A 71,854-nucleotide genomic window follows, 5' to 3' on the forward strand; every position below is an offset into this window, starting at 1 on the left:
TGTGACCATTTTCAAGAGATTCCGGAACTCCGTTCCACCGTGTTCCTGCTGAAAAAAGCCCTGGTTATACAGATCAGTTAGAGTAACTGTTTGCATATGGTTATCTTTTCTTAGCTCTGCAATGTTAAAACCCCTCTAGTGAGAAGAATCAAAAAGAGTCCAGTAGCACCTTTAAGACTAACCAATTTTATTGTAGCATAAGCTTTCGAGAATCAAGTTCTCTTCGTCAGATGCATGGTACAGAAACTGGTCAAATATAGAAGAGGAGGGGGGAGGAGTTTCTGTACCATGCATCTGACGAAGAGAACTTGATTCTCGAAAGCTTATGCTACAATAAAATTGGTTAGTCTTAAAGGTGCTACTGGACTCTTTTTGAATTTAGCTGTTCAGACTCACTGACCCTGTTAGTAAAAGGGGTTCTCTTGAAATACTTGTATATCCTGTTATGCAACAGCTCTGTTGCCTGTCTGCATTTGGATTTACAGTGCATGATATATACTGGGTAGGATTGCAGAGATAGTCTGTGGAATTTCACCAGAAAAAATGGACAAGTGACAGTTGTTAAACCTTTAATGGAGAGTCATTGTAATCTACAAAATATCAACCTATGGAGCAATCTGTGCTTCCCATTGGTTTGGTCATAGCCTTTCTGTGGGGAAAGCCTTCTTTACTTTGATCTCAGGCAGAATATTTTATAGAATCACAGAATTATATGGATGGAAGAGACCTCCAGGGTCATCTAGTCCAACCCCCTGCACAATGCAGGAAATTCACACAGACCTCCCCCCCCACACACACACAATGACCCTTATTCCACGCCCAGAAGATGGCAAAAAAAACCCTCCAGGATCCCTGGCTAAACTGGCCAGGGGAAAATTGCTTCCTGACCCCAAAGTAATGATCGGCATTACTCTGGGCATGTAAGAGGCCATGAGAACTCAGCACTGATGTAACCTTTCATAGAATCATAGAGTTGGAAGGGGCCATACAGACCATCTAGTCCAACCCCCTGCCCAGTGCAGGATCAGCCTAAAGCATCTCTGACAAGTATTCATCCAGCCTCTTCTTGAAAACTGCCAGTGAGGGGGAGCTCACCACCTTCCCAGGCAGCTGATTCCAATTTTGAACTACTCTGACCGTGAAAAAGTTTTTCCTAATATCCAGCCGGTACCTTTGTGCATGTAGCTTTAGCCCATTGCTTCGCATCCTACCCTCTGCTGACAACTGGAACAGCTCTTTGCCCTCCTCCAAATGTCAGCTTTTCAAATATTTAAAGAGAGCAATCATGTCCCCCCTCAACCTCCTCTTCTCCAAACTAAACATTCCCAAGGCCCTCAGCCTTTCCTCGTAGGGCTCAGTCTCCAGACCCCTGATCATTCTTGTCGCTCTCCTCTGCACCCTCTCGATTTTGGCCACATCCTTTTTGAAGTGAGGCCTCCAGAACTGCACACAATACTCCAGGTGTGGCCTGACCAAGGCAGTGTAGAGAGGGGCTATGACCTCCTGCGATTTCGATGCTATGGCCCCTTTGATACAACCCAGGATTGAATTAGCCTTTTTTGCCACCACATCACACTGACTGCTCATATTCAGTTTACAGTCCACTCTTACCCCAAGATCCCTTTCACATATACTACTGCCCAGAAGTGTATCCCCCATCCAGTATTTGTGCTTCCCATTTTTGTGGCCCAGATGTAATACTGTGCACTTGTCTTTGTTGAATTGCATCCTATTCACAGCTGCCCACTTCTCCAGAGTATTCAGCTCTTGTTGAATTTTAATTCTATCTTCTGGGGTGTTTGCTACCGCTCCCAATTTGGTATCATCAGCAAATTGAATGAGCAGCCCTTCCACTCCTTCATCCAGATCATTGATAAAAATATTGAAAAGTACCAGGCCCAAAACCGAGCCCTGCGGCACCCCACTGGACACCTCCCTCCAATCTGATGAAACGCCGTTGACCACCACTCTTTGAGTGTGGTTCTCCAACCAGTTCCCTATCCACCGAACTGTCCTATAGTCTACTCCACAGTCTTCCAGTTTGCCCATCAGAATGTCATGGGGGACCTTATCAAAAGCTTTACTGAAATCCAGATAAATCACGTCAACAGAGTTCCCCCGATCCAGTAAGCTGGTCACTCGATCAAGGAAGGAAACCAGGTTGGTCTGGCAAGATCTGTTATGAACAAAACCATGCTGACTTCCCCAGATCACTGAGTGGTCCTTCAGATGCTTACTGATTGATCCCTTTAAAATCTGCTCTAATATCTTCCCAGCAACAGAAGTCAGACTGACTGGCCTTTCCTGCCCTCCCTCTCAGGATCTGCCTCAGTTCAGAGAATCGCAAACAAACAGGGCAAATCCCAGAGCAACAGCTCAAAAGCAGAGTGGAAAAGAACACCACCTGGGATTAAGGAAACAGTAATATGATCTATTTAAAGTGCTACTGCTCCCAAATTCGTATACATTTACAACGTGCAATTCCTACAAGATCATATATTAAAAGTTCTAAGAACAAGGATCACATATTCCCCTCCCATACATTCCAAGGAAGCAGGATGCCAACTCCAAGTCCAATAGCAGGTAAGTGCTGTGCTTTTTAGAGAGCGCAAGTCTCATTTAGTTCTTCTTTCTTGCTTGTAGGTTTTCTTCAATATTCCATATGAGAGATCCTGAAGGGTAGTAGCCCAAACTGGGGGCCAGCTGCAATGCCAGATTTCGTTTTCCGACTTCCTCAGGGGCAGGCAAAGGATCACCGTATGGAGATTATTTCAAATGTCCATTCCCTCATAGAACCTGGAGAGTGACGCAAATACTGTTGTATGAATATATGATCTTGTATGAATTGCACGTTGTAAATGTAAAGAACAAGGATCACAGAATCATAGAATCATAGAGCTGGAAGGGGCCATACAGACCATCTAGTCCAACCCCCTGCCCAGTGCAGGATCAGCCTAAAGCATCTCTGATGAGTATTCATCCATATTCCCCTCCCATACATTCCAAGGAAGCGGGATGCCAACTCCCAGAGCACTTTGGGAGCACTTTAAATAGATCATATTACTGTTTCTTTCATCCCGGGCAGTGTTCTGTTCCACTCTGCTTTTGATCAGTTCAGAGAATCAGCATTGCTATGAGATGGCCATGTAGCATCTGCTTTAAAAACTCCAAAGGAGAGCCTACCACCTCCCAAGGAAGCCTGTTCCACTGAGGGTCTGCTCTAACTGCCAGGAAGTTCTTCCTAATGTTCACTTTCATACTGGAAGTGTCAATTTCCCCAGGGCTGCACCACAAAGCTTTCTCACTAAGATACTATGCCAGTGTAATGCAGTGGTTAGGTTATCAAGTTAGAATCTGGGAGGCCCAGATTCATCTCCACTTGGCTGTGAAACTTGCCAGGTGCGTTCAAGCCAGCCATGCTTACAGGACCAAACTGTGTTACATTTAACACGTGATCAGTATGGGGGACTTGCCGCCTTAGGGCAGCTGTGATGTTTTCATTTGTGTTTGGATTTATACTTGTTTTCAAAATTCAACCACACTTCCCCTTTTGCATTTGCTCATTGAATGTCCTAGCTGTTTAGCGTATTAGCCCCTTCTGCACTGGGGACATAACTCCTTGCTATACCGGAAGTCAAGCCGAAAGGCATGGAACTGGCTTGCCCGGGGCCTTTTCACACCTCTTGTGTTTGATCAGTGCAGTGCAGATCTTTTTAGTCTGTACTATATCAAAATGCACCGGGACTGATGAGCGCTGGCGCTTTTGCCACTGTCATCAATGAGGTCACAGCGCTTTAGCCAGCTACTACACTACACCGGTTTTCTCTCTCTCAATTTATTTACTTTATTTATATCCCACCTATATCGTATATCTATATGATCTCTATAATCTACCCTCCAGATTTGTGGAATCCCTAGAGCATCCCATGAGGCTTTGATGTCACATCCTGGTTTTCACTTGGAAATTGTGTTACAGCATCAGCAATACTATTTTACTACAGTTCTGCCTGTAAAAGCTCCCAGGAGTTGCTAGCAATCAGTTGGCAACTTGTCCAGTCCCTGTAGGAGTCAAGTTAAATGCAACATGTAGTTTGGGTCTCTGTCTAACCTACTTCACAGGGTTGGTGGAAGGATGAATTGCAGTATGCAATTCTAGAAGAGCCCTCAAAAGTGCATTCCTTTACCCCTCTAAAGTGGTACAGCTCACCAAAAAACAAACAAACTCTGAACGGTGTATTCCTGTGCATTTTTATCCTGGGGATATAATAGAATGTACTTCTGAATAAAAATGCCTAGGATCGCGTTTTAGCTTCACGCAAGATCCGGGTCCCATAGTACTAGATTTCCCAGGTATGTGCTTTCGCGAGTCAAAGCTCCTTTGGAAATCAAGTTGGTCTTTAAGGTACTATTGGACCCGGATCATGCTCTTCGACTGCAGACCAACACGGCTTCACACAGATCATCTTAGTTCTGCTGCATGCATAAACTAATCTCTTAAAAGCACAATTCTATACAAAGGGAGCAATCCGAAACAGGTCTAATTGGAACTAAGTCCCATGTTATTGTATGCATATTACTCCCAGGAAAGCGGCATCAGGATCTGAGACACAGGATCCTTACTCTGAGCAAAACCCAAGAGCCACTCGTAACTATTTCCAGCAAAGAAAAAAAAACCATCACAGTCAGGAAAGCTGCAAACGAGTCGATACTTGCAAGGCCACTAGAAGAAGAGAAGGGGGAACCTTTTTTATTTGTTTTGTTCTTACTGGTAGCAAAGCATCTTTGCAGGCGCCCTCTGGGTTATTTCTGTGCAAAACTCCACGCGTAGCAATAACAACAACAACAAAACCTACTCCGAGAGTTGGTTGCTAGCGCGCAGGCGCAGCGACGATCCCAGGGTCCGGGGAATGAAGGGAGGGGGAAGAGCACGCCTCACACGTCGGAAGAGGCGGGGGGCCTCCATGGGGCGCATGCGTGAGCCCGCAGCTGCGCGCGCAACGAGGCTTGGGCTGACCTGAGGGAGGAAGCGAGGCCGGGCGGCGCATGGTTCTGGCCTGGGCCACGTTTCGCGGCGGCGCGGCGAGGCTGTTCTGTGCCATGGGCCGCAGGCAGCGCCACAAGCAGCAGCAGAGGCGGGAGCGGGGCCCGGGGGTGAGTGGCGGCCTGGCCTGAGCGAGCCCCGCGCGTAGAAATGCAGCGTTGCAGGGAGAGGAAGGTCCCTTTCCCACCTGCTTGCAGGGAGCGGCCGCGGGTGGGTCGACTGGGTTTAATGTCGAGGCGCGCCAACTTTTCTTCCTCCGCTGCCCGGGAGCGAGCAGCAGGTCTCCTCAGGCCTTGGGTAGCCTATGGCGCTTACTCTCAGGAAATAGGAAAAAGCCCAGTAGCCCTTTTAAGACGAGCCAACTTTATTGTGGTACAAACTTTCGAGAGCCACAGCTCTTCCTCAGATGCATCTGCAAAATAGTGAAGATTCTGACGATGCATCTGACGAAGAGAGCTGTGGCTCTCGAAAGCTTGTGCCACAATAAAGTTGGCTCGTCTTAAAGGAGCTACTGGACTCTTCAATATTATGCAACTAAAAACTAAAACGGTTAACTTCTCTGGATCTGCTCCTGGGAAGGATCTGGTCTGATGGGCTCCCCCACCCCACCCCCGGGTTCTTCTTCCCCCAGGGCTGGCCCGAGGGCGGCTACCCAGAGATCGTGAAGGAGAACGCGCTGTTCGAGCACTACTACGGGCAGCTGGGCCTGGTGCCTCCCGGGGAGTGGGGGGACTTCATGGCTGCCCTGCGGGAGCCGCTTCCCGCCACCCTCCGCATCACCGGCTACAAAAGGTGAGTCTCGAGGCCGGGGAGGGGCTGCTGGTCTGCGGGGCGGGGGGGGGGCTAGGGTTGCCAGCTCCAGGTTGGGAAACTCCTGGATATTTGAGGAGTAGAATTGGACAGCAAGATTTATTTATTTATTTGTCGTCTGTAGCCCCCCCCCCTTTTCAACAAGACTCAACATTGATTACACAGTGTGAGATTAGTACAATCAGTATCAAGGATTGAAGTCCAGGGGCACCCTAGAGACCAACAAGATTTTTAGGGTATAAGCTTTCCAGAATTAGGGCTCCATTTTTCACCCCACCTGGAGAGAGTGGGGTTTGAGGAGGGACCGGGACCTCAGCAGGGTATAATACCATAGAACACCCCCCCACCCCCCGCAGCTTTTTTTCTCCAGGGAGACTGGCATCTGTAGTCTGGAGATCAGTTATAATTCCAACACCTGGGTGTTGGCAACCTTAGGTGTCAGTTGTTGCCTTAGGGCAGGACTGTGGCTCTGAGTTACCAGCATCTGCTTTGCATGCAAAAAGACCTCTGACATCTTTAGGCAGGAGGATCTCAACTACTGGCCGGGTGCCAGGTTGGCTTGGGAGAAAAATGCCCTCATCCTTTGATGGCGGAGAGTGCCCTCAAATCATAACTGACTTACGGTGATCCCCTGGTGGGATTTGTAAGGCAAGAGACTAACAGAGGTGGTTTGCCATTGCCAGCCTCTGCAACCCTGGACTTCATTGGAGGTCTCCCATCCAATTACTAACCAAAGCCGACGCTGCTTAGCTTCTGAGATCTGATGAGATCAGGCATACCTGTGCTGTCCAGGTTAGGGTGTCCTGATCCTTTAATAGAGGCCTTTTTAAATTTAAGTTTAGCCCACTTACATGTTGCTGTCTGCAGTGAGGGCCCAAAATGGCTCACATCTTTCTTCTCTGCTGCATTTTATTTTCATAGCAATCCTGTGAGGTGAGTCAGAGTACGTGACAGACCCAAAGCCACCCTGCAAGCTTCCATGGCACGGTGGGGATTTGAACTTAGGCCTCTCGTATCCTAGTCTGTCACTCTGACTGCTATACCATGCTGATTCTCCATTTCTAATGTGTGGAAAGGGGCAGCTGAAGCTTTTTCATGGCTTAGAAGTATGTAACATAACCTGGCATATAACATCATGTTAAATTTCAGTTAACGTAGAGGTTGGTTGGCAACCCTAAGGATGGGGGAAATCTGTCTTTTTCCTGAACCCCTTTGGGAGTCGCTGTCAGCTTTAATAGATAAAACTAGGCAGGTCACTGCCTAGTTTTATCTCACTGCAGTGAAAGCTGCTGTAGCACAGTGGTTATGTGATTTGGCTGCAAATCAACACTCTGCTGGTTCGAATCCCACTACTGCCATGAGCTCAGTAGGTGGCCTTGGGTCAGCCACTCCTCTCAGCCCCAGCTCCCCAGCTGTTTTGTGGGGATAATAATAGAACTAACTTGTTCACCACTCTGGGTAAGGCACTAGTCTGTCTAGAACAGTGGTATATAAGCACAGTTATGATTATTACTGGTCAGACACCATACAAGCTTCTCATGTTCATCTCTAGATTCCTCATTCTAATAGCAAGCTAAATGGAAAAGGACTTTTAAGATCATGCACCTGAGAGATCTTGGGGGCCATGGCCATCGCTCAAAAAATGTACTTTACACGTAGAAGGTCCTAGGTTCAATCTCCAGCTGTTAGCTCAACAGAGGTGATGTGAAAGATCTTCCCCCTGGGAGCCTGCAGAGCCACTGCTAGCCACCAGGGGATAACTGCTAGCCAGAGTTGACCTCAGCAGACCAAGAATTTGACTCGATAGAAGGAAGCTTCATGTATTCAGTTTTCACTGTGACTGCATATCTGTAATAACTACTTCTCTGGAGAGATTTAATACATTGGGCAGTTTACATACATGATTGTGTTGAAATAACACAGCTTGAAGACCACCAACATTTTATTTGGATGCAAGTGTCATTTGAACTTCAGCTTGCCTATATCCCCTTTAGGGAGTTAATTGCCAAGGAGAAATGCATGGGGGTGAGGGGGGGTTGGACTGCCTGATTTATAAATCACCCTGTTAGTCATAACACGCATTGTATACCTGTGGAGGGGGGAAAGACTCAATTTTTACATTAGTACATCAACGTGAATGCTTTGAAAGCAAAACTGACTTTCTCAATTAAATAGTGGAGGCCCAGTACTACAGTGTTGGAACTTATTGCTGCTGGAAAAGAACAGGCTATTTTTCTACTTTGTTGGATTTTTTAAACGGAGAACATCAAGTCATAAAACTGCAGATAGTTCCCTGAAACAGAAGTCCTTTGGAGCCCTGTTTCTGATACTTGTTACTGCTTACAGTTATAAAAAACATTGAAGACTAGAAATGGCTGTTTCCCAGAGAGCTGTAAGTAGTATGGTACAGCTATTATTACTTGCCATGTATACACTTCATTTTTGTTTCCTCTGTTCTAACAAACAAGGATAAAAAACCTGTCTAATTTGACAAATTGGAACAAAAATAAATTAGCACATATGCCTTAGGCATGTTTCTTTCATGCCGTCTTCACTCAATTTCAGTGCTAACCTGTGTGTGATCTCACTCTAGCTACTTTAAGTGAACTTGAATTTTGATTTCTGTGGCAGGACTCATACAGGCAGTCCCAAATCAGAATGCATCAACCCTCACGTGATTCTGCTGCCGCTTCTGGCTGTGTAAGATGTGAAAAAGAAACTGCTGGTCTCTTGCAGTTCTTGTGAGCGGGCGTACTTGAAAGCCAATCACCTGTCACTTAGTTTGCACATTAAAAAAAACATGCAGATAAATTTGCAAAAATAAAATTCTGTTTCAGTTGACATATTCCACACTTCATACAAACATGCAATTTATGCAGACTGTTGCGTATCTTATTTCTAAAAATGTATATGCTGCTTTTCTAATACCCTCCTTGAAAAGATGACAAAAACAGAATTATAGTAATTTGCTTATTAAAAAGGCAGTATGACTTTCAGATTCTAAAAGCTTAGACAAACAGGGCTACATCAGGTGCTTAAAAGGTGGCAGCCATCTTCCAGAAGGTCCAGCAAATGAGATCAGTGTATATAGGCCCTTGCATCAGAAATGATTGGCTGTCAAAAATGTTCTGCCTCTGAATAAGGACTGTGAGTGGTCAATGTGCTCACCAAATAGATCAGTCCCCCATTTAGCTTTGTGCATGCTGCTGCAAAGCTTGCCTTTTCGTAATTTGTAGTGGTTATGTGGATAATACGTGGTGATGGTGAACTTGTTGCGAACTGGCCTACTGATCAGTTTCATGTAAGCCTTTCGATGGCTGTGGTCACAGTGAGAAGAATTTTGGTCGTTGTATAAAGAGATTTGTATTAATATTCTATAGGAGCCCCGTGGCGCAGAGTGATAAGCTGCAGTACTGCAGCCCAAGCTCTGCTCACGACCTGAGTTCGATCCTGGTGGAATTTGGGTTCAGGTAGCCTGCTCAAGGTTGACTCAACCTTCCATCCTTCCGAGGTCAGTAAAATGGGGGTAAAGTGTAGATGACTGGGGAAGACAATGGCAAACCACCCCGTAACAAAGTCTGCCAAGAAAACATCGTGATGCGACGTTCCTCCATGGGTCAGTGATGACTTGGTGCTAGCACAGGGGACTACCGTTACCTTTTATTAATAATATTGAAACTAAGCTGCTAGGTTGAATAAGGATTTCTCGAGAGTTGAAAAATAGTTCACATGGCACAGTTTTGACAGGTATGATCTAACTTGTTTTTTTTTTTAATTTCATAGCCATGCCAAAGAAATTCTCCATTGCTTGAAGAATAAGTATTTCAAGGAGCTCGAGAACCAGGTAGTAGATGGCCAAAAAATTGAAATGCCACAACCACTAAGCTGGTAAGGTCACTTTGCATAATGGCCCCGCTATCTCTTTGATTACTTTATTGTTTCATTGTAATTTTTAGTGCAGGATTTGTAGATCATGGTGTATGCCCTGACTGGCAGTAGCGCTCCATTGAAGGCCTTCCACGTCACCTGCTGCCCGGTGCTGCTTGCTGGGGATGGCAGGGGTTGAGCCTGGGATTTTCAGCATGCAAAGTGGATACTCTGCCACCAAGCCATGGTCCCTTCCAACTACTGCAGTCCTGCTATCATAGCACAATAGTTTTCTTAGGGAGGCTGACAATCATAGCATGAAATAAAACCCATTGTAATATGGAAGGTCACAAATGAACAGTTAAAAGTAGATAATTTACTATGTACAGAAGGGTTTTTGGATTTTCTTACAGTTTCGTCAGCCTCAGTGATTGGAGGAAGAGGGCTGTAGCTTTATGGCAGAGCCCGTATAAATATTCAGGATCTGTTTCTGTCAACTTCCATGAAAAGTGCTAGAATTAGCGTGGCTGAGTAAAACTTGTGATTCCCTTCTTGGAAAGCTGGTGTCAGTCAGTTTGCAGCAGACATCCAATGCCCAATGGATCCTAGGTCTGGAAAGGATTGGAAGAGTTTGTGGGAAATGCTTTTGCCTTTTATGATTTAAAGTCCACGTGGCTAGCATATTTAGATCAGGATTGAGATTGTATTGTCACTGTCGTGTTTTGAATTACTGTTATTCTTAAGGGTATGGTATCCTATTACATACTTATTTGAGCAAATTGACATGCCTAAATTGCTTGGGGTAATTTGAATTCCTGCATCCTCCATATACAAAATGATTTAATGAGTATACTGATAAAATTGCAATGGAGTGTTTTATTATGCCTCTTCAGATTTTGGAGACACTGTATTCAGAGTATTTGTTCTTTCTTCAGGTATCCAGAAGAGTTAGCGTGGCATACAAACCTAAGCAGAAAAGTCCTGCGCAAGTCTCCACAGCTAGAAAAATTTCATCACTTCCTTGTTAGCGAAACAGAATGTGTAAGTATGTTAATATAGCAAGGCAAGGGCACTCAGTAGTAGAGAGCTCTCCTTCACAACTCTGACCCTAGGATTTAAACTCTAGAATATAAGCTTAGCTTAGGTTTCGCATCCATGGCTTCTTGGTCCTGTCCGCAGTCCTAACAGTGATACTAGTGAAGCCATAATTCTGGCTTCCATTCTGTCTGCTAGACAGTGACCTTGATGTTACCTGCTTGCAGCTCAGTGGATCCTAGGTCTGGAAAGGTTGAAGGCCGCTGTGCTACAGTGTAATGAATAGTCTGTTGCATGGGAGAGGCTTGTGTTGAAGAGGTTTTCTCATGAAGATAATTTGGGAGCGTGGAAAAAGACCTGTCATCCAATTTACTTGATCGCCATAGGTGAGTTATCTCCTCAAGTTGGACTGGGTGGTGATCTTACTGTGTGTTACCTTCCTGCCAGCAAGTGACTTTGCCTATTCATATCACTTTACTAAGGGTAACTTTACCAAACTATTAATTGAATTGCGCAGTTGCCTCTGCACATTTGAGTTTTTCTCTTTATTTGGGGCAATACTGTCATATCAGTAATATTGGTTAATGACTGAATAAGTGACTGCTTTATAATGATAAAGGCAGTCTATAAATTGAACGGTATGGGCTTGATATCGTAAGAACTGCTGGCTTCATCATAAGCTTGCCTCTCACCTAATATGTTAGTAACTCTTCTCTGAGCACACGTTTTCTTTAGAAATTAGGCTGGTGGTCAGGACATTTTTTGAAGTGGTGCCACAGTTATAGAGCTCCCTCCCTAACCAGATTTGCCTAAGTTAACATCTCTTAGGCACAAAGCACTCTGGCCTGCTCTTGGAGATTAAAGAACAGCTACTGTTAAAATTAGGTTTAGATATTTGCTGACATGGTTTTAATTGGATGGTGCAGCGTTATTGCTTTAGATAGTTGATTTTGATAGCCATTTGCAGAAAGGTGAGATAAGAATCTGATTTAATTCATAGATAGTGTGCCAGGAGAGAGGTGGATATCAGTTGTTCTTCAAGTCGTATGAACAAGATGGATAGGAGTCAGTCTTGTGTCTTGTAAATCTGCCAACACCTGCAGAAGTTACAAGTACAGATGTTACACTGGCAACAGATAGCTTCTCCCCACCCTCTTCCATGGAGCTTTAACAGAGAGAGCCAGTTTGATGTAGTGGTTAAGAGCGCAGGACTCTAATCTGGAGAGCCGGGTTTGATTCCCTACTCCTCCACTTGAAGCCAGCTGGGTGACTTTGGGTCAGTCACAGCTCTCTAGAGCTCTCTCAGCTCCACCCACCTCACAGGGTGATTATTGTTATGGGGATAATAATAACATATTTTGTAAACCACTCTGAGTGGGACGTTAAGTTGTCCTGAAGGGCAGTATATAAATCGAATGATGTTGTTGTTAACAGCAGTGGTTGAATCTAGCTGACTAACAGTTGAGGAAATGGATTGAAACATGAGCCGGGCATATTTTAAGGTTTCTTAAAGGAAGAAAACAAGAATGAATGTGTGCTGGAGGAGACTGATTGTGAGGCCAGAGAAGTCCTAGGTATTGATCCTGAAGGGTTAGAGCTTGTCATGATATGATTCGGAGGTAGCATCCATTATGGTGCCCAAGAAATATACGTTACAGCTGCTCTAGCCAACTTTTATGCAGATCAGCCAGATCGGGATATACATGTAGAAAGTTATGAGGAGTCTAGACATTAAATCCATTGTCTAATGGTGTAATCATGGTGAATAGCCAGTGTATATAGAGTATTTGAGATCATACGGCAAAGGAAAAAAAACCTTGCATTTTATGAAACAGGCTGAAGAAAAGATAAAGACAGCAAAAAAAATGAATTGTGTAACAGTAAAATTAAAATAGCAGCTTGCTGGGTAGTTAAGCATCAATATTCATAACAGGCAGTAGATCTGAAGCAGCTCATAAAGAAAGCCAGTCATCGAAAGGATTGTATGAAAAATTAAGAAAAAGGAGGAATTATTCCTGATCCAAGAATCAGAAGTGGCTGGGCAATCACTGATAAATTAACACTCAAATGGAATTAATGAACTAAGATGGGATGGGCTTAAAATCTTTGGGCTACTGAGCCATATACACAGGCAACTGCCCACTCTGTACAACAAATAACAAATACAAAGGAAACAAAGACATAGGAAAATCATGGAAAACATTGCTAATTGACTGCAGTTAGAAAATCAGCCAAGACCAAGAACAGCTAAGAATATCAGCAAGATTCCCCAAGGTGGCATTGTCTCCAGGAGTTTAGTTTCCACTGGGGAGTCAGTTTGCTAACAAGATCATGAAAAAAATGTGGAAACTATAGTCTGCTATCTTCGTAAAGTTTTGGACAAATGGAACAATCTATTTGAATTGCCCTAAAAGAGAAAACGCTGTAAGCCATCAGTGGGAAGATTAGAATTAGAGAATCCCTTTTGTCATAATGCCTTCAACAAGCTGGAAGTGCAAGATAACACTGTCTAGAGGTGTGCACCTGGAAAAAATTTGGGTTTCCTGCTTTGGGTATTTAAATTGCTTCGGTATGCTCCATAAAGTTTTGGAGCATACTGGGGGGAAGCTGCCTGTCTCCCAGTCCCCCCACCCCAGCCCCCCAATTACTCCTCCTTCCCTTGCCACCCCACTCCACTTACCTGGAGCTAGGAAGACCAGCTGGGTGGCGGGGAAGGCCGGAGCGAGCTCTTGCGGGGCCTGCGCTGCCACCTCTACCACCACAGCGGGCAGCAGGGCGGTGGAGGAGCATGGAGCTGGCTCCTGCGGAGCCTGCTCCGCCGCCACAGCGGCCACCTGGGCAGAAGAAAAGCGCGGCGCCGGCTCTGGCGGAGCCTGTGCCGCTGCCTCTGCCGCCGCTGTGACCAACAGGATGGCGGGGAGGGCTGGAGCTGCCTCCTCCAGCCCTTACTGCCCCTCAAATGGCTGCCACAGTGGCCATTTGAGGGACAGGAAGGACCTCCTCTGCCACTGCAGTCGCCATTTGAGGGGCGAGAAGGGCTGGAGCTGGCTCCTCTGCCACCGCAGGAGCCAGCTGGGTGGCAGAGAAGTCTGGAGATGCTTCCTCTGACCCTTCCTCCCCCTTAACTGGCTGCGGCGGCGGCCATTTGAGGGGAGGGAAGGGCCAGAGCTAGCTCCTCCACCACTGCAGCGGCCGGCTGGGCGGTGGGGAAGTGCGGAGCCGGCTCCTGTGGGGCCCACACCGCCTCCTTCTCCACCGCAGGGCAGCGGAGACGCCCTGGATCACGCTTGGCAGGGAATCTCCCTGCCAAACAGCTGATACGCAGGTTTAAATGCCCCTTTCCGTGCTGCTTCGCAGAGGCATGGAAAACGGGCATTTAAACTCCCGCTAGCTGGATCAGTTATTTTGTGGGCATCTCGCTGCCAAACAGCTGATCCGTGGGTTCAAATGCCAGTTTCTGTGCTGCTGCAAAGCAGCACAGAGAGGGGCATTTAAACCCCTCAACCCGAAGCTTCCCAAAGTAATACGAATAGCTTCAGGAAGCTTTGATTCCAATCATCGTGAATCAAGTCTGATTTGGGTACTTTATCCGAATCCGAAACCCGAGTCGCACACCCCTAATACTGTGAGGTCATCATGGCTGAAAGGCAGGTGCAGTTTCTGGGACTGCTGGAAGAGACTTCAAGGATTTCAGTAGTTTGTTCAAGGAATGGCTACAGAACCTGTTTACTTCTATTAATCTAATGATGGCAAAACAGTTGGGAAGAAGCATATGAAAATGCCAGTTACTAAAAACTCTGTACATCAGTGGGAAATACATGTTGTGTCACGTGTTTCAGGAGAGAAGGCCCTCTTAAGACTTGTGAGCAAAATTGCCCCACTGTGTATTAAACACACACATTTGTTAAAGCTTTAACAAGATGAAATAAATACTCAGCCATGAATATGGAATCTGCACTTTCATGCAAAAACAATTCTGAGAAATTAGTGACTTTCCTTTCTTTGGACAAAGAATCTTAATTTTATACACAGATGAAAAACACCATCTGTTTACCAGTTAGTAAACTTGGGACCTCTAGTTTAAAAAGTTCTATCATTTTTGCTTTCCCCCCTTCCCCCTAGTGCATAATGGAGAGAGGTTCAGTTGCCAGCTTGAAAGAAGTGAAATTTGGAAAATCCTAGGACTCTTTCACTCCCTGTGAATAGTTCCTGCCTTTATATCTGAAGTGGGCAAATTTGCCTGTGGCTAAGAGAAAAACAAAAGAAAGAGGAAATAGGATTCAGAATAATTAAGGAACTACTCCACTGGATCCGACCATTGGTCCATCTAGCCCAGCACCCGCTCCCTCTCACAGTGGCCGGCCAGTCACTCTGGAGGACCCCACAATGGGGCACGCAGGCCGAGGCCTTCCCCTGATGTTGCCTCCTGGCACTGGCATGCTGAAGTCTGCTGTCTTTAAATACAGAGGTTCCCTTTACTCACCATGGTATCATTTGGATATTTTAAATTAAATGTAAAAATCATTTTATTGCGTGAAACTGTAATCATTGGCTATGTAAAAGCACTCCGGTCAGCAAATGGTGAGGTGGACCAAAGCCATTTTTTAGAGAGATATAATCAAATCCTGGCTAGGACAGCTAGAAATGAGGACATCTCTTTTGAAAATTCAGTAATGGTATCATGATCTCACACCCACAGAGGGCGGATTGCATAAGTGCAGCATCATGATCAACTTACTGGTGAAACTTATAATATAATGAAAGTTGTAATTAAACTCATAATACCTGGGTAGACCAAAGGGCTGATTTGTAGGCAGAGCTCCAAGAAAAGAAAACATACTTCAGATTAGAAATGTAAATAAGATTTGAAGTTGTGTGTTATTCTGGAAGAAGGAACTTCAGGATCCGCTTGCAGTTCTAGCTGAAATTAATACTTCTTGGGTTGCAAAGCTTTGACTCTGAAACAGGATACATTTAGGCAGAATGTAGTTCTTGTGTTTCAGGGAACATCAAAGCAGACAGGTAGTGGTAAGAGAAGAAGAATGATGCTGGTGATGTTTCAATGGACAAAACTGAGGAGGAGGGAAAAGTGTAATCATAGACTCATAGGGGTGGACGGGACCTCCAGGGTCATCTAGTCAACCCCCCTGCACAATGCAGGAAATTCACAACTGCTTCCCTCCCTCATACTCCCAGTGACCCCTGCTCCATGCCCAGAAGATGGCAAAACACCATCAGGATCCCTAGCCAAACTGACATGGAGAAACTTGCTTCTTGACCTCAGAGTGGTGATCAACATTACCCTAAGTGTGTAAGAAGGGGCCATGAGATCTAAGCACTGACGTAACCCTTCCTGCCCTCCCTCTCATGATTTGCCTAGGTTCACAGAATCGGAAGGAAAAAAGAAAACCGAAGCCTCAAAATGAAAAGCATACAATGAGCACACGATGAAGCCACAGAAACAGAAATATATCAAAAGTGTGAATATAATAAATATCACAATTGGTGTATACTAATTAAACGTCAAATTGTATATACCTAAACTACAACCATGCCAATAAATGCAAGTCCAATGAACACCAAGGTGCACACAGGCACCAAAAGGGGTAATATCAGTATAAGGGTGCACGCAGGCACTTCCTCACAAGCAAACCAAAAAATACAATGACAGAAACAGTATCAGGGTGCACACAGGCACTCACATAAATAAGAGGCAGTAAGGGTGGTAGGAAGGAAACCACCCAAAAACAGAAGCGGCTATAACGTCCAAAAGTAAGTGCAGTATGAAGAATGCAGAGGATGATGGAAATCAGATGTCCGACGTGCAGTCAGACTTCATATGCCACGCCTAGGGGATTTGCCAGCATATAAGATCTCACCCCGTTTCGTGATTACTTCACTTCTTCAACAGGCACTTCTTCAACAGGTTTTAATGCCACCGCATTAAAACCATTATGAGCGTTTTCATTGAGGCAGACTTTTGAGATTGGTTTGGTTGCAACATTGTATACAAGAAATATGTGCCTGTTGAAGAAGTGAAGTAACTAATCACGAAACGGGGTGAGATCTTATATGCTGGCAAATCCCGTAGGCGTGGCATATGAAGTCTGACTGCACGTCGGACATCTGATTTCCATCATCCTCTGCATTCTTCATACTGCACTTACTTTTGGACATTATAGCCGCTTCTGTCTTTGGGTGGTTTCCTTCCAACCACCCTTACTGCCTCTTATTTATGTGAGTGCCTGTGTGCACCCTGATACTGTTTCTGTCATTGTATTTTTTGGTTTGCTTGTGAGGAAGTGCCTGCGTGCACCCTTATACTGATATTACCCCTTTTGGTGCCTGTGTGCACCTTGGTGTTCATTGGACTTGCATTTATTGGCATGGTTGTAGTTTAGGTATATACAATTTGACGTTTAATTAGTATACACCAATTGTGATATTTATTATATTTACACTTTTGATATATTTCTGTTTCTGTGGCTTCATTGTGTGCTCATTGTATGCTTTTCATTTTGAGGCTTCAGGTTTCTTTTTTCCTTCCGCTTGCGTTTGCACCGGGGCTGCCCCTCCTTTGTTTCCACTTAGGTTCACAGAATCAGCTTAGGCAGATCTGAAGCTAGGAACTAAAGAAAAAAAAACACTTGATTTGCCCACCCTCTCCTCATCACAGTTTTCCACCTTTTGACGGGCGCCTGTGTTACCAGCAATCAGTTGTTGAACTTTTAATAGGGAAAATTCTTTGAAGGCTGAACTTTGCAAAGTCTTTGGGTAGCTAAACTTTGGGAAGGTTGAACTTTGGGTAGCAAAGTCTAGCAACAATGGGAAACAATCCAGACCCACAATAAAGTCTTGCCTAAGGAGGGTGTACGAAAGTTCAGTCCCATCTCTTCAGCAATCTTTGATATGTGCATTATTTCATTTGGATTAATAAAAGATGGTTAATATAGACTGAGATGCTGTTGCCAACAGGAAACAAAGCAGCCATTACCCCATTTCTTTGGGCAAAGCTGGCACAGGAACTGTAGTGATATGAAGTCACAGTACATTGAGTGCTGCCTTGCCTACACTTAAGTGCTAAAGCAATTTATCACTCCCCAGTGAAACAAATCCTATCCAGTTTATTACGTTATTAGTAGAAGATGAAAGACTTCATAGATCTTAAATAAATTGGTAGCTTTGCAAGAAAATCATGAGTCATGGCCTACATTTTGTTTGTGAAGCAAAAAGAAACAAATGTAGAAAATGATTATATCTGTGGGTGTTAGCATTAGTAATATCCCACACTCAGTAAAAATCTCAGATGCAAAATTCTAACCCTGATAATGGTTTGTTGTTGAATTTTAGCAGTATTGGAATGGTTTCACAGTGATGACCAGGATTATGGAAAACCAATTCCTGTGATTAAGGTTTGAAGGAACTACATATGTTCAATGTATTGTCGAAGGCTTTCTTTTGGTGCTACACCTCTGAAGATGCCAGCCACAGCTGCTGGCGAAACGTCAGGAACTACAATGCCAAGACCACGGCAATACAGCCCGGAAAACCCACAACAACCATACATATGTTCAGTTTGGAGCAAAGAAAGCTATGAGGAGATGCAGTTGTTGTGCTCTTCAGGTACTTGAAGGGCTACTGCATGAATTTATTCTGTGATGCTCTAGAGGGCAAGAACTAGATCTCATGGGCTTTAATTACAGGAGGGTAGATTTCAGCACTGCGATCGGAGAGGCTTCTTAACAGTAAGAGTTGTTTGACAGTTGAATCAATTAAGTAGGGGAACTGCGGGCTCTCCTTTGCTAGGGGTTTTCAAGCAAAGGTGACACAGCCATCTGTGAGGAACGCTCTAGCTTCAGATTTCTTGCATGGAATGAGGGGATTGGACTAGATGATCCATTAGGCCCTTCGAGTTCTAAGATTCAAAGAATTTCACAGATGGTGTAGGAGAGGGTCCCTGAATGATTCCATTGCAGCTTTGATTTCTTATACGTTTGTAAGCTATTCTTAACAAATGCAGCTGGTAGTTTAACAGTACGTCACCATGTCCTCCTTCCTTGGTTATTTACCGCCCCTTCTCTCCTTTGTTTTTTCACAGTGGTCAGAGCAATAATTGACTTAGAAAATTTTATGGTGCCTTTCCAGGAACCCACCTGAGGCATCTTAAAAATAATAAAAAACATTTAAACATACAATCCCCCAGCACCGTGTTCAGCACCTAACAAACTCCTTAAGATTAAACCATTTTCTTAGTTTGTAGGCAAATGTGTACAAATCATGGAGAGAACATTGGCTCGCCTCTGCCTGGAACCGGCTATGGGGGGGGTCCATATTCATAATTGTTTTATTCAATTCAATTTCATTTCAATGTGTATGAAAGAAAGCAACCTGGATTCGTTTTCGTTTTCGCGGCCATGTTGGACGCTCCTCTCGGCAGGTCCGAGAAGAAGCGGCCGAGCAGCCTGACCGGGCGGCTGATCTGCAAAGGTTAGCCCCCAGGGCTCCCAGGGAGGGAGTCTGGGTCCGGGATGCGACGGGAAGAGCCCTCTGGCAGATCGAGGCAGGGGGTAAATTGCCCGTTTGTCCCTATGGAGGCCGGCAGACGTGCGCGGCACCTTGTGTGCTGCCGGGCCATGGAAAACGGCAAAGAACAGGATTAGGTGGAAGCCTGTAAGTAAGCGAATCCCTTCTGTTACTACAAGTGCATGTGAAGGAGTGGTGGGATCTGAAGTTTAGAAGATTCGGATTTCCCCCCCCCTCGCAGAGTCTCGGAAGATTGGCGGTTCCCCCCCCCCCTAAAATGGCAGCAAAAAAGCAAAGTCCTGCTCTGGGCAAGTCAGTTTCAGCTGCCCTGCAGGGAAGAGGCGAGTCGCTTGAGGAACTGGTGAAAAGATCGGTTATCGAAGCCATAAAACCCTTTGTTGACAAGCTGAATGAAACAGATCAAAGGGTGAGCTTAATTGAGAGCGATGTGAAAGCCATCAAGGAAGTAGCGGGGGGGGGCAGAGAAGTCTGCTCGGGAAAATGCGTCACTTATGAGAGCAACGAACAAGGAGCTAAAGTTGGTGGAAAACCAGCTGATTGGGCTGCAAGTGGAGCGAACACAGACCATTTTGCGTCTCCCGAATGTTAAAGAGGAGGAAAACGAGGATTTATGGGATCTTGCCTTGGAACTTTTAGCGACACCCGCGAGGGCAACTAAAGAAGAAGTAAAAAGCGCCATTTTGGGAGTCCGTCGGGCATCTTCAAAATATGCAATGAAGCGGCAGCTGCCTCGCGAGATTGTTATTGAGTTCTCATCCAGGAGGGTCCGGGACAATATCCTATATAACTCATATAATGCGGAGTTGGACTTTCTCGGAAATAAAGTCAAGATACTGAAGGACGTTCCATTTTTAGTCCGGAAGAGAAGATTTAAGTATAAAAAGCTGGCAGCTCTTTTGAGGGAACGTGGCATAAAGTACAAATGGCTACTTCCGGAAGGAATCGGGTTTAGTTATAAAGATCAAGCTTACAAGATTAATTCGGAAGATCAGCTAAGGGATTTTGTGGACAAAAATCCAGAATTTGGGCCAGACACCAAGCAAAAAGAAGAAGATTTGAAGCCTGAAGGGAGGGGGGAGGCAACGAGCGCTGCGGCTGTAGCTGCTCAGAGAGAACTGCGTCCGAGGCCCGGGGGGGGGGGAGATTTAATTTGAACTGTAATTTGTATTTTGTAAGATCAACCATTCCATCATTACTTTATTAAGCTATTTTCTTTAATTATGGCAGTATGAAGGGAAAGCATTGAAGTGTAGTGTTTAGTGTTTGTGAGTTGCCTTCCCCATTTTTCCACCCCCCCTTCCCCCTCTTTTTTTTCTCTCCCTTCTTTCCCTCCCCTTGTACTATTGTAGTTTTTTGTAGTTTATTGTTCTAGATGTTAAAATAAAAAACTATTTTTAAAAAAAGAAAGAAAGCGTCCTTGCAGAATCCCCTTGACTGCCAGATGCGTTTCTCGAGTTCTTCTTTCGTCTGCTTGCCAACCTTTGCACATATTCAGATTTGTACTGTGCCAGCCAGCCCTAATTCTCTTTCTGGGGTAAAAGGTTAATCTGCATACTCTGTTCCCATTACTGGAGAATGCTGGTTGACTAAAGTCTTTAAAAAGTTCTTAAAAGTTCACTGAAATCGGATTGCTGCTAAGAGATGGGTTTTGCATCATCAAGTGAAAGAAAGACTATTATATATGGATGTAACACAGTCTGCATCGTGGAGCAATATAATCCAGATGCTGCTGTACCAAAAAGCTGTTCAGATGCCTACTTACCTGCCCAGTACTTTCCATATGTCAGTTGTTTAAAGTATATTTTCTGTTCTGTATGCCTAATTGCAAGGTGGAAATGAAACGACTTATTTTTCTGTTTTGATTTTCCTTTAGGGGAACATTAGTCGCCAAGAAGCTGTCAGCATGATTCCACCCCTGCTGCTTAATGTTCAGCCTCATCACAAGGTTGGACCTTGCACTGTTGTGCCATCTTGAAACATTGTTGGAAAAACAAAATAGTTTACACAACAGGTTTCATATTATTAGCTTTTATTGCATCAGTTGATTAACAATAAGTCCATCATGTGAGTACTAGAGTAATAATAATAATATTTGATTTAATCACTGCCCTCTAGGGCAACTTTAACACCCACTCAAGAGCGGTTTACAGAGTATGTCATTATTATCCCCACAACAATCACCCTGTAAGGTGGGTGGAGCTGAGAGAGCTCTGACTGACCCAAAGCCACCCAGCTGGCATCAAGTGGAGGAGTGGGGAGTCAAGCCTGGTTCTCCAGATTAGAGTCCTGCCACTCTTAACCACTGCAGCAAACTGGCTCTAGAAATCTAGATTTTGTATAGAGCTCTCTCTAGTTAAAATACTGCTTCATATTTCTCAAGTCTGAAGGTGTGATTTGCTACAACAAGCTTACAGTCAATTACCATCTCTTCTCATTTTAGATCGCCCCAAAACTTCATTGTTTTGTCCTAATATAGCCATGATGCATCCTGTGTACTTAAATTCTCTTCCTCACCCAACCCCAAGTGTTTAAAGGTATTGTCTGCCCATCCATCTTCTAGCATTAAATGCTAGAAATGGAAGAGAGGGATAGAACCAGCCAGCCACTTGCAACTTTGGTGACAAGGCTCTTAACTGTGGAGCTACAATACAAGGTCTGCAGACATTGCTCTTGCGGTCTAGGAGACAGCAAAGATTACATCATAACTGTGGCAGCTTTGAACATAGAGAAATTTTGAGAACATAACTCTATCTTTCCAGAAACCGAAGGTAACATGGAAGAATAACTGAAATCTGTGTAATACTTAGTTTTCAACCATATGTTCAATTAGTACAAGAAATGCATATGAAAGTATTGTGAAGTATGTGAAAGATTGTGAATTAGTGCACATAGCACTTTTTATGTGAAAGTATAAATTAATTTATTCAAAAAAGTACAAACCCTGTAGCGTATGTACCTAAGAATATATTATCTTTTGCCATTTGGTAAAATTGGGGGCCGGGGAGGGTTTGAAAATTGAAACCAGCAACAAAGAAGGCTTTTAAATCTGGATTTCGAATCCTCCAGTTAAACCATCTGTATTATCGTGGACTCTGTGCTTTGTTCTGCTTGTGGAATTTTCATGTGTGCAAGATTCCCCCAGTTCCCCCTCCCCGCTGCAGCCCCGCATGAGAGAATGAGGCAAGATGAGAGAGACCTTGCGAACCCAGGACCCCAGAGGTTTGTAATGATAAACTGGGGCAAAACATCTGAGTCTTGTCAGTCTCATCTTCTGCTTTGATCATATCTGCATTGGAATCCTGAATTTCTTTATGTGTATATATATTTAGTTTAGCAAAGCTCTTAAGATAATTTATTATGGCATGAAACAGTGTATTTGGGACGGCTTCTTCTGAATTTCTTCCATTGTATGAAGTAATTGTGTTCGTACGCAAATGTTGTAGATCAGCTTTCAAATAATTCTCAGCATTTTATTATTTTTGTAACTATTTTCTTCTTGGCAGATTTTAGACATGTGTGCTGCACCTGGGTCTAAAACTGCTCAGCTTATTGAAATGTTGCATGCAGACATGGATGTTCCTTTCCCAGGTACGTGAGCAATAGGGCTAAAATAAAGGTTTTAATCATGTTTTATTCAGGGAACTAAAATATATTGTCTTTTAATGAGGTTCTTGAATAAGCTGTCAGCTTCTTCAAAAATATATTTTTGCTTCTAGAGGGATTTGTAATTGCAAATGACGTTGACAACAAGCGCTGCTATTTGCTGGTGCACCAGGCCAAGAGGTTAAACAGCCCCTGCATCATGGTCGTAAATCATGACGCCTCCAGCATCCCTAATTTACAGATAACCACAAATGGAAAGAAGGAGATACTTTTTTATGACCGGATACTATGTGATGTCCCGTGCAGGTATCTTGTGTTTGTTTCTTAGGTTAAAAAGCTTTGTGCTGCCTTCAGCCTATATACATTCACATATTATTTTGGGTTGCTTGAAGAGAGCTAGTATGATGTACAGGTCAAAGAACTAGGGTTCATACTGGAAACCTGGTTTCAAACTGGTTTCTATCATGAAGCTCCTTGGGTGACTTCAACCAGTTATGGTCTCCCAGACTAATCTAACTCCTAGGCTAATGGTTAGGGTAAAATGGCCAACGCTGCGCTCTGTTTATATATCGCCCTTAGCGCTTGTGTATCCAGAGGAAAAATGCACTGTTCTAGACATTTCTGAATTCATTTATTTATATTGTTTATCATTGGCCTTTCTCACAGAGACTCAAGGCAGATTACAGAATGTATGTTAATGCTGTCAGCGTGCTAGGGCATCTAGTAAACAGTGCCAATAGGATTTGGATTGCAGAAAATCTGAAACGGAGCTGAAAACAACCCATAAACATGTCGAAATTATATAGTAGGATCATACTTAAAGCAACAGACAATCCTCAGCCTCCACAGAAAACACAATTGTTTGAGCCAGTTCAACATGACATTTGATTCTGAGCGGAACCTTCAGATATCCCTGGAATAACATACAAAGTTGTCTTTTGCAGTGGAGATGGAACCATGAGAAAAAACATTGATGTGTGGAAAAAGTGGACTACACAGAATAGTTTACAGTTGCACGGGTAAGAGAGTATTTACTTTTTTCAGGTCTCTTCTTTTGCATGACCTAAGCAAGCTTCATGACCCATTATTTTTACCTGTGCAACAAAGCAGGAAGACAGTTTTGCCTGATTCCACCCCCCTTTAATGCTGTATGGCATATTGTTCAGGACATCGGGTAAAATCAAAAACTTCTGTGTCTCACTAGGAGTAAGAATAAAATTCATTGATTCTGAAAGCACTGGTAAAATCTCACCCAGCATTTGACAAATAGTTTTAAAAAAAAAAGATGGCAAAGATCCAGAATAAAACACTACACCTTTCTAATTGGGGGTGCAAAGTGTGCTCCCTTGAAGCGTGCAAGATCTCCCCGTGTCCTAATGAGTGGAATTCTTACTCTTTCCATCATTGGGGAGCTGTTTTCATTTGACCAATCAGATCCACTTCTAGTAAGGAGGAGTTTAGGGGTGCTGCCTGGCTCTCCTTTCTCTGCTTTCACTAAGTGTCGTAGGATCAACTTCTTTTGTTTTTGTTGAATCAACTTTTGACTAAAGGGTCTTTCACGGTGGTGTTCAGCCATAGGTCTTTGTTGTGCCTATCCAGTTTTCCCCCACGCGAGGCACACTGCTTTGTAATGGCTCATTGTCTTAACTACTGTAGGGACAAGGAAAGGCAGAGAATTTGCTTATCTGTGAATTCTGCTTGCTCACCTTACAGCGGTCCTGAACTTGCACGGTAGGCTATTGACCTTTCTAGATGTGTTTTATTGAGTATAATTCCTTCTTCTACCCAGGGCAGTAATGACTGGCTCTGTGGAGGAAGTGTGTATATGGTGTGTGTGGGGGGTACATTCTAGGCTAGTTTTGGCCAAAGCTGCTTTGAAAAAAAGTAAACCTTATCTCTTAGCGAAATGAAAGATCTCCCAATTGCTTGGACTGCTATCAAATAAGCAGGTAGAAGAATTCACCAGTAAGCAAATTTTCCTGTATACTAAGTCTCTACTGGTGTGTGTGTGTGTGTGTGTGTGTGTGTGTGTGTCTTGTGATGAGGCGCAAATCAGCACATTAAAAGCGTTTCCTTGTGCAGGCTGCAGTTAAGGATTGCAACTCGTGGAGTGGAACAGCTGGCAGAAGGAGGCCGAATGGTGTACTCCACATGTTCTTTGAACCCAGTTGAAAACGAAGCTGTCATCGCCTCTCTGCTAGAGAAAAGTGAAGGTAAGTAATGTTGGTTTTGGATGTAAGAGTGAGGACAGAGATTAACAGTAGAATCATACTAGTGGCAAAGGGAAGTTTCTCCCCACATGTCTGCACCTACACAATGGTACATGCCTCATTGTAACAATGCCCCAGCCATCTCTTTCTGTCAGTTCCTGCCAGGTAGATCCCTCAGCCCCTCTCCAGTGAACACACATTGGTTCCAGTAGAAAAGCTTTATTTAGGACTTTACAGTTCAGGTTTGCACTCCCATCATGGAGCTCGGTAGAAGTGACAAGGCAAAACAAGCAATCTGTGTTATACTTGATTTTTCCCACACTCAAATGACTGGTAAGGTTTTGGTGCACAAGTCTACATGGGTCCTGAGAGAACCCTTTTTAGTTATGTCTAGATATTCAGTACTCAATAATATATTCCCAGCGTCTGGGCAAAGTAGCAAAAGCTGGCATCGACGCTCCAAGGTCAGTGCTAGCTTAGAGGTGCATATTTCTATAAGATAACAAGAGAGGCCCAGTCTGGGTCTCAAAAGTAACACTTTGCAATAAGGAGAGAATACATCAGGTTAGTAATGAGCATTGTGGTTACAACATACAGACAATCATGACATGAGTATACACAGGCATCTAATTCTCCTTACTACAGCTGCCATCGCACATGGCTGCCATCTATGCAGCTGCCATCTATGTAGTCCCCATGATCCCCAAAATAACCTTTTTGATGGTCGAAGGGGGCACTCTCTTTCCTTCTTGCTTAGCAAAAAAGCTGCTTGGATTCAATCATCTTCCCTTGTGCTGTTGGAACTTACGTTCATCTATGGTCTTCCTGTGGGACTGCACATGCACAGGCCTGCTGATTCCAGAGATTTCCAAAGCTCAAGAACACCAGGGGGCACTCTTGCCTCCCAGCACGCATGCACGGCCGTCCTTCCTGCCAAAAATGGCCCCTTAAGAGGTGGAGCGCCCCCCACATACCCTCAGTTTCTCTTTCGCCACCAATGGTAGAGGTTTCCAGCTCTTCTAATCGTCGTGATGTTGGAAACAGCTCTTTTCAAACTATGCAAGATGACATGGTCAGATGGCCACTCAAGCTGCTTGTATTGTTTAGGGGAAGCCCATACCACTCAAGCGTGTAAATACTGCCACGCCTTTACACCCAAGGCCAGGGCAGAACGGGCGGGTCATCTACAAGCCTCCCTTTGGAAGCGCCCTATGGCGGCCACAGACTTAACAGCCACAGCACCACCATCTGCCTTGCCCGGTTCTGTCTCTTGACTCGGCCCTGGATCAACGGGTTCGAAGACTCCACGTTCCTGTCCCTTGCCGAGCCACGACCTTCGGAGTTGCTCACCGCTTTGGCTTGGAGCTCATCGGAACCAGCTATCCACTCTGAGCAAAGACCTTTGGTTCTGAAGACTCCTCGGAGCTGACCACCTTTGACATCGACTGCAGTCTCAGCTTCCCCTCAAGGAATTCCCAACCCAAAGACCTCTTGGAGTTGAACACCCTCAGTTCCGACGGCTACTCCCCCGACTTCTTCTCAGGAAGGTCCTTCTTCGGATCCGAAGCCTTCGGATTCGGTCCTTGCTCCGAACCCAACAGGATCCAACCTAGAAAAGAAAAGAAAGAAGCACAAACATTCGTCAAAGCACGACAAGGCTGTTTTGGAAAACATGTTCCCCACTTCCCCTTCGATCTCGATGGAGATAGTTGCTTCCGAACCTCCAGATAAGAGACATAGAGGGTCAGGAGACCATTCCTCACTTCGTAGTCCTCGCCAGAGAGTGAGCCAGGATGAGGATGTGTGCTTGGTCGAGAAGCTCCCCACTCCATCGGGGCAACCTAGGTCAACCTCTCACGAATCTTGGTCGCCTGGATCAACCAAGAGCCAACGGGGCCGTTCCAGACACCAGCACAGCCCCTACTCATACAGAAGGTCTAGGGACGATCACTTAAGTGTTGATCCAGCCATCTCTTACCATCATGGAGAAGGCTCCTCCTTTTTGGACCGCCCCTACATGAGGGAATCTAGGTCCCCTTCACTACAGGCTTATTCATATGCGGGGTCAAGAAGGACCCCACACCCATCTGAAGCAGAATTTACAAAAAGTGTCCCTCACACTCGGCACAGTGCCTCCCCTCTATCAGAGTCTCCTGATAGGGAGATTGGTCCTGCGGAGGAAGCACCTCCCACTGATGATTTTAGGGCATATAATGAGATACTCCAACACATGGCTAAGGCACTAGAGAAAGAGGTGACGTCTACAGAGACGAAGTTCACATAAAATTTTGCAGCACATATGTTCGGGTTCCACCCCCATGGTTGCCTTCCCTCTGATTGACAGTTTTGTGGACCTATGGAAGGGGTTGAATTTGAAGCCTGCATCTGCTCCAGCTACCAAAAGGAAGGTAGAGACTGTCGTACGAAGGATGACCTTTGCCCGTTCCTCTCAGCTCACCCTCCTCCATCTTCGTTGGTGACTGGGGAAGTGCAAGCTAAGCCTAAACAAGGGTCACTATTATTTCCTGCAGACAGGGACAGCAGAAAGATAGATACAATGGGACGGAAGTTCTGTACTTCAGCTGCCTTCGGGGTGAAAATGGCGAACTACACTGCAATGATGGCTGCTTATCAGCTTCTATTATGGAAGAAAGTGGCAACCTTCATCCCCAAGCTACCAGAGGATCAGAAAATCTTCCTCAGGGCCATACAGGAGGAAGCAGTCCGCCTATCCCACCACCAGATTAATGCTAGCAGAAGTATGGCAGACACCTCTGCTAGATCGTTACTCTCTGCAGTGGTCCTGCGTCACTATGTGCGGCTGAGAACAACAGCACTCCCGACTGACACCAGGAATAAGGTGGAGGATCTCCCCTTTGAGGGGACCATGCTCTTCTCTGAAAAAACAGATGAATACCTCTCCAAGAAGAGGACAGATGGTCTGACTGCTCAATCGTATGGAGTCCTTCATCAACCTCAGCATCATTCGATTAGATTGTATTACAGATCTTTCAAGAGAGGCCGTCAACAGCAGTACCAGTCATACCACCTACCAGCCTCACAGGCCTCACCAAAGCCCACAGCCCTTGTCTTCCAGATGAAGGCAGAATCAAAGAAATAAGCCTGGCTCTCATCAGCAACAGGCCAAGGAACGGGCCCCAGATGCACAAGCAGTTCTGACAATTACAGGGCCCTGACCCATTATTCGGGGTCAGGTTGAGTGCATACTGGAATGAATGGTGTTCTATTACTTCTGATGTGTGTGTGTGTTACATCTATAGTTCAGTGTGGTTATAAAATTGAGTTTGTGAAGTTACCTTATTTGCGACTCCCTGTGTTTTACTTCCGAGACTCCCCAAACTGGGGTTCTATCAGAGCTCTCCACCCTTTTAGAAAAGGGGGCCATTGAGGACGTAACGGATAAATCCTCCTGGTTAGGGTTTTACTCTAACTTGTTTATGATTGAGAAAAAGGATGGAGGTCTTTGGCCCATCCTAGATCTCAGAAACCTGAATTAAATTAATAGGGTTCGCAAATTTAAAATGGTTATCCTACAAGTGGTTTTAACCTTGCTGCCCTTAAATTCTTGGTTTGCAGTTTTAGATTTGAAAGACGCTTACTTCCGTATTTCAATTTTCTCAGAACATAAAAAATTCCTCCATTTTTCGTATGATCAGTGTGTATTCCAGTATAGGGTTTTGTCCTTTAGGCTTGCTACTGCCCCGAGAGTTTTTACTAAGTGTATGGCAGTAGTGGTGGCGCACTTGAGGATTCAAGGATGCTGTGTGTTTCCATATCTAGACGATTGGCTGATCGTTGGTACTTCAGTGGAAGATGTCAATAGACGGTTTCCCTCACCTTGTCACTTTGCCTCCGTTTGAGACTGTTGACCAAAAGAAATCTAAACTGACTCCTACTAGATCTCTTCAATTTATTAGGACCATCCTAGATGGTATCAGAAATGCGGGTTTCTTACCTGAGGAGAGCCTCAAAGATCAAGACTCTCGTTAACAGGCTGAAAAAATGTCATTTCCAGTCTGTTCAGTTTATTCAGATTCTACTGGGCTGCATGGCCTTTACTACTGCAGTAGTACCACTGGCCAGGTTATTTATGCGGCCATTACAAATATGGTTCAAGTCAGGTTTTTTTCCTGAACAGGATTCTCAAAAGAGGAGGCTTTCGGTCCCCAGAAAGGTGGTGGGCTCCTTAGATTGATGGTTGGATGATTCAAACCTCTTCAAAGGGTTTGGTTGCAGACAGCCTCAGATGTCGGTCTCTACTGATGCTTCTCTTTTAGGTTGGGGGGCCCATTGTGAGGGATCATGCCCACTGTGTGTGGAACGTTTTAGAGGGTAACAAACATATTAACTTACTTGAATTGAGGGCGGTATTATATGCACTGATCTCCTTTTCAGATACTGTGCGGAACAAGTCCGTCCAGATCCTAACAGACAATACGACGGCGATGTTCTATATAAACAGGGTGACACAGCGTCTGTGACTCTGTGCAACAAGGCAGTGGCACTCTGGATGTGGGCCATAGAGCATTCAATATGGCTACAGGCTGTGCATATCCCTGGGGTGGAAAATTCGATGGCAGACCATCTGAACAGGATACGCAGGGACAATCATGAATGGTCCCTCCAGGACAAGTACCTACTCCCTGTCTTCCCCGAGTGGGGCTTCTCAAGCATAGTTCTCTTCACCTTGGAAGAGAATCGCAAGGCTCGCGGTTTTTGTTCCAGAGGAGGAGTAGTCCTAAAGTCTCGCAGGGATGCGTTTCAACTCGGGTAGTCGGGACACCTTTTTTACGCATTTCCTCCGTTCCCACTTCTGACCAGAGTCCTTAGCAAAATTCAGAGGGACAGGACATCTTTCATCTTGATAGCCCTGTTCTGGCCGCGACAACCATGGTTTCACACCCTCCTGCAATTACAGTCTCGCACATACAGCCATCCAGTAGTTCCGGATCTCCTGTCCTGGAAGGGGGTCCTTCACCACGACACAGGGAAACTCAGACTGACAGCTTGGCTGATCAGACAGGACATTCCTTCTCATCAGCAGTGACTCATGTTCTGCAAAATGCTAGATGGCTGTCTACCCGTCAGTCCTATGCACTTAAGTGGGACAAGTTCACTCTGTGGTCTTTTTTCTCTCCCCTCTACCTGAAATTCTTGAATTTTTATGGGAACTTAAAACCGAAGGGGTTGGCAAACAGTTCAATAAAGGTGTACTTGGCGGCTGTTTCGCGTTTCCACCCCCCTATAGACCGAAAAACGTTTTTCTCTCATTGTACAGCTAAGTTGTTCCTGAAAGGACTGAATAATTTATTTCCCCCTGTGAAGGTCATTGTCCCACAGTGGTCCTTACCCTGGGTTTTAACCCGATTAATGTCTAAGCCATTTGAGCCTATGGCTACATGCCCTCTACGTTTTCTGTCCATGAAGGTGACTTTCCTGGTGGCCGTCACTTCAGCTAGGTGGTTGGGGGAGTTGGCGGCGTTGTCCTGTGAACCCCCTTATTTGAAGATTCACACCAAAAAGGTAGTTCTCAGAACCAAGGTTGAGTTTTTGCCCAAGGTGGTGTCTAGTTTTCACCTTTCTCAGGAAATAGCTTTGCCTGTTTTCTTCTGTGCACAGACTTCGGAAGCAGAAAAAGCCCTCCACTCCTTAGATGTCCATAGGGCGATACTTTTCTATTTGGACAGAGTGAAACCCTTTCGGGTGGACTCCAGTTTATTTTTGTGCTTTTTGGGACAGAAGAAGGGTAGGAAGGCAACTTCTCAGACTATATCCCGATGGGTAGTCCAAACAATATTAACATGTTATGACACTGCTAACTTACCTTGTCCTTTGGAGGTTTGTGCCCATTGTACTAGGTCCCAGGCGTCGTCAGCGGCTCTTCTGAAAGGTGTCCCTCTCCACGACATCTGCAAGGCGGCGACGTGGGCCTCAGCTGATACCTTTGTGAAACACTTCGCGCTGGATATCCTAGATAGAATGGAGACAGCGGTGGGCACAGCAGTTCTGCAGTCGAGCTTCTGTGACAAGTCTGCGACACTTGCACCCAGGTATTAAGCTTTGTAATCTTCCCATGTGGGACTGCACAGGAAGACCGTAAATGAAAAACAATGTTTCGCTTACTTGTAACTGTTGTTCATCTAGGTCTTCCGTGCAGGCACACATGCCCTCCCCCCTTCCCCACTAACTCTCTTGGTAGTTACCTTGCTGTAGGGCGGCAAAGGAGGACTGAGGGTATGTGGGGGGTGCTCCGCCTCTTAAGGGGCCGTTTTCAGCGGGAAGGACAGCCGCGCATGCACGCTGAGAGGCAAGAGCGCCCCCTGGTGTTCATGAGCTTTGGAAATCTCCGGAATCGGCAGGCCTGCACGTGCGCAGTCCCATGTGTGCCTGCACGGAAGACCTAGCTGAACAACAGTTACAAGTAAGTGAAACACTGTTTATTCTGACGCTAAGCCTTTTTTCAAGGTGAAAGATTTCCTCCAATGGAAAATGACTTTTTCTGATGGTGAAAGGCTTCGTCTGATGCAGAAAAGTCTTTGTGCTATAGAGGCTTTCGCAGTTGGAAGAAGACTTGGTGGAATTGAGCCAATGGATCCAAAGCCCTCTACTGCTTAACTCCTTTCTGGGCAGAATCCCAGTGCCATTTCTTTCTTAATGAAAATCGTAGCTGTGTAAACACAGTCTTACTGCATTTGTCTCTGCAAGTTACAAAACTAAAAGAGATCACCTGTCATCTAATGCGGTATAATATAATACAACCAGAGTTTAAAAAGCTGATCTGTCATAGTAGTGATCCGAGCTGCTTATCCTGCCACAGTAATTGACATGCAGTTAGCAGCAGTTAGCACTAGTTAACTAGACTATATTCTCATAGCTCTGTGGGAATTTAGCAGTGCCTGACTAGTTGTGTTTCGTAAGCCAGATGCGATAGTGTGGTTGAGGCACGGGCCTGAGAGCCGTCTCCCTCCAGAAGCAGAATAGTAGAGAGAGGCAGTGGCAGTATTGATCTTGGCTAGGTTGGAACTGGGGTTGTACAATTCAAAAATTATCATTTTACTTTTGTATGTTCCATATCAGAAAGTTCAGAAGGGCATGATTATTGTTTTCATTAAATATTGGCAGTATTCTTACCATTCTAGAAAGACTTGTTGGGAAAAACATCTCTTTTAATAAATATCAGTACAGTACTCTCAGTTTAATGTAAATGGTAATCATGTCCTTTCTAAATTTATTGAAGGGAATGAAAATGTTAAGTTTTAAAGTGCCTCTTCCTGACCCCAAGAAAGTGGGGGAAGGAAACGTGTCCCAGCCCCTGCTGGCTCATGGTGTATCAGGCCGTTTAAAGGGCCGTTATTTGCCTTGGACTCCAGAGGCTAGGTCTTCCCACAGAAAATAGTAACTTCTTAAAGCTTAATGGCCGATGTGCCACGGACCAGCTGAGGCGTGCTCCCTCCCCAACATTATTCCAGATTTCTGTATTAACAGGAATGGGAATCATTGCAGGGGCCTTTTGCAAAAATATTACCACTCTGATACCAGAAGTATCGGGCACTTTAATGGGTCAGTACTAGTATCAGATTGCAAACTCTTAGTAGGAACCAATTGTGGGGTCAAGGAAGTTGGTAATAACAACATTCGTTTTCTAGACCACCCTTCAGCACAACTTAACACTCACTCAGAGCTGTTTACAAAGTATGTTGTTGTTATCCTCACAACTATCATCCTGTGAAGTGGGTGGGGCTGAGAGAGCTCTGAGAGAGCTGTGACTGATTCAATGTCACCCAGCTGGCTTCAAGCGGAGGAAGGGAGAATCAAACCCGGCTCTCCAGATTAGAATCCTGCCGCTCTTAACCACTACACCAAACTGGTAGCATTGAGGGGTCATATAAAGTCAGCTGACTAAATATGTGATGCCTATCTCAATTCCATTCAATTTTTCTTTAAAAAGTTGGAATTTCCTGACTCTGGCCAACTCTTCTTGCTTTACTCTGTGTTTTTTGTTTTGTTTTGCAAAGGGCATATCAGATTAAAAGTGTGATAATTTGTTAGATGAAAGCCTTCCCACACCCTCCTCTAGCTGTCAGCATTGGCAAGGCAGCCTTTGGCAAGGCCCTCAGCCCCTCACCTGCAGTGTGGATAGTAGTTTTATCCTAATCAGGATAATGTAAACATGGCAGCAGGTTGAGTAATGCAAAGTGAACAATGTTCAGAGTGCTTTGTAAATGCTAGTTGTTAGTAATTCCAAACCCTCTCTGTTTGCAGGTTTCATATGTGCTTGCTAATGAACTTCATAATTACAAAATATGTAACTTAATGGGTTTCTTGGCAGCTTAAGGATTTCAGAATTTTGAACCGAGCATTTTTAGGCTGCTCAGAATTGCCTAAGTTTCCCTGACGCCTTTTTTAAACAATAGTTTTACTTATTGTTCAAAGGTGCCTTAGAACTTGCTGATGTTTCTGATGAAGTGCCAGGTCTAAAGAGGATGCCTGGGGTTACACATTGGAAGGTAACATTATAAGAAAATATGTTTTGCAATAAAATAATAATCCTGCTTTAAGGGGGGGCAGGGGGGATGAAATTGTACGAGTTCTGAAATCACATGTGGTTCAAATTGTTATCCATTTATATAGGAGCATATAAAAATCTCTTTTGCTGTACAATCTTATGCTATCAACTAGCCCAATATTATGTACTCAGTAGCTTTCCAAGGCCCCGGACCGGCAACTTCCCAGCTTTGCTTCCTGGAATCTTTCTAACTAGAAGCGTCAAGGGTTGGTAGTTCACTACAATTCCGCTCCCTAAACGTAAGGAACTGGTCAGTCTAGAGTCCAGGTTCTGGTAAAATGTCTGAACTTCGATTCAGAGCTCTAAGTCTTGTTGCAATTTTGGCATAGGGCGAAAATGTGCGGGCTAAGCTAACTGGTAACACCTGCAGATCAGTCTCTTTTCCCTTGGGATTCAACCTTGGGAGGCTGTTTCTCAGAGGCTCTCTAGTCTCTACACTGCCCAATTTTCCAACACAGCTGTAACACCAATTAACAGCTTGGTTCATGAGTTGTGGCCTGATGGATTGAGGCCTGAAAAGATGGCTTCTCAGCTCACCCATATCTTTTTTACTCTTATTTTACTCCATACCATTATGTGAGGGAAGCTGGTAACTCCATGCTGCACGTCCCTGTAAGGACCAGACCTTGTACCACTTAACATAGAATGCTAAGTTTGAAACTTTGGTTCAGGCCTTATGTCCTGCAAGATCAGGCCTTATGTCCTGCATCCATGCAACCGACAAAGAGAGCTGAGGTTCTCGAAAGCTTATGGTACAATAAAGTTGTAGTCTTAAAGGTGCTGCTGGATTCTTTGTCATAGGTAGACAGTGTCAGTTCAATTAATGCATCCATGTTTTCTGATCCAGGTAATGACAAAAGATGGGCAGTGGTTTGAAGACTGGAAAGACGTGCCTTCCAGCAGGCACACTCAAATACGGCCCACCATGTTCCCCTTAAAAGATGAAGATAAGCTTAAAGCATTGAATTTGGAGCGTTGGTATGTATGCTTGCTGTGGTGGGAAGCTTAGTACTTTTTGGGGTATATAGTTGGAGAGAGAAATTGTCTGCCTCCAGGCTCCTTGTTGGAGTTCTTTTTGTGACTCGGGTTTCTTCCCCACTGTTGCTCTTTGTGGATGGTTCCCACAAAGTTCTGCTTCCTTCTCTCAGGATTGTAGGCTGTTCTTAAGACTGGGATCAAGTCATGAACATCGACTTTTTTCTATAGATCCGCAAAAATAGTTAAAGTAATTGCTTAGATATTAGGATGAAACATCTGTACTGGAACTAAGGGGTCTGAAAAACCATTCCCCCCCCTCACCCCCGAAGGTTAGCTGCTTGTGGATATGCACAAAATCAGATTTTTATTTTTAAAAAGCACTTGGATGGAAAATGACCTTGCAGTACGGGGTTCATTTTGGACATTGAGAAATTAAACAGATAGGTACCTCTGTTTCTGTAGTCGCACATCCCTCCCATCTTACTCATTATGCATTACTTTTGGGGATCTCTGAAGTAGTTTGCTTCCCCTCCCTCTGGTGCAGGGAGAGGTGAATAAACGGTTGGCATGGGAGAGGGCGTCCCGTTGATTAAAGAGTATGGGAAGCACATGCAGAACGTGTGTGAATGCACAAAACAAAAATAGCCTGGTTCAAATGTATGTGATTGGGGACTTGCAACCAAACTCACTGTAAGCAGCTACAGTGCTAAAAATGGTTTTGGATTCATATCCAGGAAGTCCTTTCTATCAAACGCAGTAGAGCAAAATGGCCAGCCTAATATAAATGCCGTGCAGTCATTTTGGGTGGTACTCAGATCTGGATTTCACATAAATAAATCACAGCATCACAGAGTTGGAAGGGGCCATACAGACCTTCAGCCCCCTGCCCAATGCAGGATCAGCCTAAAGCATCCCCGGCAAATACTCATCCGGCCAGCCAACATTCATCCGACATTGCTTTGATGTTTTAAAGCAATTAAAACATTAGTTGCTTTAGTTTCTTACTAAATATTTTAAAACAGCTGAGTAGTTAAATGTAAAAACCTTTTGAACAGTTCTGAATTTTTAGTTTGGAGTATTAAAATTCAGATAATGGAATTTTTTGTTTTTGTACATCAGCTGATGTGAGCTTATATTTTTCTGATAACTGTAAAATGTGTACACTGATATTGATACAACATATGTGTCGTTTATCTAGCCTTAGAATTTTGCCGCACCACCAAAATACTGGAGGATTCTTTGTAGCTGTATTAATTAAAAAATCTCCTATGCCATGGAACAAACGCCCACCCAAGGTAATACTTGCTTTTTGTAAAAAAAAAAATTCTTTCTTTCTTTCTTTCTTTCTTTCTTTCTTTCTTTCTTTCTTTCTTTCTTTCTTTCTTTCTTTCTTTCTTTCTTTCTTTCTTTCTTTCTTTCAGTTCTGTGGTATTTATGGACACTGGCAGATTTTTCTCAGACTACAAATTCATCCTTACAACTTCTACAAGCAGTTTCAGGTGTTGTGACTTACATTCTGAATTTTCCCCCAGTGGAACTCGCAGCGCACATTCTAGAATGTTGCGGCTCTCACCCAAACAATCCTCCCCTCCCCACAAAAGGAGATCTTTTAAAAAGAAATTAAAAATCTCTCTAATCAGCAGCGACAATCTACACCAAAACCCACACGATCTCTTGACAAGTTCCACGTATCAGGGAGAGAGGTAAAATGCTCAACGGTGGCTCCTTCCAAGTGGGAAGGAGAGGCCGTTGGAGGTTTTGGCGTGCATTGCCTGGGAAGAAGTGGGTGGGTGGGGAGAAAGGAGCTCTGCTCAGTCTCTGTCAGATTCTCAGGCTTCAGCAGGAACTGGTCACCAAAACACCTTGCCTGGAAGATAAACAGTTAGCAACAAAGCAACAAAATGTTGGTTTCACTTTGCATGCACTCAGAAGCACAATACTATCACAACACACCTGAGGCATGGCATATCTGACATTAGTACAATCAAGTATCAAGTACATTTCAATACAGTATCAAGGACATTCACACAAACAATGCCACAGGGTAAACAGACACAAGTTTACAAAGACATAGCATTAGCAAGAATCCAATATAGAGTAGAAAAAATACTGAAACAGAACATAATCAATTCTAGGACTGACATTAGACAACATGAAGCACAGGCAGTACACAGGAGTACTGTCAGTTAGGTCCCTTCCAAGTTCTCCACAGTCAACACACTCGTGTTCCAGTTGAAGCACCTTTATTAGAGATCCATGCAGTTCAAGGTGTTCACACAAAGGTGGCAATTGGCAGAAGTGACTACTCAAAAATGTCCTGTATTCTTATGTTCCATCTTTCTCACTAACTCTCAAGGAGGATTTCACAGTATTGTCAATACACTCAAGCATTCAAAAAACACTGCCAAGAGTGTGGATTACAGGTATTTGAATGCAGGCAGAAGCCAGTACAGAACTGAAGACAATTCCCAATCAAAACATAAGGAATTTAACATGACACATTAAAGGAAGCAGAAACTGCTCAGTAGGACACACTAGTATAGTCCACAGCCCTTGTCCCTCTACATGTTTAGAGAATACAGTCCTCCTCTATGTGTCTCCCCAGAAGGAAATATATTGGGCAAGGTGTCCAGCACATCTCAGGTGGAGAATATCGGCTTGTAGAACATTCCCAACTCCCTTTTCTGCTGCAGCCCCCACCTCCCATAGAAAAACACTCCAAGGCTTCTTTGGGAGCGACAGGGGGCACAGCACCACGGAATGCAGTTAGGGGGGACCCTGTGATGATGGTGGGGCCCTTTCTGCTTGCGGGAGAGGGAGCTCTGGCTGCTCTCGCCATGAAGGTGTTTTGAATCCAGTCTGTCTAGCTGACCAGTGAACAAGTTTCTTTAATGAACATTAGTAGATGTTATCAGAAATTATAACATTCGATTTATAACATACGATTTATAACATTCGATTTATATACCGCCCTTCAGGACAGCTTAATGCCCACTCAGAGCAGTTTACAAAGTATGCCATTATTATCCCCACAACAGCAATCACCCAGTGAGGTGGTAAATGTTCAAAAAGGACTTTGGTCCTTATCGGCTTCTGGGTTGTGTTGCAGTCTCACTTTTTGTATAATTTAACAGTAATAAATAAAGTATCAATTATAGCCTTTATTTACAGGGGTATATTGAATTCAGATGGCAGTGTCTATAACCTTTATTTCCAGGGCAGATAACATGAACAGTTTAGAAGGTTTCTCAGTAACGCCCCTCATAAGAACATTTTTATAACTGGGCCAGTCAGATCATAAATAGGGTGAAGGCGCCATATGGCAGTCATTTGTTTAACAAATCTCTGGGCCGCTTGTCCAGTGCTTGATGATGCACAGCAGAAACCTTTGCACTTCTACTGAAATTCTGCTTTGAGTGCTTACTATGTTTTTGTCATTGTTTAAATACTTGAAGAAAGGCTGCTGGCTTGGAAAACACGTTCTAGTGGTTTTTAGAGTTTCTATAGAAAAGTAAATTGAACTACTTGATACTAGTTCAATTTGATAATAACTTTCGAGTTGATACTTGATCTGACATTTGCACAGTATCTATTTTGAATACTTCAATGAGTAAAATTTAAACAGCAGCAACTAGAAAAGGGTGTATATTATATAACAGCTCATTGCCTTTTCATTCTTGAGATATGGGCCTTCTGTTTTTGATGTAGCTCCTACTGTCACAGAAGACAGAACATGTAGAGCAGTCTTCTCTGACTGTATCTTTAGAAACAACTGAAGGCCATGCAGCCACAGAAGCAAAAGATGAAGATTCCTTGGTAAAGGAGAGCACCGAAAGCAAGAAGGATGGTGTTTGCGGGTAAGAACCTGAAAATTAAGTCAAGCCTCTGGGTTACATCATGGATGGTACTTGATAGCTAACTTGATGATGTTGTCTGTAGCAGGTCCTCTGAAATCATTCTTCCTTGCGTAGCAAAGAATTCTCAGTGTGTCATTTTTGGCTTTCGGATCAGGTCTTGTGATAAAAGGCAAAATACTTTTATGTATTCTACTTTTCCCACAAGAGCAGCTATCCCTTCACAGCAGGACAGAAACTTGGCACTAAAATATTAAATTCTCTGCTCAGAAAACACTCTCTGCAACTGAAGTAATTTGATAAGGAAGATAATACAAATTGCATGTTTTATTTTGCTTGCAAAAATCTGCAAAAATTGGCTTCAAGGTTTCCTATAACCCTAGTATTAGAAGGGACCTAAAAAAATCTTAGTGTTACCCCTGTCTGAAGACTATGGCTTGGATACAGCAATGCTGATGTAGTGCTGTTGTGTTTGCACAAGATCTTGTGTATCCTTAAATATTACAGTGCCCAGAACTTGTTTGCACAAGATGTTGCGCATGGGGAAATGCAAGGGGGGGGTGTAATAAATTTGATTCAACGAAAGGGGCTACAGTAGGCTTTTTCTTACGTTATGGCTTGCACAAGAACTGTAGTGCATGCAGAAATTTTGTACCGGATCCATCTCACAATCTCTCAAATTGACTGTTACATTTCCTTATCTATCTTCAGATTTTCTCATATCATTAGTTTTATATCCAGAGGAGTTAGCTGTGTTAGTCTGTAGTTGCAAAATAGTAAAGAATCCAGTAGCACCTTTAAGACTAACCAACTTTATTGTAGCACAAGCTCTCGAGATCCTCAGCTCTCTTCATCAGCTGGCATCTGATGAAGAGAACTGTCGTTCTCAAAAGCTTATGCTACAATAAAGTTGGTTAGTCTTAAAGGTACCACTGGACTCATTAGTTTTATAGTATACTGCAAGGAAGTGCATCCTCCTAAGAGTATTGACATAGTTAAAGGGATTATCAAATGAAGCAATCCTTGTAGGTCAAATAAGGTATCAGGATAAGCTTTAATCAAAATAACAGGTCTGTTGGATCCAGGGTGTTTTCAGCTGGAACACGGTGGAACGGAGTTCTGGCACCTCTTGAAAACATGGCTGGTGGCCCTGCCCCCTGATCTCCAGACAGAGGGGAGTTTAGATTGCCCTCTGCGCAGCGGCGCGGAGGGCAGTCTAAACTCCCCTCTGTCTGGAGATTAGGGGGCGGGGCCACCAGCCATATGACCATTTTTGCCGAGGGCAATTTAAACTTTAAAAAACTCCCCCCTTGTTCCAGCTGACCCAAAGTGACGTCATTGTGCAGTCCTGAGTTTCACCACTGAGTTCCACCACCTCTTTTCCCAGAAAAAAAGCCCTGGTTGAATCTAAATGCTGAACTTTACACATGGCTCATCCATTGAGCTTTCCAAACAGAACCAGCTCTGAAGGACATGTGAGATATGGGAGTGTTTGTTGTTCTATACAGATCTGCGGGAAATTTTCATAAAATCTGTATACTACTTAAGAATAGCAGTAGTTCATCTTCGTTCTTCTGTGCCTCCACACATGGGGACTGCGCAGGCGCAGGCCAGCCGCCGGAGAATTTTCTAGAGCTTCCATGGCTCCGAAGGGGCCGTTTGTCGCGCGCCTCAGCGACCGTTTTCCCGCCCAAACGGTCACGTGATCCTCCAGCGACCAACGGCCCCTTCCCTCAGTTCTCTTCTTGCCGCCGCTTGGAGAGAACGTGAGCTTCGTTGCTCTGTGCTTTTGTGCTTCGTGCTTTATTCTGACTGATTGCTTGGCTTTTGACTTCGGACTTCGTGACCTCGACTATTCTTCGGATCTCGTTTGGACTTTGTTGTGGACTCGGTAATTTGACTCGGACTGTTTTTGACCTTCCTTTCGCGTGCCCCTGAAGATGGCCTCAAAGGCTCTCTTCAAGCATTGCCTCCAATGCCACACTAAAATGGCCAAGACCGATGGCCATGAACTGTGCCTGTTCTGTTTGGGGGAGACCCATAATGTAACGGCCTGTAAGATTTGCCAGGGCTTCACCAGCAAGGCCCGACAGGAGCGCAAGGCCCGTCTTAACTCCTCCCTGTGGCAGAAGGTCATGTCCGGAGGCGCCCCGTTGCCCTCCTCCAAGGCCGGCCCTAGCCCCTCTGCCGAACGGCATTCCAGAGCTGGCTCAGTGGCCTCCGCGAGGTCGGGGTCGAAACCGCGTCCCCCGAGTGCCTCGGCGTCGAGAGCGGCCTCTCCAGCGCAGGGACCGGTGCGGCCGCCCCGTAGCGCATCTTCCACCAGGTCGGATCCGAGACCGACATCGGAACCGAGGATCCGTCTACCGAGTCCCCGATCGGAACCGACGACCGGGTCGATTCCGGTAAAACCTAAGAGACCGAGGCCGAGGTCCCCTTCGAAGGCGAGGAGCGCGTCGGTTCCGAGGTCTTCTTCGGAACCGGCGAAGAAGAAGAAGAAGACCAAACATCACCGGTCGCCGCATCTCGCTCCCCAGGAAGAGGTCATCGTGCTTCCTCACACGCCTTCCCCTCATCTGGATTCCCCGGAGCCAGAAGACATCTCCGTGCCGGTGCCGGATCCGATGGCCTTCGAAACGGTGCCCGCAGAATTCTCTTCGGGACCGGAGCCGAGCCCGCGCCGTCGGATCCGAACATCGCCTGCTCTTCGGTCGCCGAGGCTGGAACCGAGCCCGTCTCCTCGTCGGAGCCGTCCTTCCCCTGCCCGTCCATCTTCACCAGCTGCCGGTCGTGAGCGACGTCGGTCTGGGGACAGTGTCCGATCGGCCCGGTCCACTGCGTCCCGACATCGACAGGCCTCCTACCTCCCCTCGCCTTACCATTGCCAGTGGGAAGGGGCACCTGCGGGTTTCTCCGTGTCGGAACCGAGGCCTTCGACATCGAGGTCGACGTGGGCTCCCCCTCCGCACCAGGTTCCGGAATCCCAGCTCGGTTCCGATGAGGAGGATGTGGAGAGCTTTGGCGGCTACCAGTCGGAGTCCTGGTCCGAACCATCGCCAGCTGAGGAGCTGGTACCATCTGCGGACTCGCCATTCGAGGACCTCCGCATCTACGCCGACCAGATGGCAAGGATGGCCAAGGCTCTCGAGATGGACATCTCCTCGGCAGTTCCCCAGACCAAGGACAAGCTCCTCAAACGCATTTACGGAGACAACCCGGCATACGTTGGCTTCCCCATGCTCGAGGGTCTTGAGGAAATCGTGGAGAAGGTATGGCAGGTGCCCTGCGATCAACCTCCAACATCCAAGAGGATTGAGCAGCTCTACAAGATCAAGCAGGGTACCTGGCCGGCGCTGGTGAAACACCCTCCACCTTCCTCCTTGGTCACAGAGGAGTTCAACCCCAGGCGATCGGGTCACTCCTCGGTACCTGCCGATAAGGAGGGCAAGAAACTGGATGCCATGGGCAGGCGCCAGTACATTGTTTCTTCCCTGGGTCTGAGGATTGCCAACTATCAGACCATCATGGCAGGGTACCAGCTGTACCTCTGGGAGAAGTTGGCATCCTATACACGAGACCTCCCTCCTGAGCAGAAGGCTGTGGTGTCCCTGCTGCAGACAGAGGCTGTGAGGCTGTCTAAGCAGCAGATGAACGCTGGAAGCCACGCTGCTGACACTGCTGCTAGAGGGATGGCTTCGGCGGTGGTCCTCAGGCGCCACTCCTGGTTGCGGTCTACGGCCCTGTCCCAAGAGGTGCGTTCCAGAGTGGAGAGCATGCCATTTGAGGGGGACTCGCTCTTTTCCAAAGCGACCGACGAGACCCTGAAGAAAAAGAAGGAGGACCGGCAGACGGCGCGGTCTTTGGGTCTGGCTCCAACGGACAAGCCCTCCTCCAGGTCACGGTACGCTCCCCGATCTGGCCCTTACCATTACCAGGGCAGATACCATCAACAGCGGCCGGGCTACCAGCAGTATCCTGCCTACCAACAGCGGCCCTACCCTCCCGCACAACAGCAGAGGAGGCGTCGGCCCTTCAAGCCTCGTCCGGCACAACAACCGGCCCAGCAGAAGGATCAGCAGGGCACCGGGAGGCAGTACTGACGGGTCACGCCAGCCGTATCCCCGAACTTTTCGGACAGACTTAGTCCACTCCTCTCTGAGTGGGAGTCAATAACATCTGACTCATGGGTCTTAACTATTGTTGAACTGGGATACGGGCTGGAGTTCGTTGAGCTGCCTAGATGCAGTTCACCCCTGACAGCTGTCAATAACACTATGGCCGAGCTGGATGCGGAGATCGTGTCGCTCTTGGCCAAGGGTGCTGTGGAAGAATTGCCCTATGAGGACTCTGTAAAGGGATTCTTCTCTAGGTTCTTCCTGGTCCCTAAGAAGGATGGGGGCTTACGTCCCATCTTAGATCTGAGGGGCCTTAATGCCTTCCTCAAGGTGACCAAATTCAAAATGGTAACGTTGGCGGCTGTGATCGCCTTGCTAAAACAGGGGGATTGGTTTGCGGTTCTTGACTTAAAAGACGCATACTTTCACGTGGGCATACGGAAGGAGCACAGGAAGTACCTGAGCTTTGTTTACCGGCAACGGGTTTTCCGGTATAAGGTGCTCCCCTTTGGCCTGTCCACTGCCCCACGAGTGTTCACTAAATGTGTGGCCCCTGTGGTTTCCTTCCTACGGGAAGAAGGCTGTACCATCTTTCCGTACCTCGATGACTGGCTCATCGTGGCTGAATCAGAGTCTAGGCTGGTGCAGGACATTGGCTTGGTACTTAGCACTTGCCAACGCCTGGGGCTCCTGGTGAACTTGGAGAAATCCAAACTGGTGCCCAACTGCAAGGTGTCCTACATTGGTGCACTGTTAGACTCTGTGGAGGGTAAGGCCCTGCTCCCCTTGGAGAGGGCTCGGTCCCTAAGGGGTCTGGTGTCCATGTTTAAAAGGAACCGGTTCCAGTCTGTGCGCACTATCCAGTGCTTACTAGGGCATATGGCAGCGGCCACCTCTGTGGTGCCTTTCGCTAGGCTGCGTATGCGCCCTCTACAGAACTGGTTTGTGCGGAGGTATGATGCTCTACTGCACCCTCCGTCCCTCAAATTCTCTATCCCGAGGGTCATCCTCTCCTCCTTGGACTGGTGGCTGTCTGATGACAACTTGTTTAGAGGGACCCCTTTCGGGTATCAACACCATGACATCACGGTTACCACTGATGCCTCTCTGTTGGGATGGGGGGCTTACTGTGGTGATGTGTCGGTGCAAGATGTCTGGTCTGACAGGGAAAAGACCCTCCATATCAATGTGCTTGAACTAAGGGCCATTCGTTTCGCACTTGTGTCTCTTACAGCACTGCTGAGAAATCGTCAGGTCTTGGTGCAGACGGACAACACGACTGCCATGTACTACGTGAATCAGCAGGGGGGCACAGTGTCCATGGCCCTGTGCCGGGAAGCCACACTCACTTGGCAGTGGGCTATCAAGAACGGCGTGTCGCTCCGTGCTATACACGTGGCTGGGTCGGACAATGCCCGGGCAGATGCCCTCAGCAGGGTCCCTTTACTGGAACACGAGTGGGAACTGAACGTAGAGTGCGTTGGGCCGATCTTCCAGATGTGGGGTCATCCAGTGATAGATGTGTTCGCCACTGCGGCGACCACCAAGGCCCACACGTTCTGTTCCAGGGCAGGGAGCGACCCCCTCTCTATTGGGGATGCCTTCCAGTTTACGTGGACGCAGGGCTTGCACTACATGTTTCCTCCGTTCCCCTTGATTCCCAGGGTCTTGTGCAAGATAGAGGAGGACGGGACGGACTGCATTCTAGTGGCCCCCTTCTGGCCACGGCAGGTTTGGTTCCCGAAGCTCCTGCGGATGTCCCAACGGACGTATGTGAGTCTGCCCCCTCGGCAAGACCTTCTCCTAAACGGGAGCCTGGTCCACCACGATCCAAGGAAGCTGCATCTAACGGCTTGGCGGATCGTTCCTCCCCGATAGGCTTTACTGACGAGGTACAGAGGGTCCTCCTGAATGCTCGTCGGCCATCCACTAGGCGCGCTTATGCGGCCAAGTGGCGCAGGTTTGAGCTCTGGGCACTTGCCAGAGGAGTGGTGCCTGACAACAGTCCCTTGGGGGTGGTGTTCGAGTATTTGTGCCACTTGCGTGGCCTGGGCTTGAAGGCTTCCTCCCTCAAGGTCCACCTGGCAGCGATATCAGCTGCTCACACCCGAGTTGAGGGTGCTACGGTGTTTTCTCACCCACAATCCCGCCAGTTCCTTAAGGGCATGTACAATCTTTACCCACCTGTGTCAGCGCCAGTGCCTCAGTGGTCGCTGTCCTTGGTGCTCTCACGTCTCATGTTGCCTCCATTTGAACCGATGGCTACATGCCCCTTGGATATGCTATCCTACAAGGTGGCATTCTTGGTGGCCGTCACATCGGCCAGAAGGGTCAGTGAGCTGTCTGCACTGCGGTCTGACCCTCCCTTTCTTGTGTTTCATCCCAACAAGGTGGTCCTGCGTCCCTGCCTTGGGTTCCTGCCCAAGGTGGTGTCCGCCTTCCACCTCTCGCAGGATATCTCACTGCCTGCTTTCTTTCCTCAACCCTCCTCTAAGGGGGAAAAGGCCCTCCATACCCTAGACTTGAAGAGGGCCCTAGCCTATTACCTGGATAGGACGAAGGGATTCCGCTCCAGTCCTCACCTGTTTGTATGTTTTGGGGCCAAGGACAAGGGTAACAGGGCTTCCTCACAGACCCTGTCTAGGTGGATTGTGACGGCCATTAGCAAGGCCTATTCCCTAGCAGGGGTGGCTTGCCCGCTACATGTCAGAGCCCACTCCACGCGGTCCCAAGCATCCTCTTCGGCACTCCTCAGGGGGGTGCCCCTGGTTAACATTTGTAAAGCAGCCACATGGTCCTCTGCAGACACCTTTGTCAGGCATTACGCCGTTGATGTCAATGCGGAGCAGGATGTATCTGTGGCCAAGGCTGTCTTACACTCCCTTTTTTCCTGAGGGAATTTTTTGGTATGACTTTCTTGGCGTACCTGTTGGGTACCCTTGAGTGAAAGTGTGTATATATGTACCTGGGGGTGTGTATATATGTAAATATTGAATATTTATGTGTCCTTACACAGTTTTTTACATAGATGTATATATGCATATCTATTTATTGTTGTTCTTGTTTGTTCAATAAAATTGTGTTGGACTTCACCCCCGCCTTCCTTATTGTGTGAAGCTTGGTACACTCCCATGTGTGGAGGCACAGAAGAACGAAGATGAAAACAGGGTTAACATACCTGTAACTTATGTTCATCGAGTTCTTCTGTGCTGACACACAACCCTCCCTCCTACCCCGCTGTGAACTCCAATGCACAATACTGTGATGGCTGTAACGGATATTGGTGTTTTTAAGGTGTTACGGCTGAAGTGTGTTGGTCAAGCGGCGGCAAGGGAGAACTGAGGGAAGGGGCCGTTGGTCGCTGGAGGATCACGTGACCGTTTGGGCGGGAAAACGGTCGCTGAGGCGCGCGACAAACGGCCCCTTCGGAGCCATGGAAGCTCTAGAAAATTCTCCGGCGGCTGGCCTGCGCCTGCGCAGTCCCCATGTGTGTCAGCACAGAAGAACTCGATGAACATAAGTTACAGGTATGTTAACCCTGTTTTTCTGTTAGTGGCAAGGATTTCTCAAATGTGAGTAGTGCTGTAGAACAGACAAGTCATATCCACCCAGCGGTAATTTCCCTAGATTGAAGAAAAATGTCACTGGCAGAGCATCCTGTGACTAATGGTGTGGCAGCAGTGATCTCCTGTTCTTGGAGAATTGGTGCACTGTAGTGTCTCAGAGTATGAACCAGGAGCGGCTTCTGCCCTTGAGACTAAGCTTATTAGCTGGCCCTTACGCAAGTGGGTATCTTCTCATTCTCCCTCGTCTCCAGATCTGCTGTCTTATGACAATAGAGGACTGTTACGAGGATTATGATGCATATTAATCACTCTGAGCACTGTAAACTACTATATAAATACTTAAATAAGATATACATAAGACAAATCCTTTTGCTGTTTATGAATTGTTGTAAACCCTCTTCTCCCTCCCTTTCTTTGTATCAAGTTTGGTGTAGTGGTTAAGAGCGGCAGGACTCTAATCTGGACAGCCAGATTTGATTCCTCACTCCTCCACTTGAAGCCAGCTTGAGTCAGTCACAGCTTCTTGGAGCTCTCTCAGCCCTTACCACCTCACAGGGTGATTGTCATGAGGATAATAACATACTTTGTAAACTGCTCTGAGTGGGCATTGTTGTCCTGAAGGGCTGTATATAACTTGAATGTTGTTGTTGTTGTTGTTGTTGTTATGTAGTGTAATGTATGCAGTAATTACAATAAACAAATTGTAGATAATAAATGTTTAGTAGCATCATTTGCCTAGGTTTCCGTGTTCTTTGCCAAGGTAGTGATGCAGGATTCTGAAACTACTGTGGAGGAATTCTTTAAAAAAAAATAATTGCAGTTGTTACTGCAAGCCAATAAAATAATCAACAGAATTCAAGTTTGATATATGCACTTTTCTTCCAGGCCACCACCAACTAAAAAAATGAAACTTTTTGGATTTAAAGAAGATCCGTTTGTATTCCTTTCTGAAGAAGACCCGTTATTTCCACCTATTCAGTAAGATATGATCATTCCTTATATCGTCCTCATGAGATCTGTGTAAACTTCTGGTAGTCTGTGCATCAATTGATGCAGTTCTAGTTGCTTTGTGCCTTTTTAAAATGAAAAGTAAAAATACACACATGAGTTTTTGTACTTCACAATGGCCAAACTTAAAATGAAATGTGAACAAATGCTCTCAGACTGCTATAGCAGTAGAATTAAACATAGATGCATATTAGATGCAAGGCTAATTCAATCTTGGGTTGTATCAAAGGGGCCATAGCATCGAAATTGCAGGAGGTCATAGCCCCTCTCTATACTGCCTTGGTCAGGCCGCACCTGGAGTATTGTGTGCAGTTCTGGAGGCCTCACTTCAAAAAGGATGTGGACAAAATCGAGAGGGTGCAGAGGAGAGCGACGAGAATGATCAGGGGTCTGGAGACTGAGCCCTACGAGGAAAGGCTGAGGGCCTTGGGAATGTTTAGTTTGGAGAAGAGGAGGTTGAGGGGGGACATGATTGCTCTCTTTAAATATTTGAAAGGCTGTCATTTGGAGGAGGACAAAGAGCTGTTCCAGTTGGCAGCAGAGGGTAGGACACGAAGCAACGGGCTAAAACTACATGCACAAAGGATATTAGGAAAAAACTTTTCCACGGTCAGAGTAGTTCAAAAGTGGAATCAGCTGCCTAGGGAGGTGGTGAGCTCCCCCTCACTGGCAGTTTTCAAGAAGAGGCTGGATGAATCTTTGTCAGAGATGCTTTAGGCTGATCCTGCACTGGGCAGGGGGTTGGACTAGATGGTCTGTATGGCCCCTTCCAACTCTGTGATTCTATGATTACTAAAACCATGAGGGTAAAGAGGTAAATAAAAATTGCATGCTTACATTAATAAATGTAAAATTGCATAAATTTTACATTTCTGCTTCATAAACTACAAGCGCGAGCAGTCTGCTTAAAATTATTCAAACTTGTTTGCCTGTAACTATCTGTTCCCAGAACTTTTTATGCTTTGGATCCTTCATTCCCAAAGATGAATTTGTTAACTCGTACTCAAGAAGGAAAGAAGAGGCAGTTATACATGGTTTCCAAGGAGATAAGGAATGTACTGCTAAACAACAGTGAGAAGCTGAAGGTTTGACTTGTATTTTTCGTTTCATTATGGAAGCCTAAGGTACTACAGGAGTTACATTTCTGTCCAGAGCCAGTTTGGTGTAGTGGTTAAGAGCAGCAGGACTGTAATCTGGAGAGCCGGGTTTGAATCCCCACTTCTCCGCTTGAAGCCAGCTGGGTGACCATGGGTCAGTCACAGCTCTTGCAGAGCTCTCTCAGCTCCACCCACCTCACAGGCTGATTGTTGTGAGGATAATAACAACATACTTTGTAAACCACTCTGAGTGGGCATTAAGTTGTCCTGAAGGGTGGTAGACAAATTGAATGTTGTTAATATATAGAATGCTTTGCAGTGTTAAGGGGCTGCACATCTTTCCCTATCAATTTTAGTGCTGGTGAGAGTAGCGTAGTGACTGCGTCCTTCCAGAACCATACATATATATATATAGCATTAGTAGAAGAAAATAACCCTTTGAAAAGTGCCAAGTACTCATATGGTCTGACTAGCAACAGAGCCCTTTGTGGGAAAAAATACAACGGGCTCTAGAAAGGGGAGGGGGGCAGGGCGGGTATTGCCAGCTGCTTTACACCTAATCTCAGCTGGGTGGCGCCAGAGGGTGGACATTGCCTCCTGCTCCTCTCCTGATCCCAACCAGGTGAAGGCAAGGGTCAGGCATTGCCTCCTGGTCTGCTCCTGATCCCGGCCATGTAAAGACGGGGGGCAGGCATTGCCACCTTCTCCACTACTGATCCCAGCCAGGTAAAGGTGGAGAGAGAGCATTACCTCCTGCTCGGCGCCTGATCCCGACCAGGTGAAGGCGGGAGGCGGGCATTGCCACCTGTTCCGCACCTTATCCTGGCCGGGTGAAGGTGGGGGGTGGGCATTGCCTCCTGCTCGGCGCCTGATCCCGGCCAGGTGAAGGCGGGAGGCGGGCATTGCCACCTGTTCCGCACCTTATCCTGGTCGGGTGAAGGTGGGGGGTGGGCATTGCCTCCTGCTCGGCGCCTGATCCCGGCCAGGTGAAGGCGGGAGGCGGGCATTGCCACCTGTTCCGCACCTTATCCTGGCCGGGTGAAGGTGGGGGGTGGGCATTGCCTCCTGCTCGGCGCCTGATCCCGGCCAGGTGAAGGCGGGAGGCGGGCATTGCCACCTGTTCCGCACCTTATCCTGGTCGGGTGAAGGTGGGGGGTGGGCATTGCCTCCTGCTCGGCGCCTGATCCCGGCCAGGTGAAGGCGGGAGGCGGGCATTGCCACCTGTTCTGCACCTTATCCTGGTCGGGTGAAGGTGGGGGGTGGGCATTGCCTCCTGCTCGGCGCCTGATCCCGGCCAGGTGAAGGCAGGAGGCGGGCATTGCCACCTGTTCCGCACCTTATCCTGGCCGGGTGAAGGTGGGGGGTGGGCATTGCCTCCTGCTTGGCGCCTGATCCCGGCCAGGTGAAGGCGGGAGGCGGGCATTGCCACCTGTTCCGCACCTTATCCTGGCCGGGTGAAGGTGGGGGGGTGGGCATTGCCTCCTGTTCGGCGCCTGATCCCAGCCAGGTGAAGGCGGGAGGCGGCATTGCCACCTATTCTGCACCTTATCCTAGCCGGGTGAAGGTGGGGGGTGGGCATTGCCTCCTGCTCGGCACCTGATCCCGGCTGGTTGAAGGCGGGAGGAGGATGGGCATTTGCTCCTCTCCTGATCCCAGCCTTGGTTTCCCACCTCGGCAGCACCCTCTGGAGGTGCATCAGGGTAGGTGGTGAGTTGTCTGGAACACGCTTACTCTTTTATATAGTAGGATAGGGTTCTTAAAAATACTAGCAGTAATAAGTTAAATATTTAAGAAATGCTTAGTGCTGTCTCTGAGGATGTATAAAGGTTCTGTTCATTTTTAAATCAATGTGTTTATAGCAACCATTTGGTATGCATGTTTATTTAGAAATAGTAGTAGTAAATAGATTTAAATTGGCCTCTTTTTGTAGCTGCTTTAAGGCACTGCACCCTCACTTTCCTTGCACCCTCTTGGAACTGAATGTTCTCTCCTGTTGAGAATTACTGCTAATGTCATGTTTTGCTCATTTCCTTAAGACTGTTGCGTTTTTCATCAGTCTTTGAAAACCCAAATTGAGCTCCTATTCTACTTGCTTATGAGAAACTGAAAAAATTGGCTATGTCTACCTGGTTTTTTTTAATCCCCTTGTCAATGTGTTAATCCCCTTGTCAATGTGTTGGTGAGGATCATGCATTTAAAATAGTGTCTTTTGAGGATAAGATGCTTTTTATTAATGCCTGTTGGGGTAAACATACTGTGCTTTTCTGTGTAGCTATTCCATTTCAGTTAAAGTATTTGAACACTTAAACCTATGAAAATGTATTTCATTTATTTTCAGGTTATTAATACAGGAATAAAAGTGTGGTGCCGCAATAGTGATGGTGAACAATTTGGCTGTGCCTTCCGATTAGCACAAGAGGTAACAATGATTTAAGCTCTACAGTGGGTCCTTGTATGCTGAAATGCCAGTGCCGGTCCTTTGACTGGCATAGCTTCTTCATATGGTCAGAGAGAAGCAGTATTGTGTAAGGGTGAGTGCTGAATTAGGACCCCGCACGAACCTGCTTCAGCTCCCCCATGCAGCTGTGGAACTCACGGAGTGACTTGGGCCATCACTGTCTCTTCCTAACTTTTCCTCATCAGGGAGGGAGTATGAATTGAGGCTGGGGCAAGAGAACCACAGATGAGACCCACACGGGGAGAGAGAATCATGAGTTCTTCAGAGAAAGCTTGGGATAAAAATTAATAACACTACAATACATTACCAAGGCATTAATTTAAAGCAAAGTGATTTTTTTTCCAAGATTCTTTTTGGTTAGTTAAATTACCACCTCTGTTTGGGTTGGGAACTTGGGAACCAGTGACGGCAATTTAAAACTTGATGCGTTTCACCTGCAGGGAATATATACACTGTACCCTTTTATTAACGCAAGGATTGTGAACGTCAGCATAGGAGATGTTAAAGTGCTGCTAACAGAAGAAAACCCATTCTTAAGTAAACTCAGTAACGAGGTCCGCAGTCAGGCCGCAGGAATGGGTGAGTATTCGCTGCTTTGGGGGTGATGCCATCAGAGATTGTAGGCAGTCCGTGACTGTTGAAATAGCCAAAGCTTCATCTGTTGGAAGCGGAAGGAAAGGAAGAAAATTTGAAGGTGCTCATGATTCTCTCTGAGAAACCACAGTAGTGCTCTGACAGTTTCAGTCTGAGACACCCTAGTTGTGGAAGCAGTCTAAATGATGAGACAGTGTTCAGAATACTTTTGCTTATCATTTCATAACTGCAGTCAAAGCTTGCTGTGGGGTAATGAAGCAAGAGTTTTTAGATCACATATCACAGGTTTCAGGTAGCTCATTTTTAGAAATCCAGTAGTAGTTAAAATTATTTAAAATGTTGCTATAATGATTAGATCAGTTCAAAATAGTTGTGTCAGACTATATGGATGACAGGATATGGTAGACAGGTCCCTGCACCATTGCAACAAGAAGCCCAAGCTCTTGGTTAAATGGTTTTATTCAGAAATCCAATCTTTTCCATATATATTTCCATAGAGTTACACAGAGGCAAAAAAGGCATCTCAGTAGTACATGCTTCCTTGATAGGAATAAAGACTTGAGGAAAGTACAGCTCTAAATACCCACTCATTTCCCCCCTCCCAGCTAGACCACAGGTTTGCATGCGAAAGGGTCTGAGAATGCATGAAAGTAAACTGTATAATTTCAGACAGTGCAAGGTCACTCCTGTGAGCTTCAAAGAAACAAAATAACACAGCTGGGTTCTCAGGCTGTTAGAGAAACGAAAGTGTTAGCGCATTTGCAAAATGCAAACAAGGTACAGCATTACAGTATTAGCAATGGTTCAACACGTAGAACAATGTTATGGATGTAGGGGTACAGACATGACTAGTTGGTGTAAAATGATTAATAAAGAGTTGCATTTTGCAAATAATGCTTTGATCCTTCTTTCTTTTAGCCATGGGGAGCATAGTGCTGAAATATGAACCAGATCCCAAGTAAGTAATCTCAATATTTGAAGAGTGTGTGCATATTAATGTATTTAAAGCTTCTGAACAGCTCTTCTGCTCAGAAGATGACTTATGCAAAACGGCAGTCTATTTCTCCCCAAATTACTAATGAAGCACCAGTTTGGGGACCTGCATATTTGGGCAAAGCACATTTAAGTTCTATTGATGAGTGAGAAAGTTCAGCTTAAATTCCCTTCTATTAAAAACAACAGGACCTGAAAGTGCTCAATTGGGGGGCAGGGGAGGTAGCGATCTCAGCTTTTTAACCAACAGATAACTCTTAGGCTTCCAGCCTCCCCCCATATTCTTGTCATTTCTCTCCATGCCCCTTCACAAACTTGTGAAGGCCACATCTCAAGAGCTGCTGTATCTTCAAGAAATGGGTTCAATGGCGGAACAAACCTTAATTTCTGGTTTCTTCAAAGAACTTGGCGTAGCTATCCCAGATCTGATTCTTCTCACTACAGTTTTAGAAAAGAAAACCCTCAAGTAGGAAACAAAACTGTAAACTCATCATGTTTTCTGTGAAAGCTGAAGTGCCTGAGGCCTTTTGCTAGGTGGCAGGTCCTCTGGAACCCATGAAGGTTTGGCTTCCAGGTAAGCATGCTTAGGAATAGGCCATGGAGAAGCCACAAGAATTTTCGTTTGGAACTAGAGACTGCTGTAGAATTGCATTTTGTTTCCTAGGCTTCTCCTTAGCCAAACTTGCAGAGTTCCCTTATTTAGAACTATTAAATGGTAGGGAAAGAAGGTTGTTGAGTACCAAGTAGGCCACAATGCATGACCAGCGTGTGCAGTGTTCAGATCAGTGGATTACAAGCAGTGTAGGTCCGCTCTAGAGTGCATAGCGTTTTTTCTTTTTTCAAATGGCTGGATAGAAAGCTCTGTGATCATCTCAGAATGTCACATGACGTTGCTGCCATTCACTGTACCATAGTTGCATACATATGGTCTGTGATAATGGCTGTCCATCTACCCACCATTTCTGCACATTGAATGGACTCGAAATACATTCCAGTTTATAGGCCAAACCCAGTGCAAGATGGTCCTTGGTGTCCTTTTCTAAGGCTTTTGGGGTCCTCTACGGTGTAAGAAGTGTATAGAATTGCCTTGTCAGAAAAAGTTATGCTTGGCTCCCCTCCCCCAGACTTCTCATGAAGGTGACCCACCTGTAAAAGTTTTTATTTACTTTGGAAACATTTACTGGAAGGTTATCTTCTTTCCTTGAAACTGTTCTACATTAGTTTATTGTGTCAAATTTCTAGCAATAAGGTGAGATGAAATTTCATAAATCATTGCTATGAGTCCCACTAGCAATTTGGAAGGAGTTACATTTCATGGTTTTTATCCTGTGAAACTAATTTTTATCCTGCCCTTTCTTGCCCTCAGTACACACACACACACAAAGTTAAAGAGAACGTACATTAAAACAACGCAGATGAAACTGCCTTCTACTGAGGTAGGCCATTGGTCTGTCTAGCTCAGTATGTGGCTTACTCTGGCTTACATACTCTGGCTTACATTGACTGTTCTAAATCAAGGGCATGTGTTTTCACAGTTTTGTTTCTTAAGATCACTTTTCAATGCAAGCTGAGAATTTACTCTGGGACATTCTGCATAATAAAATGTATGCTCTGCAACAGAGCGTAAGACCCTTTCTCAGTTAAGGCATGTTTAAACGCCAGTAATGCGTATTAAACCCCTAATGCAAAAGCAGAATTTGCACTTAATTGACAATCAGAGCAGTAGCATGCTAAAACTGTGTATATCATTAAATGGATTTTCAGGAGTTCTGTTAAATGCTAATTGGTTCTCTCTCTGTAGTCAGCCAGAAACCCTTCAGTGTTCGATTGTGCTTTGTGGCTGGCTTGGCAAGACTTCCATTCGTGCGTTTGTGCCCAAGAATGAGAGACTGCACTACCTCCGAATGATGGGAGTGGAGATGTTCAAAGCAAAGAGGAAAGAAGTAGAAGATAAAACTGAAGCAGGAACCACAGGGCAGGGAGTGGAAGACTTGAGGAGCGAAACTAAGGAGAACAGTCAGCTGCTTGAGCAAACGGAAGAGGAATTGAATGGTCAGCCTGCACAGGAGTTCATCAAAACCAGTGCAGCAGAGGTGAAAAATGATACGGGAGATTATCTTTCTTCTGATGACAAAAGTGAGAGCACCCAAAATAAGAAAAGTCAGGACAGTGCTAACCCTAGTGATATACAAGGTTAAAAAGTTGACTTTATTGACAGGAAATGTGCATCATTGTGGAAATTTACACTAGTGCTAAGCACTGCGATGCAAATTTTGTTAAAGGGCTTTTCTGTTTGTGGGGAAACGTGCTACGGGAGCAATTTTATGATCGTTCCATCCTGTTTTTAAGTAATTTTCCCTATCTTTACTCTGACTTGTTTTAACATGTAAACTCCATGAGGATAATTATGTTGAGTCTGTTGCTGGCAATGGACTTTGCACCATTCAAATGGCACCAGTCAGTTTCAAGATTAAATAAATTATTCCTATGTGGATATAATATCTAAAATTGGGCTATGAATCTGCTTTGTCATTTAAAATGGACTCTATCTGTCATGTGTCTTACTCCTTCATGTTTGCATTGACTTCCTTTGAACTTTCACATAATGAAAATGGTCAGAAACCTGGTATTGAGCATATCAGCCCGCACATTTGCCCTTATTTTACATTAGGTTTGTATCTTGTGGTGCAATGTCTACTTTATCCTCATTGTTCCTGTATTGACAATAATGGTTCCTGGTCCCACACATTTGGGTAGAGGGGTTGACATTAGAGATGGGTATGGACTGAAATACAAACCAAAGTTCATCACAAACTGGGCCAGTTTTGGGGGGGGGTTCGCTAACTGGTGGTTCGTGGGAGCTCATTTTCTGACAAACTGTGACAAACCACTATGATTTTAGAATGGTTCATTTGGTTGGTTTTTCGGTTTGTCACTGCACACAACCTGGTAAAGATCAATCAGTTTCCTAGGCAATGGGGGGACGGGCTTTCTGCAGACCTTCTGCTGCCCTGGAAGTGACGAGCCAGTTCGTGAACTGGGCAATGTCAGGCCAGTTCGTGGTTCATGAAACGCGACTGCAACGAACCACCATTTTTCCGGTTTGCGCCCATCTCTAGTTGACATCTGTAGTGCTGGCCGCCATTTCTAGCATGAAGTTAGATTGGATCCATGGCGTCATCTGGAGAATCTGTTTACAGAAATATCATTGATGTTAGAAAGAAAGGCTGGCACAGTGATGGGATTTTTAGCATTAGCCAAATAAAAAAATCCCAGCACTAAATTGTGGGCTTTTACATATTTTTGTCTGCAACTGTCGGTGCTGAGCTGCTGATCCCAATTATAGATGCACTCTTGTGAGGACCGAGGGAAGATCAGGAAACAACTTGATTTATTTTTGTCTCAAAGTGGAGCACAAATCCCTTGGGGTATATTGATTTCTGTTACGTCCATATCTGTATTTGCGAGGGGCAGTAGCTTGGCAGTAGAGGGCACACTTTGTATGCTGAAAGTTCAGTCACTGGAATCCCCAGGCAAGAGGCTCTCCAGTAGCAAGACTAGGAAAAAACCTTCCTCTAAGACTGGAAAGCCGTGGCCAGACAGAGTACACGGGTTTGGACTTACAGGCTGGTGGCCTGCCTCGGTATAAGGCAGCTTCCTGTGTTCTTTTTGTTTGCGTGGCTTTTAATTTTCAACAAGCAGTCTTAGCTAATTTTCTCACATATGATGAACTGTGATGTGAAGAAACTCCATGCTAATTGATAATGTGGAATCTTGAAATGTTTGGTAGTTCTGCAATGTGATCTCTCTCGTGATTTTTCAAGGAATTATTAGCCTTCCCTTTATAAGTACCTTGAGTCATGCAGTGGCCATGGAGCACGGGCCTGCTCCTCCACTGCTAGCCATACGGTACACGTACACTTTTTCTGGGTTTTGACAAAATTCCAAACTATTTTAAATCTTTCAAGCATGCTAAACGGTGAACCTAAATACAAATTTACTTACTTGACAGAATGTGGAATTTGACTTCTGTTGACAGACGTACATGCACTGTTTGTGATTTGTTGAAATAATGTATAATATGTTGACTTAAATCCTTTGGCCCATTAAGTCCCTGTAAAGGGGCCTGGCCAGTCTCCACGTGAATTAGGCATGACTTCGACCATGTCTCAAAATTAGCTGCACTGTGCTTTACCAGAGTCAATAGGGAAAGGTTTCCCTGGAGTTTTAAAACTCTAGTATAAACTCTGTTTTGGAAATCTTTTCAACTCATTGTGTATTCAGGACTTTGAAATGCTTATTTCAAAGTGAGTTGAGTTTCTATACTTCTAATTGCCACTGGTCTCAGACTCTTTTTGAAACTGGTGGGGAGTCCCACAAAGAGGGCCACCACCACATTCACATTGGTAGACAGTACTGTGTTTCAGTGAGTGTAATGACTGGGTCCTATTCCTTCCAAGCTGATAATGCCAGTCAATGCAAATGTAACCTGACAAGGACCTCAAGTAAATGCAGTACTTGGGGGTTTGCTATGTTCCGTTTACTGTGCCATTGACTTCATTGGGGGAATCCATTGCTCTTGTCCTGTTTGACCTGTAAATTTAATCAACATATGCCATAATCCTTCTTCTCTCCCTCATGCCCCCCGGGGAAATTAAGTCTGGCAGATGCCATCACCTCATCTAGTCATGACAAAGAATATGTACTCTCTCTGCTCAAGTGATGGACAGTGTTGGTATCTTTTGACCAAAAGTTAGTTGGTATCCAACTAACTTCTGATCAAAAACTCAGCTATGTTATCAGGAGGATACATACAAACACCTGTTACCCAGCATCTATGTACTGGTGGAACCCCAGAATCGGAGGACGTTCCCCAGCATGCATTATTTTGTCACCTCTTTCAGGAACCCAGATCCAAATTTCTCGCCGTTATCTTGGCTCACCGATATCCGTGTTCTGGATTTAGGTGGTTTTATAATTTTATCTTTTATTTGATGTTGACCAGCACGTCACTCACTGTCAGATAAGCCTCTAGCATATCTGCCATGGGTTAAATGTTCCATCTTATCTGTGTTATGAGTTTCTTGATAGAGTAATTAATATGCCTCTGAGAACATGCAGAGTAAAACCTGTTTTGCTGAATGGTTGCTAGCTGCTTACCTTGCAGGTGTTTTGGTTATGACTTCCTGGCAGGCCTGGGAACTCGGCCTTGAAGTTACAGCAGAGACTGCACCAAGCTCCTAAGAGACTGAGTAGAGCTTGTCCCTTCCCTCCTCCCCTCTTCCCAGACTCTGCGTGCCAAAATCCTAACAAACTTTCTTTCCCACCGGGGGGGGGCGGGGGGGGGGACTGTGACCTATAATTAACCTTGCTTTGCTACCTTGGGCCATTCCAGCCAATACTCCTGTCCTAGCATCTTGATACTGGTATTTTTCTTTAATAAAAACAACTTTAACTCATACACCTCAGTGATGCAGTGAAGGGTTGGGGGAAATACCTGGCAAGACCTGACACTCAGATGGTATCACTGCATGTACTGGCTGCCAAGAAAATCCATGCTAAAGTTTTACACTTGGTGTTTAATCTGTTACTTTTACTGCACCTATGGAATATGGAATTTTTAATTCTTTTAAATTAGTGTTTATTGGAGGGGGGGTTACCATTGTTTTCTGTTAACGGTTGCATTTCATGTATTACTTTTTAGGCCAAAAGATTGTGATGGCTTTCGGCCACTTGCAGTAAGCTCTGCTCACATGCTAAACAACAAGAGGGATCTTGGAAGGAGCACACTGTTTTGTTACTGAATGCAGTACTAGTTTTTCAAAAATATGTTACGACCTAAAGCGTTAGCATACTGCTGTATTAAATTCTCATGTCAGGTACAGAGAAAACTTTTTCTGAAGTTTTCTGCTTTTAAGGAAATTGACTTGGGCGACGTGCAAAGGAAGGAAGCCTCAAGTGGACATGCAGCTCCCAGATCTCCTGCATCTTTAAGAAGTCCTGGCAGATCTATTCTGTGGTGTTTCCTCAGTATGTGAGAATTCAAGATCGCGCAGCAGGGGGCAGCACAGGGCAAGGCAGAAATGCAGTGTTTGGGAAAGTGTGCTAATATATGGCAGGTCTCTTCATCGCCTGTGTGTGTGTGTGTGTGTATTCAGGTAGCCACAGTGACAATACTTGGTGTGAAGGACCGTGCCAATTCAAGAAACTTTGCCGCAGTAAGCAAGGTACTTGTATTCTAGTTCTGGTGTAAAGACGTCATAGCGGAGAGAACAATGTGAACTGCTTTGGGTCCCTAGGGAGAATGGCAAGGATTGGCTGGTCTACTTTCAAATGGTTTTGACAAGTGAGCTCAGAAAGCTGCCGATGTTGCTTGTGTTGACTATCAATGTATGTGGTATTTTGCAGTTTTAGAAGCCAAATTAAAAAAAAAGTTTCCAAAGAGGTTACAGTTTGGAAAAGATGAGAACCTTTGACGGAAATTCTCAAGCTATAGAAATAAAAGAGTTCTGAGGACAACCAGAAGGCTGAGTTGAGTTTTCAAGGACCTTACGGCCAGTATAAACAGTGTTCCACTCACCTGTAACTGTTGTTTGTCGAATATCTTCTGTGCAGACACACATTTGGCCTGCGTGTGCGCAGTCCCAATGTGGGGCTGCATAGAAGGACGACAACGAACATAAAGTAATCATTATCTGTGGTAATCCACAATCTTTTGTTATTTTCTGTCCCACTATGATAAAAAGAGCCACAGGTTTGACAGGCTTTTGAAGCACTATTTCTCACTTAGCCGCAAGTGGTGTTAACAGTGTGTGCCATAAATAGAGCAGGTGCATGCAGAAGTCACCGCAGTGAATGTAACAAGGGCGCCTTGTGGTTCTTTAAAAACTAACCATTTTATTCCTGCATCAGCTTTTGTGCACTAGAACATACCTCATCCGATGCCCGGTCGTGTCTGAAGAAATGGGCTGTTGTCCATGAAAGCTTACACTGGAATCAAGCTTTGTTAGTATCTGTGGTGCCATCAGCACCTTCTGGAATTATTGGTGTTCCACATGAGCTGTTTTGAACAAGCCTCAAATTCTCTGCAGTATAAAGGTGTTCCACATCGGACACGTTAAGGAAATGGTCCCCTGAACTTTGGAAACCAGTGTTCTAAAGCAAATGCTGATCTTAAAGCATTAAGCTGTACACTCAGGCTGCCTCCGGCAGTGCAGTTTGATTTCATGAATGCCCATTCTCTGTATGCTGTTGACAGGTAATACAGAACATACTGCTCAGATTAAAGGTCAGTCTAGTTCAATGTTCTCTTTACCGTAGCAAATCAGCACAAAAGCAAAATAGCTCTTCCTTTGACTGTCCCTGGCCTCAGGTACTCAGCTTCTACATGTTCCGTGTAGGAATCACGGCTCGTAACAGTTGAAAAGCCTATGACATCAATAGATGGTTACAGGCAACTGGTGGCCTAGAACTTCTAACTATCTCGCTAGAGTATGCCCTCTTCCCAACAAGGTTTATCCTGCCTGCCTTGCCCTCCTCCATTGAGCTGGCAGTGCCTCCCCGTCCCCTGGAGTTAATGGTAGAAATCCTGTCTTCAGTGGGCTGGAAAAAGGATAAAAGAAGAAAGCATAAAGAGTAGAATATGGAGAGTTCAGAGCAAAAGCATGCGAAGCTACTTCATATTCAGTGTTTGTGACCCATCAGTTTTCCATCATTCCTGTCCTTCTGCCAGAGATCCTCACCTGGAGATGCCATGGACTGACTCTGTATCTGCCTGTACGCCACCCATGTATTGTACGAAGACCTCAGACTGGATCCAGCAGGCATGAGTTCTGCTTCTAAAAGAGGGCGTAATTTTTGCAGATTCCCCCTTCCTGCTGCTCACCCCCAACTCCCCTCCATCCTATTCCTCTCCCCACAGGAGCAGAATTTTAGGGAATACATAGGGCTGCAGTAGAAAGGAGGGAGATCTGGTGCTAAATGTCTGTTCTTAAAGTGGCCATATTTCTGGTAGCTATTCCTTGGGCGTCGTAGCATCACTGATTCCTCTTGTCAGCCACCAAGAATTGTTCATGAGCAACAAGGCAGAATATGAGGGATTTTTATTAAAAATTAAGTACATAAATGCTTGCTGTGTTGAGGTGAAAGTGGTCATTGGTATCTCAGAATCTACGAACAAAGGATTTACAACTATGTTAATTCTGCATGATGGAGCTCAGATTTCTAATCTGTAGTTAATGCAATACTCCATCCCAGGGTTTGACTGTTTTTCAAACCAGGAAGAGAAGCTGTCCAAGACCACCTACTCCCCTCCCCAGCTTTATTTAGCAAAGCAATTTCTGCATGATAAAGGTCACAACAGTCTCTTATTCCCCCCCCCATAACAGAACATCTATTTATAAATGATGATTAAATAAATGCATTTGTGGAGCAGAAGATGGGGGAAATTGAGCGGCGGCTCTGACTGTACTACAGTGAGGATTACTGGTGAGCTCTGGTCTGAGCTGAGGTGGTGGGGAAAATGGGTGCTGATGTGGAAAGGCAGAAAACTACTGACTTGAACAAACCCTGGAGCACACCAGCAAGCAACTCCAATGCCAAAAAGTATTTACTGAGCTGAATCCTTCTAAATGATTCAGTGAAGCAAGCCTAGGCCCTAATGTGTAGCAGAATGTGACATGCAGGCTCCTTATTCTAGGTAGGTTGGGGAATGTGGAATTTCCCCAGGTCCCAAGCCAGTGTTGTGTGATGGTTAGGGTGCTGGACTAACCTGGGAGGCACAAGTTCAATTCCCAGCTCTGTCATGGAAGCTTGGTTGGGTGACCTTGGGCCAGTCGCACACTCGCAGCCTAACCTACCTCACAGAGTTGTTGTGAGGATAAATGGAGGAGAATGATACAAGATGCTTTGGGGTCTCCGTTGGGGAGAAATGCAGGGTATAAGTAAATTTTGTTCTGTAAGGTGGGATATGCGCCTTACATCTTGGCTCAAGGAGGCTACCACTGGCGGCTATGGAGTGGATTTCTCCACATCCTGAAGCCAGTCTAATGGTGTAAGACCCAGTTCGGGGCAGCCAAGCCAGTCTGAGGTTCAACAATCATTCGTGCCTCCAGATCCCATGGCAAATGAAGGAGGGCTACTCATGAGTAATGGATTGGGATCGGGACCCATGGTAGTACCTCAGGAATTTCTAAATGTCATTAGACAGATTATTTTTTTTAAAAAAAGCTAGCTTATCTTACCTCAGAAAGCCACGGCAGCCACTTCTGCCCTTGCCAATGCTGGCCACCTTGCCAACAGACCAGGCGGTGGCTGCGGAGTGGTTTCCCACATCCAAAGCAATCAATAGGCGAAGGACCCAGCAAGGGCACCAAACAGCAATGGCCCCAGGGTCCAGTGCTGCTGATGGTCTACTTCTGAGTAAAGCGATTGGGTCAGGCACTGCGGTGCTATTCCCAGATTTCCTAAGCTTGATTACATAAACTGAGACTGGCAATTTTTGTCAAGAGTGCTGAGGGAAGAGACGGGCCTCCCTCTGGTCCTTCCTCCAGGCCTTCAACCCCCCAAACAGGGAACTGTGGAAGAGGCCATTTCTTACAAAGGGAATCCTAGCAGGCCCTCTGAGGCAGCTAGAAAGGAAACCTGTACCAGAAAAAGAAAGGGAGACTGAAACTTATGCAGATAGTGAAGTTTTTTCTCCCTGTTGGTTCCATATATGCCTGCTATGTGCCCTTTTTTCCTCAAGGGAATGGGGCCTGCTCTCCCCAGGGTTCTCAATCTCTTTTAATCAGCACAGAGTAACTTTATTCTGTAGAAATAAAGAAAAGAACAGACAAGGCCTAGCAGGCCTTCAGCCAGCTCATGTAGACATGAGTAAACCCTGGACTGGAGTAGAACTCCAGTTTTTAGTATCCTGAGACCAACATAAAACACAAAACAGACTCCACAGCATTACACTTGACTGTGCTGAGAGAGTTATTGCTGCAAATGTGTTAAATCCTATCTCTGGAATCTTTCCTGTATGACACCATTTTTAACAAGAGACAGTTTGGTGTTATGGCTGGAGTGATGGGCTGGGATCTGGGAGATCCAGATTCTTATGCCATTCACCCTGGGAGACCTGCCTGTGGCCTTGGGCCTGTTGCATTCTTTAGGCCTGACCTACCTTGTAAGTTTGTTGTGTGGCTAGAATGGAAAGATATGAAATGTTGTATACACCTTGGAGCCCCCACTGGGGCTGAAAGCTGGGGTTTAGATAAACACAACCAACTTTATACTCAGAAAGGTGCGCTGGGGCAAGAAGGCCTTGATGACCAAACTTTCATTGAATTGGCTACTGGCAGGGCCTCTGCTGTAACTCTTAGCAAATATATTCTTCATTCCAGTGGTCATTATTATTGTTGTTGGGATCTGGGAGATCCAGATTCTCATGCCGTTCTCCTTGGGAGACCTGCCTGTGGCCTTGGGCCTGTGGCATTCTCTAGGCCTGGCCAGCCTTGCGGGTTTGTTGTGTGGCTAGAATGGAAAGATATGAAATGTTGTATACACCTAGTAAGGTGGGAAATATATATTAATGTATAGATTATGTGCTAAATTGATTGAATTGGTTTGGAGATATATATGGGTCAAATTGGTTGACTATTTTTGGTGGATAGTTGCATAATGAAAGAATAATACAATCATATAATTAAAACAGTATGAAGATGAGATACGCAGAAAAAGAAATATATAGAGTATAAGTTAAATTGGTTGACTTATATTGAATGTACTGTTTATAGAAGTATTTAAAAATATGCTAAATGAGGGATAAATTGTTTGCCCCATATTGAAGATGAGATTATAAAATAGAGCATAGAGTACCAAAATTAGCTAAATGATCATTATCAAAAGAAAATATGCCAAGAATGTATTATTTAGTTATGTGTTATTTAGTTGTTAAAGTAAGTAGGAAGACAGAAGGAGCACTGTGTTATATAGATAAGCTTAGAAGAAAGTGAAAGATTGTGTTTGACAGATAGAATAAATTTAAAATGAGTAAGGGAAAAGGGACAAGGGGTTGGAAAACTGTTGGAAGTCAACAAAAGGGGAAAGGGAGGGGGTTAGAATTGGAAAAATTAAAGGAAACTGATTGTAATGTACAATTTAATGATATCTAATCCAATAAAAAATTATTTTAAAGAAATGTTGTATACACCTTGGAGCCCCCACTCGGGCTGAAAGCTGGGGTTTAGATAAACACAACCATCTTTATACTCAGAAAAGGTTCCCTGGGGCAAGAAGTCCTTGATGAACAAACTTTCATTGAATTGGCTACTGGCAGGGCCTCTGCTGTAACCCTTAGCAAATATATTCTTAGTTCCAGTAGTAATTATTATTGTTATTGAGGATCTACAGATTAAATCATCTTTATTTCACTCTCTGAAGACAGCAAATGCTAGTCTGTCAGTCTATGTGAGAACCAGAATTCTCTGTTGCAATTTTTTCCTTTAAATTGAGGCAATTGATCATCTCTAATAGCAGATTGCATCCTTGTAGGAAAAGATAAAAGCCCAGTGGCTCCCTAAGAACTAACGTTTATTTGCTATGTTTTTGTGAGTTCACTTTACTTTTTCAGGTAAGTGACTGTTGCTGTGACTTTACAGAGACTCTGAATTCTTTGGTCCAAATAGACAGCACTCTTGTTACAGGTAAGTGCATCCCTCCTTTCCCATACCTCCACTCCTCCAGGACAAGAGGAAAAGGAGTGTACACCATATTCTTCACAGTGTCAAAAGAACAGAGATTGGAGGGTGATACTAGACTTAAAATATTCAACAAGTTCATAAAATTTAGGCATCTCAGATTAGAGATGATGAGATCCATCACAGAATTCCTACTAAAGGAGGGCCCATAGCACAGTGGTAGATCACCTGCCTTGCATACAGAAGGACCCAGGTTCAGACCCTGGCATCAGTTGTTCATGGATCTCCGGGCTGACCTACACCAAAGGAATACCTTACTGTACTAGAGCTAATGGAAGCATATCCCCACATTCCAATCTTGTCCAGGCACCAAAGACTCCTCCATTTCTGCGCAACGGGGCTCCATCTACAGTTCAGAGTACTTCCATTTGGCCTCTCTTGGGCACCGAGGGCCTTCACAAAGAATTTGATCAACCCAGTGTAAAGCTAAGGGAGGAAAAGCATTAATCTACACACTTACCTGGATGACTTGCTGATCAGGTTAAGCTCTGCATGTCCACAAGCTTACAGTTCCTGATCAATTTACAGAGAAGTTCTTTATAATCCAAACAGTGACTAGAACATCTGGAAGCCCTATTAGAACAACACACAATTGTTTGTTCCTAATTGAAGCAGTGGCAAAGAAGAGAAAGGAGATGTCACAAGGGATCATCAAGGCCAGGTGTTTATTGATAATATTGGCGAAACTGATGGGTCTACTGATTCCGAGTATCAACGCCATCCAGTGAAGTCAACTACATACAAGACCTTTACAGACTTCTGAGACCCTTCCAACTGAACAAGAAGTCTTTCCATTCAGTTCCCTCTCACAGTAAAAATAAATAAAATAATTTTTTAAAAAGCCTCGTATAGTGGACAACTATGACCAGCCTTCTGCAAGGAAACCAACACTGCATTCCAGTAATGGAACAGGTTCCACAGACACCGGTCTGTTCAGATGTGAGATGAGACCTACTGGAGCTTTGGGCAATTTATCTAGCCCTACTACGTCTACTACTATGTCTATTATCTACTATGTCTATTACCTACTATGTCTATTATCAGCGACGCCAAGTTCTGCAGCTACATTTAACTGCATGAAGAGTGAGCGAGACTCTCTCGGCTAGGTTATTCTCAAGAAGTAATCAACATGTGACTGGCCTCTAGGAGACAGTCCACTAACAGGATATATAAAAAGCCTTCACAGGAGATGCAAAAGAAAAAGGGGTTAATGTAATGAAACCTAAAACCAGATCCATTCTATTCTTCCTCCAGGTCGGTCATGCAAGCAGTCTCAGAGCCTCAATCTTAAGATGTCAGGTCACAGTCTTAACAACTGTACTGCCATGATACTAAAGCTGGAGTCTGTCCAGACACCTCACGTATGCAGCTCCCTCTAGTGTGATACTCTGAAGGATCTGCCACAGGTTCACCAATTTCTGACTTGGAAAATGCATGCAGTTCTGTATGCTGTTACCGGACACCCCTTCGAGAGCCTGTCAAGGAAATTCCTCTTATGTGCTTGAGGACTTCGTTCCTCTCCACAGTTACATCTGCAAGGAGGGTATCGGAACCGGGTACCCTGTTCATTAGCTTGAGCTACGTATCTTACACAGGGACAAAGTGGTCCTGAGAACAGATCCTACCTTCATACCAAAAGTGATCTCTCCCACAGATCGCTGGAATTATGTCTATTATCAGTTGACCAAATACTTTTCATCCCAAAGAAGAAATGTGGCATGCTCTGGACATAAGACTTATTCTAAAAGTATTTCTTTATAGAACAGAGCAGATCTGTAAAACAGCTTCCTTATTTATCTCTACATTCTCACTGAATAAAGGGGTTCCCCACCATGCAACTGGGTGCAGGTCAGCTGGAACCACACAATTGGGCCATAAGGGAGAGGATGTCAGAGGGGAAGAGGGAAAAATGATGATGGCAGGTGGGTGGGGAGGTCAAAGAAGCAGGGGATAGGGGAGAGGCTATGACAGGTAGGGAAAGAGGATGTGCTGAGGGAGGGGAAATGAGATGCCCCCCACAAGTCCTTGTGTGTCCCCCACCTGTCAATATATCTAATTTTCAACATGGCCAAATCTGCATACTCCCATCCAGACACCGCAATCATGATCAGACAAGACAGATCTTTCTGTACACTGAAAAACACCCCAGGCTTGCAGAAAAATCTGAAGTGTAAAAAATGCATTGGGTTTTATAAAAAGAACAAACCAAATAATAGAAACATACCTTTAGCTTCAAGTAATGAATGTCCTCAGTGGCTACTGCTAGGTAACCACAACCAGTATTGCCAGCCTTCAAGCCTTGATTTCTGTCAGTGAAAGGCAGGGGGGAAAGTCAGGACTCGGGACCGTTTTTGGAGATGTTTTAGCCTTTGAGGGAAGACTCTTTGTGGACAGGCCTGGCAGCAACCGCTGGGATGGGTGACTTGATAACATGCATCACTCACCAAGGACTGGCTGCTTCCTACTGTTTAGCAGCAGCCCCCCCCCCCAACGCCAGCGTAGTATTGTGGTTAGAGTTTCAGACTTAGCATCTGGAGACCCAGGTTTGAATCCCTGTTCAGCCATGGAAGCTCACTTGGGCCAGTCCCTCTCAGGGCGATTCCACCTCACAGAGCAATTGTGAGGTGAGGATAACATGGAGGAGTGGAGAATTATCTATGCGTTGGGTCCACTTTGTGGAGAAAGGCAGGGTATAAATGAAATAAATACAGCTGAAGATGGGGGGCAAATAAAAGGTTGGTTGATGAGTAGGAAGGAAGCAGGGAAGGAGGATTTGGGGGCTACTAGAAGGAAGAAAAGAAGAATTAGTATGTGGAGGCAAATGCAGGCGAAAGTGAGGTATCACCTGCACGTCTTTGCAGGTTCCACACTGTACAACTGTCCAGCATCCAGCACCATGAGGCTACACCATAGTTATCCTAGCTAGAGAAAGTGGGCAAACTGAAGATGGGGAAGAACAAGAGTCCAGTAGCACCTATAAGACTAACAAAATTTGGGATAGGGTATGAGCTTTCGCGAACCACAGCTCACTTCTTCAGATACAGCTAGAATGTAAGTCCATCTGTCTTTATATCTTGGAGAGTGGAGAGATTACAGAAGCCGAATGATAATAGCCGGTGAATGACAATGGTGGGTGTGATTGAATAGGGTGGGGTATGCAGAGGGTAGCGGGTGTGGAGAAATCAGCAATGGTAATGAGACAGGAAGCCAATGTCGTGATTCAGTTGGCTGGTGGGTGGGAAGGAGAGAAGAAGACAGAAAAGGGAGAGATGTCCTGGCCTTTCAGGGAATAGAAAGAGGAAATAGCAGAGGGGGGAAGTGAGATGCCTCCTGGAAATCTAAGCAGGTTTCCCGCTGCTCGTCTTGTTCTGTTTGTAGCATTTTATGGACCTATGGGGCAGAAATTGGTTCACTATCAGTAATATATATGTATACTTACCAGATGCATTGGGGTTTAAAAGAAAATGGGTGTTGTAGCTTTGAGTATTAAAGGAAGGCATTGAAGTAGCTTTTCCCGAGGTACCTATGCTATAAAAAATGCTGGAGTTTGTTCTTGGCAAACAAACTACAGTTGTCCACTTTACAATAAAGTTTTAAGAGTCACACTAGTATGGGCTGATCTGATATGTCATCAGAGTATGGAGAATTATATATAGACATAGCAGGCTAGTTTTGTTTGATTTACTGAAATATTTATACTCTGCCTTTCCTCTCGGCACATGGCAGCTCTGCTTTGTTCCTAATGCTGAGATGTACTTTACTGAATGCCTATTTTGTCTCTTTTTCCCCTCTCATTCATCTCTCTCATTTGAACAACATCACCCTCTGACTGAGCCAACCTAATTTCGTGCTTTTTTCTTTCTTTTTTAATTAACGGGGATAGTTTCAGTTGGGTAGCCATGTTGGTCTGTAGTAGAAGAGCAAGACTTGGGTCCAGTAGCACTTTAGAGAGGAACTATATTTCCAGGGTGTGAGCTTTGGAGAGTCAAGGCTCCCTTCGTCAGACAGACAGAGTGGACGAAGGGAGCTTTGACTCTCGAAAGCTCACACACTAGAAATCTAGTTGGTCTCTAAGGTGCTACCGATCTCAAATCTTGCTCTTAATTCATGGGGAAAATGAGCATCTAGAACTCCACAAAAAGCTTGTCTATGACAACTCTGTTAAAATATAAAATAAATAGGATATTCTAAAGAACAACTGGAGGAGTACGTGGTCAAATCTGGACACTGGCTGGACACTACAAATCTAATTTCTGCTCTATTCAAGTTGCATTGTACCTTTACATCTTGATGACCTACCTTGTAACACCCCATCCAGCTTTTATCTAGGACAGGGATGCTCTCCATTTCTACTTTTGTCTGAAGAAGGGAGTTCTGGCTCTTGAAAACTTACACCCTAAAAATCTTGTGTGTCTCCAAGGTGCCAGTGAACTGAACGCTTGCTGTTCTATAGCATACCACCAGCAGTAGAACTGGGCTTTGGACCAGGAAACAGCACGGTCCACTTGGAGGGCAGAGTCCCCTGAATGTGGTGGTGGATGCCCTGTGGTGGGCCAAACTTTATTTCAGAGCACAGGGGGCACCCAGCTATTCTATTTACTTTTTTAAATCTCTTTCCGGACACAAGGTTCTTAGAGGCCACTCAATAGGTGCTCTTTACACTGGAATCAGTTTTTTCACCAGGCTCTAGTGCATGTCTTACTGTAGGAGGGCAGTCTTTAGAGTGTGGAAATATATGATTTGGGGTGGTCCAAACATTGTTTTGGGTTGCAGCTTCCCCTCAGTTTCTGCATGTGTTTTTTCCCTGGGGGCACCCACTTTGGAGTCATTAGCACAAGAACTATGATTTGGATTGGGAAAGAGCACCTGTCCACTTGAAATTCAGAGTCCCCCTGTATGTGGGGGTGTATGGCATGGGCTAGTCCGAAATATATTTTGGGTTACAGAGCCTTTCAATTATCCTCAACATTTGTGGTTCGGTTCATGAATAGGAAATACAAATAAAGAACTAGGAACTCACAGCCAACTTCAGCCTCGTTTCCAGGTGGCCTTCAATAGCAGTGAACCACTACTGTGCGGTAGAGAAGTTTTGCTTAGCATCGTGTCTTCTGTGCAGTCCCACATGGGAACTGTGCATGCGCAGGCCTGAACATGAGCAGTTCTCATGTGTGCCTGCCCAGAAGAATACACAATGAACAACAGTTACAGATAGGTGCAACCCTGTTTTCATCATCATGTCTTCTGTGCAGTCCCACATGAGAACTGCACGTGTGCAGGCCAGCCTGTGCATGTGCAGTTCCCATGTGAGCCTGCACAGAAGAACACTCAATTAACAACAGTTATGGGTAGGTGCAACTCTGTTTTTCCAGCATTTCAAAAGTGATCGGGCTTAAAAGAAATCCCTGCCCCTAGATTTAGTACTGGCTTCTGCTAAAGGGAAAGTACCTCTATTGTCCTTGCGTTTCTTGCCAAGCGTCTGTAAGAAAGGAGAGTAGCAAAAGGCTGTTCCCTGACCTTGGGAGAAAGAACCTTGATGGGCCTCTAAGAATAACTGTTCGTAATTAGGCTGCCTCTGTGCTTCTAGGGAAGCAGTGGAGCTTAGCGGGAAGCATTTCTGTGATGCAGAACAGGCTGTCCAAATTTTGCTGGAGGGATGAAAGCAGCCTTCTGACAGTTGCAAATATGCTTGAGACACACCACTGTTCACAAGTCTGCTGTAATGATTGGCAGGTCCCAAAATCTTCCCATTTCTGTAGCCTGAAGGCAAAAAAGAAAACAGAAAGGGCTTCTTAACAGGTGTGTGAGATGCTGATCTTTGCACAGAGGAAGCTTCAAACATCAAGAGGAGGCGGGTGACATCTGCTCTGCTGTTGGATGTCCTTGCAGATTCCTTGTATTACCTAAGGCAGGTATCTGGGGGCTCTGCTGTGACTTCCTTTGCATGCTGGTTCAGATACAAGTGGGGTTAAGTGTACACTGTGCTAACAAAGAACAATCAAAATTCTGCACTAAAAACCAATGAATTCTGAGACTTGTGTAAATAATGCAAAGCAAAAGGTGCTTGCTTTTGGGTTGTTTTGCAGAATTTTTATTCTGCAGCTTCTAGTCAAGCAAGGCACTCTGCTAGACCACTTTCCTGCCCGCAGCCACTGGAAGTCTTATCCTTATTCATCCTTTCCCCTGCCTTCACCAGGGATTGTCTGTCCAAAAAGGATAAAAACTTTATTTTAAAAAGAGAGGAAAGGGGGAATGATTTCAAAACTGCAAGAAGACCAATCCTGCCCCATTAATGACCATCCACTCCAGCTCCACTGCCTGTATGTGGATATATCCAAGGATTGCTGGTTGCCTGTACAATTTCCAGCTAGAACTGGACCCTCTGTCCACTACACCATCTCCTGTAAGTAACACAAAGGAAGGTGATGCATTTTTAGTCTGCATTGAGATGCGGAGTTGCTGCTTGATTTGCAATGAAATCCGGAGGCACCGCTGATCATCCTAGTTCTTCTCTGTCCCTCTTGGATGACTCCATGAGAGTGGTGGAGAAGGAAGGAGTGGTTAATCTGTACGCCAGTCCCTTTGTGTGTTTTCTGTCTCCCAGTATAGCCAGGAATGCCATGTCTCAGATAGCTTTGCACTTTTGGGAGCCCATTTCAGAATCTGGGCCAATTTCCTCTCAAGCAACCAGATCTGCCTGTTTTGATCCTTTTGAAGTCATTCCAAGACGTGCAAAAGAAAATGGCCACCTCTGCTTATTTCTCATCCGTAAACATTGCAAAAAAAAAGCGGGGGGGGGGGGGAGTTCATGCACAGATGAAACAACAGAAGATAATAGCCTTTTCATCCCTTTCCAGGAAGAATTCACTTAAGAGGTTCTTTTAGTCCCTTAACTAATAAGCAGTTGCCATTAACTTTTCTTGTGGGACTCCGGCCGTCTTTGTGAATGATGTTCTTTACTGCAAATGGGAACGTGTAAATGCTCTGTGAGACTAGAATGAATTGAAAGCGTCCCAACATGACCGTGCAGGGAATATACCAGCCGCTTCTGGGTGGAGTAATTAAAGATGCATATTAATGAGTAAATCATTGCTTGGCCTGGAGTTTACCTCCTTAGCAGAGCATCAGCATTTGTAGTGTTATTTTATTATTAAGATACATTAAATAGTTTTTATATATAATCATATCCATGCCATCACTGTACAAGGTGCTTGACAGTGCAGCATAAGTACAAAAGTCATTCTCTTTACAGTCAGCTGACTTCTTTTAGTAATTCAATATACTGGCCATTGAAACAGTTTATACAGGGGTTTTTTTCTGGGAAAAGAGGTGGTGGAACTCAGTGGGTTGCCCTCAGAGAAAATGGTCACATGGCTGGTGGCCCCGCCCCCTGATCTCCAGACAGAGGGGAGTTCAGATTGCCTTCCGTGCCACTGAGCGGCGCGGAGGGCAATCTCAACTCCCCTCTGTCTGGAGATCAGGGGGCGGGGCCACCAGCCATGTGACCATTTTCAAGAGGTTCCGGAACTCCGTTCCCCTGCATTCCTGCTGGAAAAAAAGCACTGAGTTTATAGCTTTTGCACATGTTTTGTTGAATGGGATTTCTTTATCATTCATGATCTCGCGCTGGTAGCTACTTCAAAAAAAATAGCCAGTCTTTCAGTAAAATATACATTATCCTCAGCAAGAAAAATGCTAACTAGATCTTGCACTGAATAACCTGGCACAGTAGCTAGTAGTGAGATAATTGTTTTGT

The 71,854-nt window shown here is 45.1% G+C and overlaps 1 protein-coding gene across 1 annotated transcript; it reads left to right on the forward strand.

The window, feature by feature from the left end:
- The first annotated feature begins 5,008 nt into the window (after positions 1–5,008).
- NSUN2 (NOP2/Sun RNA methyltransferase 2) lies at positions 5,009–54,868 on the forward strand. The gene is made up of 19 exons (XM_054984768.1): positions 5,009–5,151; positions 5,673–5,833; positions 9,635–9,739; positions 10,654–10,759; positions 21,171–21,242; positions 22,801–22,885; positions 23,014–23,206; positions 23,845–23,919; positions 24,983–25,113; positions 33,565–33,638; positions 34,545–34,675; positions 35,874–35,970; positions 38,384–38,532; positions 47,096–47,188; positions 48,168–48,303; positions 50,654–50,734; positions 51,214–51,352; positions 52,286–52,325; positions 54,162–54,868. Exons 1-19 carry the CDS (start codon positions 5,044–5,046, stop codon positions 54,556–54,558), a joined length of 2,373 nt encoding a protein of 790 aa, XP_054840743.1. The 5' UTR covers positions 5,009–5,043; the 3' UTR covers positions 54,559–54,868.
- Positions 54,869–71,854: the final 16,986 nt, after the last annotated feature.

This window comes from Eublepharis macularius, chromosome 7, assembly GCF_028583425.1.
Source record: "Eublepharis macularius isolate TG4126 chromosome 7, MPM_Emac_v1.0, whole genome shotgun sequence".
Lineage (NCBI taxonomy): Eukaryota > Metazoa > Chordata > Lepidosauria > Squamata > Eublepharidae > Eublepharis > Eublepharis macularius.

Coding starts and splice junctions, on each gene's coding strand:
- NSUN2 (XM_054984768.1), top strand. CDS start 5,044: ATGGTTCTGGCCTGGGCCACGTTTCGCGGCGGCGCGGCGAGGCTGTTC. Junction 23,207..23,844: donor CTATGTGATGTCCCGTGCAG/GTATCTTGTGTT, acceptor TGTCTTTTGCAG/TGGAGATGGAACCATGAGAA. Junction 35,971..38,383: donor GGAACAAACGCCCACCCAAG/GTAATACTTGCT, acceptor TTTTTGATGTAG/CTCCTACTGTCACAGAAGAC.